At 31.7% G+C, this 72,089-nt stretch overlaps 1 protein-coding gene across 1 annotated transcript; it reads left to right on the forward strand.

The window, feature by feature from the left end:
- Positions 1 to 6,396: 6,396 nt before the first annotated feature.
- On the forward strand, positions 6,397 to 51,348 carry LOC139520238 (zwei Ig domain protein zig-8-like). Its single transcript, XM_071312723.1, has 7 exons — positions 6,397 to 6,600; positions 32,027 to 32,148; positions 43,605 to 43,824; positions 44,295 to 44,318; positions 45,932 to 46,252; positions 48,466 to 48,495; positions 50,241 to 51,348. Exons 1-7 carry the CDS (start codon positions 6,528 to 6,530, stop codon positions 50,351 to 50,353), a joined length of 903 nt encoding a protein of 300 aa, XP_071168824.1. The 5' UTR covers positions 6,397 to 6,527; the 3' UTR covers positions 50,354 to 51,348.
- The last annotated feature ends 20,741 nt before the right edge of the window (positions 51,349 to 72,089 follow it).

Consider the following 72,089-nt stretch of genomic DNA (forward strand, 5'->3'; position numbering starts at 1 on the left):
TATAACTATATTTTTCACTAAATAAAATCGTTTAATCGCATCGAAAACATATTGAATAATTTAAGCGATTTTTTAATCAACTAGTTTTGCAATTTCACTTTTAATATCCAAACATGCTTCGCCCAGAACGTTTTTAATTTTGATATATTTGTCTAGAAATAAGCAACTAAAGATCAAACATACGTCCTTCAACAATGAACAACGAGAGAAATAATCTTGAAAAAAAGCATACAAATTTATTACGTTTTTTTTTAATTTGACACCGTATACTGCTGTTTATTATCAGTTATGTTTACTTAATTAACATTACCTAACGCATTACTTTTTGTGACCATTTTGATTTTATATCTATCATAAACAAGCATAAATGTCCGGAAATTGAATTAATTGTTGATCGAGATACCAATCAAATTAATTTCATTATTTCAACATTTAACTTACAAAAATGCCTTCTAATTTTAAACTCAAAATGTGTTGGATAGTTTTTTATCAAGTTATTTTGATTTTTGAGTGTTAGGTAAGATACAACAATTAAATGATGCATCAGATAGACAACGCTAAGTTGAGTGATTGTATTTCCAGTAATGCGATTTGCATAGGATTGTTGCGTTTAAATGGGACAGTCGAGACAAGATACACATCTCAAAACCCAGGAGGGTTTAAATACATTCATTACAACATAACCTACATTTTTATTATCCTCTAAGTATTCCCAAACTTAATCAAACACCCATAAAAACACTTTTTCCTAAATTGAAAACCAAAAATCTCGTTTAATGAACAACTAGTTGACTATATTAAGATTTAAAATAATCTCAGTATGGGGTGCTCCATAAAAAGGCAAAAAGGTGCAGCAATATTAATTATTTAATGTTTTTGAATTGTATTCGTGTGACTGATACTGCATAAAACGAATATCGCTTATCTAGACTATCAGGGGGATGATAATTGATATTGGCTTTTATTGGAAATATCACCGTAATACCCGCTTGGGCGCTCACGGCTTCCATCGATATCAATTCCGTTTCCGGTTTACAAAATGAGATGAAACGTGTTGAATGCACATGGTTTGACACCGATAGTGTGTAATAATCAATTATGAATTATGTCTACATTTCCATATAATTATGTTTTATAAATGAGGTGAATGCAACCATTCATACAAGTCGAAGGAGCATGATTTTAGATTTTGTCCGTTCTAAGACATTGTCATCACTTGGCGTCCGTCGTTGTAGCCCGTTTGTCGTATACTTTTAGAGATCAATCTTCTTCTCTGGACAAATTTTAATAAAACATTTCAAGAATAGTTTATACCTATATACATATTCAGTTGTGCTAAAAATTATCCTCATTTAGTGTGTGACGTCCGCAAGAAACAATATTTAATTATGATAGACCAATGAACAAGCTTCGTTCAAAAAAATAATTTACGTAACGGGTTAACGTCTGGCGTATTAAATTAATACGAGGCAGGCATTACCTTTGAATGGGGACGAAGTCTGTATTAATTTTTTTTTATTCGATCATGTTGATAAACGGAAATATCGTAACGTTTCTGATATTGGTTCTGTTGTTAGGGATTTAATTGTGACGTTATTTAAGTTATGACGTCATATTCAATGTAAATAAAGAAACGCTGTTATCAGGAAACGTTTTTTTCATATCAAACAATTATTAAAAATTATTGGGTGTTGAATTCCTTCCTATATTTGTTGATATGTTGATAAATATACATTTTTTTCAAAGTCTCATGCCAACAAGACCGGAAGAGGAAGCAACAAGACCGAAACAGGAAGTAGATCTGAAAAAAAAGTCAACGATTTTGAGTTCATTAGTACAATGAAAAATTCGGGAATATTTTCCCGATTTAAAAAAAAATAATTTTTTATTGATTTTTCTACCGTAATTGGGCACTTCGTCCCCATATAATCCTGGTACCTTTGATAACTATTTACACCACTGAGTCGATGCCACTGCTGGTGGACGTTTCTTCCCCGAGGGTATCACCAGCCAAGTAGTCAGCACTCCGGTGCTGACATGAATATCAATTATATGGTCATTTTTATAAATTTCCTGTTACAAAACTTTGAATGTTTCGAAAAACCAAGTACTTTCTTATCCCATAAATAGATTTCCTTAGCCGTATTTGGCACAACTTTTTGGAATTTTTGGTCCTCAATGCTCTTCAACTTTGTACTTGTTTGGCTTTATATCTATTTTGATCTGAGCGTCACTAATGAGTCTTATGTAGACGAAACGCGCGTCTGGCGTATTAGAATTATTATCCTGGTACCTTTGATAACTATTTACAATTAAATTGTTTATTGGAAAAAATTTTAACTTTAATTTCAATTATGTGGCGATATTTGGTTTAGTATCACAAACATATCCAATTAAAGAGTCATATTTATTCGTTTAATTCCTACCTTTTATCTAATCTTTAATTCCTAAAATAGTTTTGAACATAGCATTGAAAAAAATATCAGCTTTGTATTGAGCAAGATCTGAGTTTTGAAAGTTCATAAAGTTTAACCGGAGAAAGAGATATAACGGTATAAGAATGTCACGTTTAATTATTTTATAAAACATCTTCTTCGGTACCGTTTGATAAATTGTACTATCATTCATTACGAAACCTAAAATGCAATTTACGATCATAAAACAAGCACGTTCCGCAAGATTATTTACAATCAAAATCAAATTTTGGAGGAAATTGTGCTTCACTAATGTTTTCATCTTTTAATCATTATTATTGATTGCATTACTAAGATTTTTGTCGTTGATGAGATGGTATGAATTCCTCCCCTTGTAATAAAACGGCATTGCCAATATGTTACTTCATCTAAATATTGCATCAGTCAATACTATAATTACGCACTTGTATTTGGAAGAGTTAAAAGAGTAACCATTTGTACAAATCAGGTTATTTTAGTATTTAATTGGAAACAGAATTGTCGAATAGATCACCGAGTAAACGTCATAAACACGGTTACAGATCTATAATGAAAATCCGTTTAGAATTTCTAAGATGTAGAGTAGGTTAGCAGATTAGCTTACTATTTTAAATGTTGAATTCGAAAAAGAAAAGAAAAGAAATAAACATTGAACAATGAACAATGAACAACATGTTGACTATTTATCCCATAACTTTTTTGTGATTTTTTTGCCAAGTTGATATAAAGATGTTGGTAATCTTGTAATTTATTTTTCTCCCTAATACATCCTTTATCATATGTGCTTGGGTTGTTTTTTTGCACTTCTTTTTTTAGGCTAATGTTTTTGGCCAAAATCAATTCTTAACAACACTGGATGTTTATTTAGATTTCAGAAATATCACTGGATATTGCTTTAATTTTTTTCATATACAATCTAACATGAAAAACAATAAATCATTTTCAACCGCGACACTGACTGCTCAGGGATTACAAACAATTCGCAAATATTGGCAGAATTGATACGTTATATACCGTGCAATTTTGCTGAACAGGAAAATAGACCTTTTGGTTCGAGATACAAAATACTATTTTATTATTAAAGGTATCAATTTTAATGCACCAGATGAACATTTCGACAATTAATGTAAAGAGTAATGTTCGATGCCAAAATATGTGAAGCTCGTTACTAAAACAAACGTTCAAGAGCTGATAAAACCAAAGGGGTCACAAGTAGAGTCACATCCGGAAAAGGATTCAGAGCATGTATAACTGTATGAGAGAGATGCATTCCTTGAATCATAATTGGTGATTAACATAATATTACAAATCTACAAAAGAATACGAAATGTACTTTTCAGTCTCTCACGAGAGAAACGGTACATTTAACTTTTAGAGATTGCTTTTATCGATGGTAACACTACTATAAATCATCATTGTATAATATTCAGCCAAACATAAATTCTAATATGTTATTTATAGATTAAAGCGGTCAATCAATCTATAAACGGAAGTATTTTAAAAATGTCCGTTTAACATATTATACTTCGATAGGTTGCACTCTTAAATATGGGCCTAGTTAACCATCATTGTCTGTATCAGAACCAAGTGTTACGGCACTGTGTTAATTTCAAACAAATAAGAAAAACTTGTCTGTATATTTGTAGTTCACAAATGATGTTATTTCACTTAAACTAAATATGTTGCACTACAATCACGTGATGTCGACCTTTGAGTGTGCCTTTGGTTTGTATGCTCTAAAATGTGTTATAGCTTACAAACTTTTGACCTCCATTGAAACGATAAAGATTATTCAAGAAAAATTTTGGAAGTTTCTCATCTTTTCTTAGCATAACCTTCTGTGTCAAATCTATAAGCGTCGTGACTAATTTCACATGAGTTGCAATAAACCAACCAATAGTTATCAAAAGTACCAGGATTATAATTTTATACGCCAGACGCGCGTTTCGTCTACATAAGACTCATCAGTGACGCTCAGATCAAAATAGTTAAAAAGCCAAATAAATACAAAGTTGAAGAGCATTGAGGATCCAAAATTCCAAAAAGTTGTGCCAAATACGGCTAAGGTAATCTACTCCTGGGGTAAGAAAATCCTTAGTATTTCGAAAAATTCAAAGTTTTGTAAACAGAAAATTTATAAAAATGACCATATAATTGATATTCATGTCAACACCGAAGTGCTGACTACTGTGCTGGTGATAGCCTCGGGGACGACACGTCCACCAGCAGTGTTATAAAAACAAAAGAATAACCAACCTTGTTTGTTGGTTTTTAGTGTTCACAATCTTGAATTCATCCATGAAAAGTCCTTCATTTCCTACTATATGCAACAGAAATTATTAAACTATCCTTTTTCTTCTCCATATTTTAATTTGGAAATAAAATCAGTAAATTATTTTTTTTTAAAAAGCAAACAATTCAACAATGAACTTTTATTTTTAAACACAACAGTTTTTAGGTATAAGCATTGCAAAATACCTGTAAACAGATTCTTCGCCATCTTTTATCAAAATAAGACGCTGAACATTGTTTCGAAATCACCTTGCAGATCGTACTTTTCTGGGGTTTTTAACATACAAATTTAATGATAAACGTGAGTCAACATTAATGGCCAAAATTATTAAATTAACTTTCACAAGAAAGAAAGTGGTAACTTTAATATACAGGTAAGGAATGGTAGCTAAGAAACATTTATTTATATGATACTTAAAGGCGAAAAAAACATGCTAGTTGGAAGAAAGAATGACTTTTGCGACCCAAATAGATAAATAGAATAAAATTGAGAATGGAAGGCCTCCAATGGGCCTTAAGTACAGTTAAAAAAGAAGTAGGTTAAAATATACAAATGTAGAACTAACTATCTCAAAATTAAAGTGGTGGTCTTCTTCCAAGGTGAATATCCGTCATGTCAACCTCCCATTAACATGTATTAAATAAAGTAAATATGTGAATCAGTTCCAACAGAAAAATGTTGACTTATTCTTATGCATATTGAATTATTTTCTATTCTTTTCAGACACCTTTGATTTCAGAGAGGAATCAAATTAACATGTTAGGAACACGATCTATTCTCTTTCTTTAATTTATAATTCTGTTTTTACGTCCTTTCGTTGTTTGTTTTGTTTTTGTTTTTTTTAAGTTTATGTTATTGGATGTATTCTGAATATATTGACTTCTTTAATTTCTATAATATCTACTTCACAAAGACAAAATTTAAATTTACATTACTGTAGAAAAATTGTACGATGGTATATATAATTTTCAAATGTGCTAACTAAGACAAATAAATAAGTCAGTATTGTTTTGATGTATTGCTTCCAAGTATGAATTGATCACCCTTTCCAAAAGACGAAATTTACATAGAAAATCCAATAAATCCCCCAGAATGTAAGATACGTTGTCTGAGAACCCTTATAAGATTGAAACGTTTCTCGTCGAACACTGGACTTTAGATCAGGTTAATTGTCTATTTTTTATGATTCATCGAACATTTACTTTACAGTTATATTGATATGATCGTGAACTCTTCCTCATTTATATTTTTATTACTTTATGGTAATTTTGCGTTTAATGCATTGGAGCAGAATTATGAACGTCTTTCATTCCCTCCACGTGACTTACCACAATCAATATATCAAAAATGCTAAAATTACATGCGATGAAGCAAGAAAAAAACTTTATAAGTGTTCATCTCAAGTAAACAGTGTTACAGAAGAGTAGAACTAATTATTTGTACTTATTGTGTTTTTAATCAGCTACTTTTAACTGTCACATCACCTGCGGATTCTGGGTAATCCGGCGAGTGCAAATATTGAAAAGTTATTAAAGATTGTAACTTCCACTTCATTACAACTAAATTAGAATTCAGCATCAATAATTGGAGATTTAAAACAATCGATATTTGTTCTTAGTTATAATAATGCTTACAATTTGGAATGATTTCAGTATACAATAAACATTCATCTGAATGAGATCTATTAATTTTACAGTAATTTTTGGATTGTTGGTATCGTTCGATTTTCCATATGTGTTTTGACAGACACGGTAATTTTCTTCAATGGATTTAATCAAGACATGGAAATATTATTTACTCATAAAAACATTTACCAACACTTTACTATAGTATTGGTATTATTTATTATCAGAGGTAATTATAATTATCTGTTTTATGAAAATATTATCTTTTTGTTTCTATTTTTGCATGTGTCAATATGATTTGATAGTTTTTACAGATATATAAATTTTTAATAAACTACCTTGTTTACGATATTTTCACCTACGAATATCATGGATATTGATTATTGAATACTATGAAAAGAGGAAACTTTCATCTAATTTCTAAATATAGTTGACTGTCACCTTCCTTGATTTTATATCGTAAGACTTCATTTTTAAATCATGAAACATTAAACTCTGGATTTTTTTTAATTCAAAAACAATTTTTAAGGCGTCTTTGCTAGTTTAGAATTTCGTGGTTTTGTGATTTCCTTAAAAATAACTTGAAATAAATTTGGTTTGCTTGTCGAACTTAGTAACGGTATATCAAAACAAGTCACTTGTGCAGGCCTTTTAATTTGTGTCGTCTGTTTGCTGTCTGGTTGTTATTCAGCCGTTGTCTATTTTTTTTATTTTTTTTTTATCTATTCATAATATAAAGATAAAAAATGAATAATCTGTATAAACAAGGATTTTCTGAACATATGTATATATTGAAATGATAATGTTCATGTATTCCCTATAACTTTTTTTTAATAAAAGGAGATGGTGTATAAGGTCATTCAGACAGCGACCCAACAACACATAAAAAAAAATTAAAGTCAATATGCGATCTCCGACAACTCATCCTTTTTTAAAAGATTATATTAGACATGAAATGTATTGTTTTGTGAAACTCATCTTTCTAATAATATAACAAAACAACACGTTTGTGGTTTTGAATTTCTGAAGAATACTTTCAAATAGTTTGATGTTACAAGTGTCAACTATCACAAATTATTAATAATTCATATACATCTTTCTGATAAATCATATCACAAAATGATGTCTGCGTAAGATATATCATAAAAGTAACAGTTTCGAGGACATTCAAATGTAAGGCCTAAAAATACATTGAAGTTTTATTATTCATTCCATTTAAAAAAGAAAATAGCAGCGTGAATGGTTGTCGCAGCCATTAGTTGCTACAAAATCAACAAATGACTAAGTTGGTATGTTTTCGTTTTACGCAGAGGATAAAACCAGTAAATTGACGAAACTTACTCTTGGATAATTAATAAGTTTGAATGATATACCTTAAAGATTTTTATCAAAGTAAGATATTTATACTAGATGCATATTTCATACAAATGCTTATCTTTTATTAGCCGACAGACAATTTTTAAAACTCTGTCATATGCTTTCATTTCATATGAAAACAAACCATGTCATCTTAAATCTATTTCAGACTAAAGACTCCTCATAATTCATGCATTAATCAATACTATATTGCTGCATTGTTGGTGTTCATCGTGCAAACTATTCTGGGTTTTAAAAAATAGCAAATTTTATTTATTCGCAAAAGGTAGTTTATAACATATCTTTTGATATGGATAATTGATATAAATCATATTACACTATGAAATACATTGTACAATATTGACGGAAAAGCATGATACAATGTATGTGTATGTAATATATAACATGTTTGCCAAGTTGATAAATTATCACATAAAGCAGAAAGAAAATCTATCGAAAAAAAATCATTATAGAGGCCAAATGACTCAACTCAGCAAGATGTCCAAAGAGTCAAATGAAATATAATGCTGAATGGCAGAATTCTCAGTGATTAAGGGAGTTTATTAGAAATGTCTTGAATTGTTTTTTTATACGCCCGTCAAAATTTTGACGGGACGTATTATGGTATACAAATGTCCGGTGTCCGTCCGTCTGTCTGTCCGTCCGTCTGTCCGCCTGTCCGGCGTAAACATGTAGCACCGTAACTTGAGAACGACTTATCCAAATTTCATGAAACTTAATATAGTAGTTTCTTATGATGGTCAAATGATCTGTATACTTTTTGGTGAAAATAAGATTTAAACTTTTTGAGTTACGGCACTTTGTTACTAAAACAGGGGGGTGTTTTTTTTTCACATGTCGCACCGTATCTCAAAAACATTTCTTGATTATTGCTTAAAACTTTACACACTTCTTAGTTATATTAATCTTAATATCTGTATACTTTTTGGTGATGATTCAAAATTTCATTTTTGAGTTTTTGAGTATTGTGTAAAAAAGGGGGAGGGTTTTTTACATGTCGCGTCCTATCTCAAAAACGATTTATGATTATTGCTTAAAACTTTACACACTTTTTTGTTATATTAATCTTAAGATCTGTATACTTTTTGGGGATGATTCAAAATTTCATTTTTGAGTTATTGAGTATTTTGTAAAAAAGGGGGAGGGTTTTTTAACATGTCGTGCCGTATCTCAAAAACGATTTATGATTATTGCTTAAAACTTTACACACTTCTTTGTTATATTAATCTAAAGATCTGTATACTTTTTGGTGATGACTCAAAACTTTATTTTTGAGTTATTGAGTATTTTGTAAAAAAAGGGGAGGGTTTTTTTTTACGTGTCGCGCCGTATCTCAAAAACAATTTATGATTATTGCTTGAAACTGTACACACTTCTGTGTTATACTAATTTAAAGATCTGTATACTTTTTGGTTTGATTCAAAATTTTATTTTAGTGATATTTGTAAAAAAAAAAACAGGGTGGGGGTTCCCGCCGTGTCTCAAAAACAATAAATGGTTATTGCTTAAAACTTCCTCAGAAACTATTTATGATCATTGCATAAAACTTCCACACAAGACGTCGGGCGTATCATGCGCTCATGGCGCAGCTGTTTATTAAACTTAGTCATCTGATATTATGTTGGAAAAAATGTGGTTTAGAATTTCCGAGCCATACTTTTAAATAGTTTAATTTTACATGACTGTAATTAATATTTCGTATAAATCTATATCTTTTACCGGCCAAACCATATTTCCAATGATGTGTGTATGCATTATTTATCTTACCTCCTATACATTTCTAGGAATACGATTGGTTAAAAGCGTCCTCGTGGAAACCGTGTATATTTAATATTAGGTTAGTTGGGAGGCGGGGCATATTTCATACACGGTTAGTAGTGGAGTTACGTCCCTTTATGTTCCATATAAGGTAATAAGGAGGCGGGGCTTATTTCATACACGGTTATACCCTAGTCCCACTAGGCCACGATCGCACTACGATCTGTGAAAAAAATGCAAATTTTGATGATCGTAGTACGATCGTGTAGATAGCAGTAAGGTCGTATCACGGTCGTGGTGAGGTCTTCAAGATCGTGATGAGCGTGGCCAACTTTGAACATGTTTAAAACAATCGTGGTGCGGTCGTGGCCAAATCAGGTCGTAGTAGAAGAGTAGTGAGAGCGCACTAAGATCGTAGTAAGATCGCAAAGGTCGCTGTACCATCGTAGTGAGAGCGTAGCGAAAGCGTGATTCTATTCGGAGAAACTGCGCTACGATCTCATTGCGACGTTATTACGACCTCACTACGACCATCACGTTCTCACCGCGACCCAACTACGCTTCCACTACGACTATACCACGCTTTTCACGACCATAGTACGATTCTAGCACGCCCTTGCCGTCCTCATCACGCTCTTCTCACGACCTGACTACGTTCATACTACGACCATTTATTCACATTGTCATTTTCCCATAAAATATATTAATTCTCTCCAGGCTTTGTTTGTCTGTATGTAATTAGGACTTCTTGTCCATTTATCTAACGGCTCAACCATGCTTTTTGTTTTCATATAGATTAGACCCGTTTGTTTTTTCGTTTGAATAGTTTAACACTAGTAATTTCTGGGGCCTTTTATGTATTGCTGTTCGATGTAAGTCAAGGCTCCGTGTTGAAGGTCGTATCTTGGCCTATAATTGTTACTTTTAAAAATTGTTACTTGGATTGAGAGTTGTCTCATTTGCACTCATACCACATCTTCCTATATCTATTGACACATCTGTTTCATATCTGTTATCGTTCACTAAAATATCGTCATTTCAGCTTTATGGACCAGCAATAGGTTGTAATTTAGGTCGGATTGGTCGGTCCGACATCTCTACTTGATCAAGATTCGTTACTATCAGAGCTCCACCTGCCTCTACATCAACCTTAACACCACGCCCACGAGTTCTAGTAGATTTTGGTGGCTTGATTGTATTTTTTAGAGAAATCTACGTATTAATTAGAAATAGAACTGAAGGAATGATACTGTATTGATATGGAACACGATGTTGACGTTATTGCTGAGAGCGTAGTGAGATCGCGGTTTAAACGTAGTGTAATCGTGGTAAGAACGTGCTATAATCGCAGTAGAAGCGTGGTAAGATCGTGTTGCAATCGAATAACTCGTGGTATGGTCGTAGTGAGAACGTGATGAGCGTAGAAAGATCTTGATAAGCGTAGTAAGGTCGCAGAATAAGCGCGGTGAGAACGTGTTTTAATCGTAGCGGGATCGTTGTAGAAGCGTAATGAGGACGTAGTAGCATCGTGAAAGCAACGAAAATTTACATTTTCATGCCGCTCATACCGCGACCTCACCACGATCTGAATTTAATTTAGATCGCGGTGAGCGTGGTGCGATCGTGGTCTAGTGGGACTGGGGCTTTAGAAGTGGTGTTACGTCCTTTCAGAAAAACAAAACAGTACTGAGAAAAAAATCTTAAAGGTTTCAACAGACGAAGAAAGTGATGATAAAGTAAAATAAATTCATAAAACACATTTAAATCTAACAAGTTGTCATTGTTGGCATATGTTTTTGTAGGATCAAAGGAAGTAGTTTCTTAATCATGTTAATGCCCATATGGAATTTACTGACCCCATATATACCGTATTAGGTCACTAGCACAATATGTAACTAATAATATCACATCAGAAACAAGTTACTGAAGTAGTGAGGAAATACAAATATTCTCGGTTTTTTTAAATATATTAACGGCGCACATAGCTATAATAGCAGTTGTTTGTTATAAATTGTATTATTGTTGGCTAGGTATCCGTTTCTGTTTTGCGGAAAACCGGAAAGAGAATTAAGCCGAAAATTTGACGAAATCAATAAAAAAAAAAATGAAAATGATACATGTACAGATATTTTAACATATAATGTCCTTAAAATAATACTCATCGATAATGTGCATGTATCAATTTGATAAAAATCTGACAAGAACTATAATTGTGAGAGCGCTGACAATACAGTTTTTAACATAAATAATATTTCTAAGGGACATAACTCTTTGAAAAATAACTGATCGACACTCATGTTCGAATTGTATATGCAGATGCAAAAACTTAGACAGCAGCTTACAAACTACACACATACACCCACACAACATTTATTTCAGGATCAACATACGAGCTCCATAATTAGACATGTTCCATACATTTTATCAAGAATCAAATCTCCTGAACCTTTGAAATATATTTTCCGAAAAGATCTGCTGTCAGCAACAATAGTAAATTCAGTTACAATTGTATATATAATAGTTTATTTATATTAAATGTTTGGAATAAATGTATCATTGAGTATTGACTAGTGATATATAGCGCATGTGTGCTAAGGTGATATATAGTGATCATTATCACATTAAGAAGGAACCAAATCTATTGAAAAATCATTCATCGAGGTCAAAGAACGTAACTCATCAAGATCTCGCATTGTAGCTGCAGTTGGAGAAGTGTGAATATCTAGTGAATATGTTGATAAACTGCAATTTGTAAATGCTTATTCCAATCAAAATTATGCTCAGAATATAAATGACGTTTCATTATTAATTTGAATGGTCCAAGTACTGAGAATTTATTGATACAGATAACAACTTCCGTAGTTAAAATTTAGAACGGTGTTAGCAATCCATCATATTGCACAAACTTTTTTTTTCAAATATAAGCTAACAGCTGCTTATGAGTCAAAGGGTTTTAGTGAAATATCGTGCGCCACGCGCGATGACCATTTTTCTTTCAATTCACCAAATAATACATTATAACAATCTGTCAAATAGTAAAAAACCATCCCTTTCAACTTCTTTTATATCGTCCAATTTGCCGTTCCGGTGCTTTTGACCAGTCATGAGCTTTATAGTGGTTACGGGAGTAGTAATGTGTTTTGCTAGGCGAAGACATCAAAAACAGGATAATGCACTGAAACATCTACTTATACTAATTTGATAATTATTTGCCATATGATAAGGGACTTTCCGTTTTGAATTAACATTGGAGTTTGGTATTTTTGATATTTTACTTTAAAGGAATGACTGTAATATTTTTTCTGTCTATGAAGAAATAACATAAAAAATTTGGTGCACACTGAATAACGCGCGTAGCGGGTTATTTAACAGTGTGCACCATATTTTTTATGTTATTTCTTCATAGACAGAAAAAATATTACAGTCATTCCTTTAAAGTAAAAACATTTGAAAACATATACTAGATACAACTGTATAAAGGAACCATGTTATTTCTTCATAGACAGAAAAAATATTACAGTCATTCCTTTAAAGTAAAAACATTTGAAAACATATACTAGATACAACTGTATAAAGGAACCAAAATTTAAGAATTCTATTCGTGTTGATGGTATTTTGCTTCGAAATACTTCTTCCAGAAATGTTTAGGGCTAACGAGGGATCGCTGAAGTTACTTGGAATATTATTGATGAGTTGTTAGCACATCTACAAGTGTCAGTTAATTTTTTGCGTAAATCATAATCTAGAAGTAAGATTTTAATATGCACACGTACATTGACCTTTCTTTTATTAAAGGGGTCCCTGTACTACTAAGTGTTCGGATTATGGGATCCCTATTGGGTTGGGTTAGGTTATGGTTTCTTCTGAGTTAAGGTTCAGTTTCAAGCTCAAGGCTTGAAACTTTTGAGCAAAACAAATACGGACAACTGTCAAAACGTTACATGCCACTTGACCACTGTATTCGTTTTAGTTTGAAAAAAATATTATTGGTGAAATACCATTGTGCATGATGGTAGTTATGATTGTTTCATCCTGATCCATCTCTATGTCAATCATATAGTTGATATACGGCAGGTTCACGAAGCATTCAGCTTTCATTTTCAATTTAACAGCCTTTAAACGGTTTCACTGTAAACCACTGAACACCAGATAGCGTGATTGTATGCAGGGGTCATAAAACATGTAATAGTATAGCTACGATCTTTTTTAATTCTGCAAGTATGTTTTGTAAAATTCACGGTGACGGTTTAAATTACTTTAAAATCATAAACTGTTATGAAAGATAATTAATTAATGTTTGTGTAGGGAGATTTCTTGTTTGCTTTTTCTCTTTTTTGAACAGGTTATTGAACTGTTAACAAAACAATATCCCAGCGCTACTAATTGCATTTTCATTTTCCTAACGAACACAATAGATGTTTTTCATTTAGTTTGGTTTTTTTTGTTTCTGCTCTTTTTCCAATCCCCTAAGACTTTTTTTCTGCCGAGAAAACAGTTATTATAAAGGTCGTTGTGAAACAATACACCATATTTCATTATCACTTAATCCCCTAAAGCAGTTTCACAATTTGTATGCATTTATTCCCTTATGAGATGGAAGAGTTGCGTGTCAAATGTGTAGCACAAATGCAGTAATCAAAATAAATGGCATTTAATTAAATAAATGAAGTATTGACAAAGTTATTTCAAATCTGTTGGTCGGCGTTTATTGGAGTTATTGGAGATTGCTGCACTTACATGAACTAATGAAAAACGATAGTGGTGATAACTGGTTCCCAGAATGTTTATTGTACTGTGTCATACAAATAAATAAAATAAACTGTTGAACAAGATTACCTTTTTGAAAGTGTTGGTTTCACAAATGCCCTTGTTATTTTCATTAAATAACATTAGTTAGGCAAATTTGTGTTCAATGTTATCTACGTTCAATCCGGTTTGAAAGTTGAAGTGTTTGCTTTTTAAGAGAGATATCACATTAAGAGGTAGGGTTATGAGTCTCACCTCATTACATGTCTATGCGTCTTTCCCTGACCCGGAACATTTTCTATAGTATCTACTATTCATTTATATAAAAGACAGATGGCAACGGACATCTTCCAAATTGTCGTACCACAAGATCATTCTCATTCCCTCCAATGTGACATCCCTGAATTAGACTTATCACCGAATATATACCTACTTTAGCAGCACGATGGGTGCCGCATACGAAACAGGATCTGATATCCCATCCGAAGCACCGGATATCACAATCGATTTTGGTTTGGGTTCGAATTGCTCGTTCTTTCATTTTCTATGTTGTGTCTGGTAACTATTTGTCATTTAATAGTCTTTATTTTTGCCATGGGATTGTCAATTTCTCTTTGACTTGTAAGTTTGTACATCTCTTTTGTATATTCTGTCTGTCTTTAACGTTTTTGTTGATTTTTTTTTTTCATTTGGGGATTTGTTTTTGGTACATCTTTACTTTATGTTCAATCAATTCGCAACTTTGTAAACTGTATTAAATACAAATTACACAGTGCATGCAACATATTTTCCTCCAGTCGGAGATTTCAGACAAATGTAGTTATATCATACTGCATTACATGTAAATATAAGTATCCCAGACCTGCAAATTGTATTGCCCATTGTGTACAACAAATAATTCAAAATTTCATGGCAATTTTCATGTATTAATTAAAACAAAATACCAATGCCTCTTTCATCGATATAAACTTAAATTGCATTTCCCAAGTTCATCTTAACGAACATCGATATTTTTTATTTATTTTGATTATCTTGCATATAAGAGTCAGCTTTTATCCATTTGTATTTTACTAGAAGACAAGTTTATACTGATAGAGCTGATTGCAGTTCATCGGAATCATCTAAACCTGTCAATCATCATTGATTAAGTAGACTCAAACCGTTTTTTGTTGTTTAGTATACATCTGTGTTAGAGTGGTTTTAGTTCTGTTCCAGATATTAAAACATACATTCAATTATTTACAAATAAGCCTGCTCTTCAAACTGATGTAATTTTATTTATCCTCATAAGTAAAGATTCTTGTGCATGAGACGTCCAGTCGTTCAGGGTTTTGCTCGACCCCCCCGATCACATTTGTTTTACAAAACTGTCCGTCAACAGACAATACACAGCTCTAAATTCAAATGGTTTATTTGGTGCATTGGACATGAAAGATTGTTTGATTTCGACGTTGAACGCTAAATCTTATACAATCTTTTGATTATTGTCATTCAAAATTAACATCGATTGGTTGATAGTTGGTTGATTTACGTCCAGTGGCAAATATTTCATGTATGTTCAGGACGAAAATGAACATTGAAGGTCCCATTTAGTTATTTATGTGTGTTAACGTGAACATAACTTCCTAGGTACAGCAGTTTGGTAACTGTTTAAAATAAGATGCCTTTGTCTGAACACACCTTTCCTTATGCTACTTTAAATGTTTTACAATGTTCAATATTATAAAGAGATGTTCCTTATATACGTTTAATATTCTCAATTTTTGTTATTTTTTTATATTTTCGACCCTAAGAATCCTATATCTTCTTATACAGAATAACAAAAGAGCTATTGTCTGCATTGCTGCTTTAAAGAGCACGTCTTGCAACAATGAAGTCAAATACATGTACCATATCTGTACAAGTAGATCAATACGTCTTCATTCGTTGCATGACTGAGGTGGCCCTACACGACGTTAATCAATGAAAACCACTGCATATGTCCTTGAAAAAACATATGCTAGATTTTTAAATACCTACATATTCAGAACGGTGCTCAAATATCATACACACTATTCAAACAACTAGTGCACCGATTGTTAACTTTCCATATGCATACTGAGGGTGAAATTATTCATGCAATGTTCTCATTTGGACAAACAACCAACGTCAATATACACAGGCCAATAATCAGTTGCAACTATAATTTTTCAATCCATTATTTGCACCGATTGTAAGTCCTGTTAGGTCACCGCTTAATCTATTGTTTAAGTATTATGTCGGAAAATGGCCAGTTATAAATCACAAAAACCGGAATTTATCCTATAACATACAATGGCATACTTTCCTGTTTGTGAGAATACTTATATTTGCAAAGTACTTTAGTGTCTGGTTTACGAATCAGACCATCTTCTATCTATTTTGTACATAACATTGATATAAATGTAACATATGACAGTTTGAAAGCATAAAAACCAACTGTTACAGAAATTATGAAATGGCTGTAGGCCAAAAATAAACCCACTTCTGATACATGTAACTGTTTTATGCATTGGTTATTTTACTATATAACAAAAAGGAAAAAAGAGATAAAGACAACAATTGTTTTATTTTAAGTTAAGGAGAGAGGATATATATGTTTTTCCATTTTATTATGATAACTTATTATTCAATTAAAAATAATATTTACCTCGTCATTTTGTTTTTCATCAGGTTTGGAATTTTCAGATATTTGACTTTGAGCTTCATGAAGAGACAATACTTGTCGAAATAAGCATCTAATGCAGTAATGTTAATATGATAATTGGGTGGGTAAATATGTTTTAAACACATAAAAAAGCAATTACATATATCAAAATTTTTTCAGGACATTCAAAATTTTTTATCTTATTAATTTTATATAAAAAAAATTAATGTACATGAGATTTTCGTTGGTTTTTTTCTAGGGAACTACAATTGAGAGCTTCCGAAATTTTGTGTTATCATGCTTTATGTGAATATGCTAAACTGTAAAATTTAGTTTCAGATTCTTTTCTCATCAACGTCTTATTCACCAAATATACAAATAAAACTCTATCGCAATGTATGAAATTTCCGACGCATTTGTCTCGGCAACCATTGAGTTTGACGCAACGTTAGATATTGCTACTACCACGAAAAATAGCGCTAAGTAAATATTTCACGGGGACATTTTCTTAGAAATGCTTAAATAAATATTTAAAACTAGATGAAAATAAAGATTGGTTCTTAAATTTTCACATTATGATAGAGAAAGAAAAAAAATAGTATTCATAAGCTTTGGAAGACACAGATTATCAGGAAAAACGTTTACTTAGCGTTGTCCCATGTAACAAAGTTTGAAACTCGAAACATAAAACTCGAACAATTCGCGAAATGTTCACGCAACTCTTCGAAATTTTGAATGAACGTTCTATGACGTGATATATTTCTGTATTGGTTTACATGGCTGTCTCCATTTAAAATTTGCATATATATTTTAAAAAGAATATGATGTACGGAAATGTCCCATTGGAAATTTAGTTTGGAAACTTGAAAAGTTTCAGTTAAAAAAATAAAATTTTGACAGATAACTAATTCAATTGTAAGTACGATCGTTTGTGTAAGCTTCCAAAATTCAAATTAACAAATAAATTGAGCTATATATTCAATCCAAAACAATAGGTTTGCAATATCTTGCGGATATGTCCGAGTTAAACTTTCATGCCTTCACAAAACTTTTAAGGCCAAACAACAGAGATTTGATTTCGTGAAGATTATTTTTTGGCTTTGATTACTTTACCAATCATGTAAAAAGTACTTTAAAAGTACCAGTGAGAAATATTTTGATTATTTCAGTTTTCATTTATTGTCAACTCCATATTTCTAATAACAAATACATCTACGTGAACATTATGTAAATGCTGAACCATTTTTATCAATTGGATATTTGTTGAGTGTGGTAGATTTATGTTTCACCAGACGGTATTTTAATTATTTGCCTTATTGTTCTTGTATATATACTATTCATATGAAACAATTTATATAAAACATCTTAAGAGACCAGAAGAAAGAGTTTGTAGCACTTCGCAATTCCTTAAATTCATGTTTTAACTCAATAATCATTTTAGTAAGTACTTACATCTAATTTATCCTACAATAGTGAATAGAAAATAAGGATATTACTGTCAGTGTCTCATATTTAGAATGTGTTCAAATTAATAAATGTTGATTGAGCATATTAGATTTCCCGCCTTTCAGCCCGGTCCGCTCCTATTGTAGGACCTGCCTATTGTGTTCATTTTTCAATGGCCCTCGTCTAGAACATTTTTGCAATATTGGCCACTGAACATAAAGCTAACAACAATCTAAAGCAAACAACACTTAATCAACTATCATATATAACTATGAATCAAGAAAGATTGACGACAATCTTGATTATTTCAGTTTTTCCTCTATTGTCAACTCCCCATTTTTATTAGAAATAGTCTATGACTCTTTTATACATAGACAATAATAGTGCATTGACTTGACACACAGCCTCGCATTTTCCCGTTTCTTAGCCTCATCCTTATATCGTTGATATGTCAAGTCAATGCACTATTATTGTCTTTATACTGCAATCTAAAAAAACATTTTCAATTGTTGTTTAAGGTTTATGTACCCTTCTGGAGCCATTTTTGTACGAATTTTTCAAACCTCAATTGTATCAAAACTACAAATATAATGAATAATAGAGACAGGCCATTTAGTACATATTCCAAGGGGAAACTTGATGCAAAGCATTATTTTTTACTGTTTCATTGCATTTGATAGAAAAAGAGGACTTTGTGGTAAATAAATCAAGATTTTTGTACATAAACCTTATAATGCGTTAAGATTATTTATTTAATTTAAATATTTTGGGAAATCCCCTTTAAAAAGGCTCACGGAGAAATTTTCAACACAATGAAATGTACATTTACCTGTTGAAACCCACACTCGATGGTGAACGAAATCATTTGAGTATGGACTAAAATATCAACCATAAGCAGTGTATGTAAAGTGCGGATCCTAAAATACCATTTTCACTGTAGATGCCATGCATTTCTGATGTAGAATGGTAAATAAACAGACGAAAAAATTATGATTTTTGAAGAAAATGAAGAAAATTGTTCACATGTATTATATTTAGTAATACATAATACAAGTTATACAAAGTAAGAGAATGGAACGTGTTTTTATCGCGCCGAGAGCCATCCATACGTGAAATATATACCGAAATAGGTGAATATTTAGGACGTTTTACGAACAAATCGTGCAGGTGATTGAGGGCATACGATGCAGTTACAGGGAAGGTAATGGCGTTGCTAACGTAAAATGTTATTTTCGCGACGTCAAACTATGACATATCGGTAAAAGATGCATTTTTCGACTGATTTTTATCATTCAAACTGATTTAATTTAAAAACAAAAAAGTTATGTCTTTCTTTCGAAAAAGAAAATACGGAAACAAATCTGAATTTTGAGCAAATATACAAAATTTCATTTTACTCAAAAAGTAGCACATGAAGGTATATTTTTTATTACATATTTAATTTAATCAGGTAAAAAATAGCCTACATGCAAATTTTCATCAACTTGTAAATACAGGTTCAAAACTGTATCGTATGCCCTTAAAAACTAGCAGGAAAGATGTAGTTGCAAAAAAATATTATTAATTACAACACAATTATTAATATTGTATGACGTAGAATAAATGTAGCTTTTGTTATTCAGTTTGCCCATATTGTATTGAATTCCACTATGATAATATCCTTATGCGAGTCATGTTCACTGTTGAATAATGATACTTTACTTTCATTTTCACTGTAGAGCGATTCATTAGTATTGTATATGCGGTGCATTTTCACTGTATGAATTTTATGAATTTTTATGCATTAAATTCCAAATTCAGCCGACTTGCTCAAACACTAATTAAAGTAAGAAAAGGATTTGATAGTGCTGACTTTGAGATGAAAAGTTTGATTGAACACTCCAATAAATTCAATAGAATTAATATTTATTTCAAATAAAACACATCGCTGTCATAATATAACACTATGTGGATCATTTTAGAGTTGAAAGTGTTTTTAGATTAATGCAAAATATTTTCAAATGCATGCCAATTTGATAAAATTGATGTTTCTGTAGTCGTCATTATACGCATGTGCAAACAAATTTTATCATTGGATTTCGAGTATGGGTCTATTTACCAAACAGACGAAGCATGTCATAGATTTTTTTTATTATAATTCATCAGAATATTTATCCAATGCATTGAAAGTTCATCACTGAATACGTACATCTCTCATGTCTATCGAAATAGAATGGGATAAAAAAGGGATAAAAAGAACAATACTTTCTAATATTTTTTTTATAAATCACTTCTTGACCCATTTCAATGAGGTTTTGAAGCAAGATTTTTATTTAGGGTCCGGTTTTAAATTGGCCCACAGGGTCCAAAATAAAATTTGAGGTTCTTTGGTAGGCTGAATCCATACATGATTGTGTTTATTATTATTTTTTTAATTTTTGGTATCTATAACAAGTTTGTGGGGTCCAAACTGTCAAGAAATAAATTCTTTCAGTTGAATATTTGGGGTACTCTGGAATGCTGAATCTTACTGTGTTTTTAAATTTGGAATTTTGGTATTTTGGGCCAAGTTATCGAAATGGTCCACATTGAGGCCCAAATTCAACAGTTTGGGCAAATTTGGACATAATATTAAAGCTTGATACTATCTGAATTTGGATTGTGATCAAATTTATGACGTTATATAGGTTTCTGACACAAGGTAAATGTGGTCGAAGATCTTAAATCGTATGCGCAATACTGTGCAACTGAAGGTTTCTTCCCGCCCATAACATTTTGTTTTCCTTCTAGGATAACTAAGCATCAAACCAAATCCCAGTCTTTTCTTTCTGGCAATGAACCTTGCAGTACAATTTTAGAGAGGTCCATACACTTGAACACAAGATATTGTATGGAAACTAGAAAAAAATGTTTGTTTTGCCATTTCTTTTGCCCCTAATTTCTGCATGTTTGGGGCAATTATCCCCCAAAAAAATCCCAGTCTTTCCTTTGTGATAATGCGAAAAAGATCCAACTAGAGGCTCTAAAGAGCCGGTGTCGCTCACCTTGGTATATGTGAATATTAAACAAAGGAAGCAGATGGATTCATGACAAAAATGTGTTTTGGTGATGGTGATGTGTTTGTACATCTTACTTTACTGAACATTCTTGCTGCTTACAATTATCTCTATCTATAATGAACTTGGTCTAGTAGTTTCAGTGGAAAATGTTAGTAAAAATTTACAAATTTTATGAAAATTGTTAAAAATTGACTATTAAGGACAATAACTCCTTAGGGGGTCAATTGACCATTTCATTCATGTTGACTTTTTTGTAGATCTTACTTTGTTGAACATTATTGCTCTTACATTTTATCTCTATCTATAATAATATTCAAGATAATAACCAAAAACGGCAAAATTTCCTTAAAATGACCAATTCTGGGGCAGCAACCCAACAACAGGTGGTCCAATTCATCTGAAAATTTCAGGGCATATAGATCTTGACCTGATAAACAATTTAACCCCTTGTCAGATTTGCTCTAAATGCTTTGGTTTCAGAGATATGAGCCAAAATCTACATTTTACCCCTATATTCTATTTTTAGCCATGGTGGCCATCTTGGTTGGTTGGCCGGGTCACGCCACACAGTTTTTAAACTAGATACCCTAATAATGATTGTGGCCAAGTTTGGTTAAATTTGGCCCACGAGTTTCAGAGGAGAAGATTTTTGTAAAAGTTAACGACGACGGACGACGACGACGGACAACGACGACGAACAACGACGGACGCCGGACGCCAAGTGATGAGAAAAGCTCATTTGGCCCTTTGGGCCAGGTGAGCTAAAAACGTACACACAAGTAATTATCCGCAAACTACAAACATGATTGTTTTTTGTCCCTTTTTGTTCCTTCATTCCTAAACTGTCAGTACCATAACCCCAAAATGAATCCTAACATTCTAATTGTGGTATTGAACACTGTGATACAATTTCAGAACAATCAATGAAAATTCTTATACATGTACACAAGTAATTATCCTGAAACTAAAAACATGCTTCTTTTATGCCCCTTTTTCGTAAACGGTTGGAACCATCATCCCCAACATTATCCCAACCTTCCCTTCGTGGTATTTAACCTTCTTTAAAATTTATATATATCCATTCACGTAAATTAAGTTGTCCGGTAACCAAATGGGTCTTCTGACGACGCAGACGATAACGACATCATAGCAATATACGAACAGGAAAAAAACCATTGCGGGGAAACATTTCAGTTTACAGTTGACACATGTCAATACTGTGGGAAAACGTATAAATGGCCAGCCACATATACAAGTTATAAATAGATATAAATATTAAAGTAATCAAATAAGTTTTTCATTTGTTGCAAGTCTAATTATTACATTAATCTACAATAAAAATTCATCGCATTTTCGAAAATTTTACATCAGAAATGAATGCCATACAGTGATAATTCATCGCATCTATAGTGAAAATGGATCGCTTTTAATAACTGATATTCTATGTTATGTTGCTTTTATAACACATATTTGAACTTTAATACTGTTATTTTACATTAAAAAGACACATCATAATGAAAATATGTTAAAATTTAGTTTAAAATCAATTATTTTGGTATTTTCAAAACGTAAACAAATAAAGTTTTCCCATGATCCTTTATTCTACAATGAACATACTCGCATACAACAGTGAAAATGATCTGACTGGATTCGCACTTTATACACACTGATAAGCATAACAAATTAATGATTTATAGATTGCAAACAAAAAATATTAATAAATGAAATATGTTTTTCCAATTATTGCAAAAGAAACAAGGTTGAGTCGTTCCACGCATCGTTGTGTGTATTTGAAACAAGAACAGGTTGAAGAGGTCGTATGAATAATTAAATGTTATTTCGGCAACTTCGATTTAAATATTCATGAGGAAAAATGATATCGGGTCAGTGACTGTATACAGTCAACGCATTTTGACTGCTCAAATAGAACGAGTGCAGTATAAAACACTTCAATATTCGTTTGTCAGTTATAACATCATATGGCAAGGATCGATAACGCAATTTGAAAATTGTTGCTGGAATAAATGATTCGAAACATTTAATACTTGTAATGTTTCTTTCATGGCTACTTATAAACCCTTGAAATTTTAACTTTATTTCTTTGCCAAAAAACGTTTTCCTGACACTTTTATGTTGATATACATATATAAATGTTTTTTTCCCAATAACAAATTGTTACAGATAAAATACTACATTATCGTATAAAAAATACAAGAACATGACAAACATGTGTGAATTAAGTCCATAAAAATTCGCAATAGATAAAATGATTGCTGTTTTTACAATGTCTAGCCATTCAGTTAGGTTCTAGTATGTCATAATTCACATTTTTTAAAAGTGTATGTCATGTAAACGAGATTCCAAAATAGAAAAAAGTAATTAAAAATTCAAAACATTTCAAAATTACATTTGTCAGTTTATGAAATGATAATAATCAATTCAAACGAAAAGTCATTATCCAGTTATTAGCAATCTCTAGTGTCTAACTATTTGTCAGTTTCACTTTGATGAAAAAAACAAATATTTCTTTCGTAAAATATTCATGACATAAAAACAGTTATAACTAACAAATATGCACTATTTATACAAACTCTTTAACATTGTGATCACTTTGATGAATGTGAGTCATAAACTTTACATATATTAGGTAGCTTTTTTGTCGAGCCTTCGACTTAAGTCGAAAAAGCGAGACATAGCGATTTTTTATTTTACTTATAGTAAATGGACTTAGTTTTTCTGCCAGGAAACAAAACATTCACTCTATGGTTTAATTTTTTTTAATATTTAATAACTTTCTTATGCTATCCTGGATTTGTACCAAACTTGAACAGACTGAAGTTTGATTACAATCAAAAGCTAGTATCTAGAAGAAATTTTTGTTAAAACTGTGTACCTGTTGATCCGTATTTTACTTATAAATGGACTTAGTTTTTCTTCAGTTAACATTACATACAGTCTGCAGTTAAAGTTTTTAAAACATTTATTAGATTCATAAACTATCCTGGATTTTTACCAAACTTGGACAGAAGCTTCTTACAATCAAATTCAAAGATAGCATCGAAAGGAATATTTTTATTGATTTTTTTCCTAATGTTTTTTTAGCCTAAGATTACCAGCAAAAGTAGGCGAGACATTGGGTTTCGTGGAACCCTTAAGACTTTTTCAATACTTATATCACCTATCACCAAGCCTATCAATTAATATCTTTAACAAATAATTTTTAGACAAATATCGTATATCTATTATTTTTCGTTTTTGTGATATTCAAATCTATAGGTCAACACACGGTCAGCATTGATAAGAAAAGAGACTATATCTATTATACTGCCAAGCTCCAAATTATCAAGAGACTAGACAATTTGTAAAAAAATAGTTCAAGTCGTTCATTAACAAGAGATTCCCAAATGAACAAAATATAAAATGAAATAGTTACAACAATTAATTCAGGTCCTCTCTATAGACGGACATATCAACAAGACTAAATTAAGCTTATTCTAAACCACCCACGACAAAATGAAAAATAGTAAAATACCAATGGCTATTAAACTCAAAAGTAAAAGAAAGGACATTGGCTATGACGAAATCGAAATCATGAAAGCAAAACTAAAGCCCACAAAACACTCCGAAGGAAGCATCTGATGAAGTAAGGACAACAGAATAAATATTTGGAGGGGCGATCTAGATACTCTAGGAGAGTATGCAGTTTCTGCTCTTCTATTGGATCCCGATGTTTGGCTGATGAAAATTAAAAATCTGACAAGTCCCATTGTTATGTAAAAAACTATAAAAGAAGGGGATAATTATGTTTTATTAATTATGTCAGTTTATTTTCGATCTATGTTAGATATCAGAAGATATGGTATGAGTGCCAATGAGACAACTCTCCATCCAAGTCACGAGTTGTAAAGCTTAGCCAATATAGGTCAAAGTATGGTCTTCAAAACGGCTTGGCTCACACCGAACATCAGGATATAAAGGGCCCAAAAATTACTAGTGTAAAACCATTCAAACGAGAAAACCAACGGTATAATATTTATAAAAAAACGAGAAACACCTATGAACCACATGAACAAACGACAACTACTGAACAATAGGATTCCAGACTTAGGTCAGGTGCAAACAAATGCAGCGGGTTTAAAAGTTTTAATAGGTAACAACATTCACCCTTATCGTAAACAATAGTGTAAAATCACAACATAGAAAGACCCACTATAAAATATCAATTGATATGAGTTTGAATGTCCCTCTGGTATCTTTCGCCCCTCTTTTATGGCTACGACTAAAGGAATGTATCGGGTAAACAGTGTGGAGTAATAAATAGGGAAGAGATAACGGTACAAAAATATATAAGGGAAGAACAAATGAACTCCCACAAGACTCTCTGAACAATCAAATTATACTTGACAAAGATCATGGTCATTAATAAATATTTCAACCATCAGAAATTAATGTAATAGATTTATTGAAACGTATATTGTTTCTTTATTCTCATTTAGCCTATCAGTTCGGTAATCATCAAACGATCCGTCGTCAAATCACTTTTTCATTCAAATACAGACTAAAATTTTTAAAAAAATCGTCGAGACAAGTGTGATGCATCCTTCGGAAGTAATAGTGTTATGTGATTTATTCCGAATGTAGGTTAAGTAATGAACTGACTCAATCATAGCATGTGCAGAAAATGTATTTGTAATGTCTCGTGCATTAATCTAACAACCCTCAAAAGATAAAACAAAAAAACCTGATTGCTTTTTAACGTGAATGTATTTTATAAAACGCAATGCTACCATTAACGTTTGACATTTGATCAAGGACTCTTGTCACTGAAGAAGTAAATCGGCTTGAAATAGATGTAAGGTTAGTTATTAACACAGATAATCGGCCTCAAAATATGTAATTCAAAAGGTTAAAAGGATCAGAGAATATCTGAAAAATACTTGAATTAAAAAGTTCACATTTTTTTCACATTGAAACAGTTTAACAACCATATACTGTCATTTCAATTCAATTGTTTTTGCAATCTTGGTTGCAAAAAAGAAAACAAAAAGGACCTATAGTGTTGTAATACCTTAAAACGTTTTGGAAACACCACCTTGTCTTGGTTGACATACCAAACTATTTGCTTTAAATATGATCATGGACGTTCATCATGGACGTTCATCACACATTTTATCGTTTACTTATCATGAGCTAAAAGACGGATGAATAGCAAGACTCTTACGCTCAAAGCCTACTCGTTCATCCTACATGTTGTTTTTATTGTGGTACATGATGAGCAATTTTTCGAATTTTAGTGTGATGATCAGAATAAATAATATTGTGAAGTGTAATGAGTACCACTACAAGGGTAGCTATATACACCAGAGTCCAAATGACATGGATGTAAGCAACAATGGGTAACCGTAATGTCTTCGCCAATGAGCAAATTAGCAAGTACAAACAGCCCTGACAGGACAATGTTTTAAACAAATAAAAAAATCAACAGTGTCATAATTTAACCCATAACAATAAAAGAGAAATATATAGACAGAAAGCAACAAACACAGTTTGACAGGCTCCTGATCTGGGAACAGTGGGAGTTAACATGTTTGAGGTGTCATTTTGTCCTTTTTAAATATACAGTTCCTGACATGTTTCTTACTTTGACGTGTATTATGTATGTGTCTGTCCCAAGTAAGTAGCCTGTAAATCAGTTATTGTTTGTTGCTGTATATCTGAATTGTTCTTCCTTCATAAATCAGGCCGATAGTTTTCTCGTTTAAATTGTTTAACATTTGACATTTCTTGGCCTTGTATAGCTGACTATGCGGTATGGGTTTTTACTTTTTGTTGAAGGCCGTACGGTGACTTTTAGTTGTTAATTACTGTGTCCTTCAAGTTGGTTTCTTGTGAAAAGATGTCTCATTGGTACAGTGATCATACCACATCTTCTTATTTATATAGTTTGGAACGTTGTCCCTAGCTTCTTACCATAAGGAAACCATTTTAATCATTTAAATCTGATTTCCAAAGAGTACTGTGGTGGCAGTTATATATTTCTTTGAAATCATTAAAGAACCTTACAATTCATTTGAGAAACCTTGCTGTGTTTTCTATCACAACGTTTCTAACAAATCTGCATTATCCACCATTTTCTACATTTGAAAATGCCTGTACCAAGTCAGGAATATGACAGTTCTTGTCCATTCGTTTTTGATGCGTTTTGTTATCTGATTTTGTCATGTGATTATGGACTTTCCGAATTGATTTTCCTCTAAGTTCTGTATTTTTACTTTTTACAATACTCGGATATCAAAGTAACATCTATGTTTTATTATTCAGTATTACCATGAACAAGTTTATTATATTTTTGTGTTTATAGATTAAACAAAAGCAGCCTATTTGCAGTTCTGTACAATCACTGCTAATATCCATTATCCAGTATAACGGTATCTGAACAAGATTGATATTGCTCAATTAATATTTAAATAAAAGATTAATTTCGTATGTTTTTATTGTTATTTCATGTGGCAAACGAAATAGAAAAATAAAGAAAGTAATAAAATAAATTTATTGACATTTCTAACAAAGTATATTATGTGGGGTAATTATATATGATAATTATAACACGAAAATCTTCATTTCGCTCAATTACTCAACCTACAACGTACAAGATATATATTAATTCCACGCAATCTGTTTCAAATTATCCAATAAGCTTTCGAAGTTCGTTTAATTTTCCGAAAAACGCCATCATTTTGTAGTTCGAAACTGCCAACAAGTAGTCACCAACTTCAAGCCAACCAAGGCCGTACTTTAACCTATAATGGTTTACTTTTTAAATTGTTATTTGGATGGAGAATTGTCTCATTGGCACTCACACCACATCTTCCTTTATCTACCAACTTCAATTATGTAAAATATCGCCACTTATAAACATTTAGGTGTGCAAAAGTGATTTGATTTTTAAAACATAGTTTTCACATACTTTATTTTGAATATATGGTGCACGCTATTCACCTATTATGTCACAAAATATGCAGGAGAGAATTAGGTTTAATCAAAGACTAAAACGGAAAGGTACGAACATTTGAACGTTAACATATGTTTAAATAAGAAGTAATCATCGATAATAGTAAGCAATAGTCTTAAAAGTCCAAGATCACTCGCTGTAAGTATTCGGTATGACCATGGACATTAAAACTGCAGCACACTGTAGATAGATAAAAAAAAAAAAATGTGGTATGATTGCCAATGATTCAACTCTCCACAAGAGACGAAACTGACACAAAAATTAACAACTATTATAGGTCACTGTAGGACCTTCAAAAATGAGCAGAGCCCATACCGCATAGTCAGATATAAAAGTCCCCGAAAGGACAATGTAAAACAATTAGCATGTTCACATGAAGCGTGATAACGAATATCAGGAATCTCTAATTTGAAGCTCCTATACAAATTCAACTTAAAGTAGTTACATGTGTTAGAATATATAAGTATTCGATAAAAAGGACGTTGTTACCCGACGAATATTATAATTCATATGGTTCGCTACTGACCCCCTATAAATCCATAGAGGGTTAGTAAAATCCATAGGGGGTGAGGTCGTAGGGGGTCAGTTGTTAACCGTATAACGAATTTATCGCACGCTGGACTTTTTCTGCTGCGTTTTGTGGAAACATAAACAATGAAACACAACAAAATTAATAGACGACGTCACAATGAACACGCCATGAACCCCTATGAAATTTACTAACCCCCTACGGTCTCATAGGGGGTCACCACATGACGGCGTTAAACCAATCACAACGTGATAATTTACTTGCGGTGCGATAAGAAACATTATCACATAGTATAACATGTTCACATGAAAACAAATTTCAATAAGCTTTTATTTTTTTGTGGTTCCCTTGAAATGGGAAAAGGGAGGGGAGGTGGCATAATGAATTAAACCCTGTTTTTGGAAATCAGCGTACAAATAACTGGTGTTTTAAAAAAATAATGTTGAATTTGCTGAAAAATTGAAATACGCAGCTTTTTTTTTATATATGAACACTTAAAGTTTTTTAGAAGCAATTTCCTTTCAGAATGCATTTAACTAATACATCAATAATTCTGACCTAAAATTTACACCTAAACCTTATAATTTCGAATCATTTGAACATATCAGCAGTACTGTATTGTTGGAAAATGGTGGGATTTTTATTCTTGAAAAAGATAGAAGATGTGGTATGATTGCCAATGACACAATTCTACACCAGAGATCATACATACGACAAAGAACCACAGGTACTTGTCTCAGAAAAAAAAATCCTTTATACCTTAATATAACACAAAGTACTAACTAAAAATTTGGGAAAATGTCACCCGGTCGCGAAATTTCGTAATATGCAAATTTCTCAGTTGCCACTAAAACTTGTTATGTCGTAAATCTGCATTCATTTTTCTACACAATGGTGAGACAAGTGCCTGCGCTAAGAACTTAAAACTTTTGGTCACCGTACGGCTTTCAGCGATGAGCAAAACCAATGCCTATAAGGTCCAGAAATGAAAAATGTAAAAATTTCAAACGAGAAAAACAACGGCCTGATGATTTGTATTCAAAACAATGAACGAAAAATAAATATGATATACTTCAACAAACGACAACCATTGAATTACAAGCTCCTGACTTGTTCATTAGTATGGTTCGTCAATACCTTATTGTTAATATCAAATAATATAAGTATAATTATAAGTCGATATTATTGCAACCAATAAAATATACCTATTAACTTCTGTTAGTTTGTATTATTGTGCAACATTTCGCGCTAATTTATTGCCCATGTGGGATGTCTGACATCATAGTCATGATATATGTCGATAAAACAATGTTTATAACTGTGAATAACACTAAGGATTATAAAATATTAATTCGCATTTCGTTTAGTATATAATTCTAATATAGGTCTAGTGGTTTTGTGTCCAGTAATTGAGCATCCATTAACAAATTATTGTACAACATACAACATCAATAAATATATCAAAAAGTCAATACGTGTAAGTAAAACCTCTCTACTAAAGAACAATCTGATTTAAGTCAAGGATTGTGGTCATTTAGGGTTGTTTGGAACATTGTTTGAGACAGAGATCAGATGTTAGATATTAACAAAACAGAATGCATACATCAGATAACTGTCACTGAATCGATGCCATTATTGTAGAAAACCTAAACTTGTATCATGCATACGGTATCATTGTTTCGAACCTCATGGGTAACCATAATTTGTTTCTGCATAATTCGATTAGAAGACAACTTTGCCAATAATTTAAGACACGTTAGTTTGACTGGGTCATAAAATTTGTAACAATTTCAGGATATCATCAAGTACAATGATCAGAATCTGAAGTATTTAACAATTGGAAATCCCAAATATCATAATGCTTAACAGATAAATTAATCATAAGTGCATAATGCCACTTAGCAAAGCTGATACTTGATTGGAATATTTGGTTTAGCTATTATCTGTAAAAATAAACACAAATTATGGGAATACAAGTTATGAATGGCAACTAGTAAACAAAGAGATACTCTAATGGTCTATCCTTCTTTTATATCCTGATAAATGATATCGTCGTAGATATTTCTGTAGGAATTACAAAATAATTTGTTAATTATATTTTGTTGTTGTTGATAAGTCGACTAAAACTATCTTCATTGTACGACCCATCTCAATGATATAGATGCAGAATAAAGGCAACAGTAGTATACCGCTGTTCAAACTCATAAATCCATGGACAAAAAACAAAATCGGGGTAACAAACTAAAACTGACGGAAACGCATAAATATAAGAGGAGAACAACGACACAACACTACAATGTAACTAACACACACAGAAACGGACCAAGCATCAGACAAAATCCCACGAGAATAACAAATATAACATCAAAACCAAATACATGAATTTGGGATAGACAAGTACCATGACACGTCTTATCGCAATGTCAATTTACACTAAAAAATAAGAGAAAACAAACGACGCAACGTTAAATTGTAACACACACAGAAACGAACTATAATATAACAATGGCCATATTTTATAATTGACAGTAAGCTATAGTGTTATTATAAAACATAATTGTGATACAATGTCTAATTTATCTATTACTTAATTCACAAAACAATATATTAAATAAAACTCTGAGCTTTCGCGCCACCCTTTAAACATAAATAATCGAGTACTCCAACTAGTCGACTGTAACAAACAACGTTGTTTGCAACTTTCACAAAACATGTATAAATGTTGGGAAAACAAGGTACATTCTTAAACCAGGTTTACTATGTTGATATTTGTGTGTGTGTTTGTGTAAAAAGGTAATTTTAGAATACGTCAATTTTAGACGGTTTGGCTGTCATTAATAAATCCTTTTTTTTGTTCTAACTAACTATTCCTTATTTTTACGTTATTTAAACTGTCGTTGCAGGGCTTTGGCAACAACCAAATAAAACAAGTAACATACATATGTAGACAGTTAGAATTAAATAAAGTATACTGTAAAATTTATAAAAAGCATTTCAGGCACCTCCAACTATATTAATCACTAGTTAGTGAAATTTAAAAAAAAAATCAAACATAATTTGAGAAAGATGTTCATTTTATTTCAGGAAAGGCAGAGAGACAACAATTGATACCAAGTTTTATTCCTGACAAAACCAATCATGTAGTGGTCAACAGAGGAGATACAGCCATACTTAAATGCAAGATCCGAAATTTAGGTCCAAAAGCAGTAAGTGTTACTAATACTTTATTCATATCTGACACCGCTCTGGAAATGTGGAAAAACACACAAATGAGAAGACCTACTTTCTTATTCAAATCTCCGCTCATAAAATTATGGTTCATATTTCCAAATGCAAATTGACATAAGGTGAAATTTTTTCCCTCCTGACTCAATTTTTATTATATTTTCTGTGTTCTACTAGCTGTTACGATGAAAATGGTACCTTAGTTTTTAGAATTGGTTCAGTAATAAAGATTTTATGAAGGTTAGCAGTTGATGTTGAAACGCGACAAAAAGTGATTTAAAAATAAATGCTGGATCATAGTGAAAAACTTCAAGTCTGTCTCATTTTTGGGTAAATTTCTAAAATTTTTCCCATTATCTTAATTTAAAATCATAAAATTACCTTAAAAGAGGACAAATTGTACAATTTTTAGGTATTTGAAAGCACTTATAGGTCAATTTTGCTGTAAATAGCATACCTAACCATGGTTTAGAAGCTCTCAAGCAGGGTATAAATTTCTAGCAGTACTGGCATCATTAAATTTAATTAATGCCAAATTATAATATAAAATCCTGCTAAAAATGTTTATTTGACTTATTCGCATTCAAACATATAAAGCGATACATTCTGAGGATATCATATAAAGCGCAATCTTTGGTTACAATGGCGAAGCTAATGGAGTACAAATTTAAGACCGCAACATGTCTAAGTGTCAAAATGTGTATATTTGGTTGCTAAGGACAGTAAACAATAAAATAAACATAAATAGCATTCCTAGCAAATTTTTTACCTTCAGAACTAAAACAAGAACATAAAAGACTAAAGCTCGTGGTCAATTTTATCTAAAAAAGTGCATTTCTGTGCTTTCTGATGTGCCATAAGGTAGCACTCCACAGTTAGAAAATAAAATAAAAAATGAACCACAAAATGTTTTATCATCTCCTATTCCTGGATTTCTAATACATTAACCTAACTGTTTGTGTTGTACATGTGCATATGTATGTAATCAGTATATTCCATAGATTTGATTTTCAAAAGTTAAAAGAGTGAAAATAAATTCCTTTTATGTGTATCCATGGCAACATTCTGCATTTATTTACCATAAAATATTGCAAAAAGGGAGGTAGACATGTCACATATCCCCCCAAAATTTGGATCAAACTAGAATTTCAATGCCTTTGAGTAATACCTTTTTAGAAACTGTTTTCATAAATCTTCCTAATGATCAAATAAAAAATGGGTGTCTTTCGCCTCATTTTGTCGTAAAATCCAATCACAAAGTTCGTGCGATAAAAAGTTGGAAAAAAACATTACAATAATTGTCAGACCAATGTATGGTAGGGACATGCAAATACGGACTGTCATACAGAAAACAGCCTATATTACATACATTACATACTCTTGATGTTCATATAAACCCAATACAAAGGCTATTTTAATACTCAGCTATCCAAAAATGAATTTTATTGCACACTAGCTCTCATATTTGAAAAATCCACAGGGGCCAAAATGCGAAACTACACACCTAACTGTCGAGTGCTACCTAAGATATAGATTTGGTCATTTTTTTTAGAACTTTCCTTGTTGACCATTGACTTTCAAATTTTTGAGTAAGAGTGTTCTTGACTACGGTAAATCATGAAAAAGTGCTTCAATTCTGACGCAACACATTTCTATTGTGGTACTTTAATATGTCTATATCTCTTGGTCGATACCGCTGCTGCTGTACTTTAAGTCCGCGAATGTATCATCAACTCAATAATCAGTGCTTCGGTGCGGACATGATTTATACCTCGCTTTTGCATTTTAAATACTCGCTGATATATTGAGAAATTGAAAAAAGGACTAAGGTTTCAACTCCATTATGCAAAGTTGACCTTGCATGCATTTGGTTATACTTTTATGTAACTTGTGATCATATAGATTTTCTTGTGTATTGGTAGTCATAATGGTTTGACTCCATTTTTTAGTATGAGCGTTCCTGATGAAAATGAACATTGGAAAGCGCTTTGAACGCAACACATTTATTTTAAAGTGTTCTGTAGTTTCTTCTTTTTTATATAAAAATACTGAAAGAAAATATATTCTCATATATGTATACGGTTTGTTGCTTCCGCCCGCTAACAATTTGACCTTTTTGGTAATTTTTGAGTTTCGGATTGTTATAATGTTCCAAAGTCATTAACTGATATATTTCATTTGCTTTACGAACAATTGAATCACAGTGTTAAAGAGAAGTCCAAAAATACGCATTGAAATTGTCATAATCGGTACATTTCACATTAAATTGCATGCAGATTAATCTGTCTAAACAAACATGATTGCGTGAAAGGCAATCGAACCAACAGCTGCTGAGCCATGTTGTTAAAAGAAATCTATTCAATTTGTTTCTTTAAACTGTAATCTAATTGATGGAAAAACACTTTTTCTATCATTAAATATAATCCATTTAGATAATCAAGTGAAATCTGCGATATCGATCTCTTGGTAGCAAATTTGATAAGCCATGACAAATTTGATGTCAGTAGTGATTAAATTCGTTTGATTATGATTCGAATACAAACTGTCTGGTACTGTCAAGTCATGATATTTATTTTGCATCTAAGAACTAACGAAACCATAAATGTGTTAAAAACCAATTTCTTTTCAAGTGGCCAATTTCATTTTAATGTTATCAAGAGTTTTATAAAAATTGTAGCGTACTTTAAATTACTCAGATTGTTCAGGTACAAAAAGATTTTTTTGACTAAAGCAATCTTGATTTAGATACCTTAATTGCAACTATAAATAAATTTCGAACCGACGAGTTGCAAGAAATAAAAAAATGTAATCACTCATATGGTTTCGTTTGTGGCAGAACTTTTTAAAGGATTCTATTTCAATTATATGGTATTGTATACAACGACGAGTTGCAAGAACAAAATTGTTAGCATATATTGTTTCGTATGTGACAAAATTTTGGGAAGTATTCTGTTTCAATTATATACATATAGGCCTACATGTAAACGCACACTTGACAAGAATTAAAAAACGAAATTGATTTTAGTAATACATTAATCAAAAGCTTTGTAATGTGTACATTTATTTTGTGCATAAATAAGGTCGTTAGTTTTTCCATTTAAATTGATTTACATTTGTCATTTCTGGGCCTTTTATAGCTGACTATGCGTTATTGGCTTTGTTTAGCCCGAGGGTATCACCAACCCAGTAGTCAGCACTTCGGTGTTGGCATAAATATCAATAATATGGTCATTTTTATAAATTACCTGTTCACAAAACTTTTAATTTTTCGAAATACCAAGGAATTTCTTATCCCAGGCATATATTACCTTAGCCGTATTTGTCACATTTTTGGGGAATTTTGGGTCCTCAATGCTTTTCAGCTTTATACTTGTTTGGCTTCATAAATATTTTGATCTGAGCGTCAATGGTGAGTCTTATGTAGACGAAGCGCGCGTCTGGGAAAGACTTCATAACTCTGTTTGACTTTTGTCTTATCTAATTTGTAATTGATCAAATAAAATTTGTTGAAACTAAACGCGCGTCTGGTGTATAAAATTATAATATTTGTATCTTTGATAACTATTTATTGTTGTCGGTCGTACGATGACCTAAAAGTGTTAATTACTGTTTGGTCTCGTGTCAAGAGCTGTCTCATTGGCAATCATATCTATCTTCTTTTTTTTTATGCGTACTTACTTAAAAATTCTGAAAATAATCTCATTGTTATAAACATATTTTTTTTCATCATTCCGTTCATAAACAAAGTCAATTCTTAGTTGAAAAATTTACAAACGGCATGCAGTGTCCATGTATTAAACAAACTAATAACCGTTCCGACATGTAGATAACTGTACAATTGCTGGTCTCTAAGTGTGGAATATCAGTTACACTCTAAGAATTGATGTTTCGACTGATAAAAAATGAAAACTTAACCATTTGGCTGATGCTTTCTTCATTTTAGAACAAAAGTCTTTATTTTTAACATCTTAAGATATCAAAAGCTGAGAGTAATATTTAAACGATAAACTCTTTGACTTTTATGAAAATCATGTACTTCGTTCTAAATTTAGCCCAACAATGCTAAATCTGCAAATTTTTGTTCTTCCTCAGCGGGATTCAAACTCCTGCATGTAAGACAACGTAGCAATCCGACTTGCATTTTGTTCAGCGCAATATATGCATAGAACCCTCGACCAATTATGCTATATATTAAAGCTATTGTCAGTCGAGTAATCATTATGTCTTCCCTATTCGGATGTATCAAGGGTCGTTGCACATTACATGATTATGTATCATAGCAAGTAGATGCTATACTTTGCATATCAGCTGTTTTTAGTCTAAAGTAAAATATGTTATCATAATTTTACTTACCATACCGTCACATCAAATATTTCAGTTTAAATACTGAAAGCTAGTTTAAAACAAATTCAACCAATGTATATATTATATATGTCTTAAAAACACTAGCCAAAGTAGTCTATGATAAACTTTACCACAACCTAGAATTTGTTATTCGGAGACTGCATTTGAACGAAAAAGTTTATTTTTATTTTAAATTAAATGTATAAAACTTGACAACCTTATATATTAAGTCATACGAAAAATAAAGGCAACAGTAATTTACCGCTGTTCGAAATTCATAAATCGATTGAGAAATTACAAATCCTGATTACAAACTGAGGGAAATACATTAACCATAAGATGAGAACAACGACATAACATAAACATTTAAATGCAACACACACAGAAACGAACTATAAGATAACAATAGCCATTTTTGCTTGTTGTGTTAAACATTACTGTTAAACAATATTATTTTCATAATATAACTCAAAAACCAGGCAGAACGATTAAAACGTTCAACTTATTTTCCGATAAACCTTTTTTGCCGAATCATTTTAATGGCATTACAGTATAAAGTGCTTCCCTAACTTTATTTTATGTTGTTTTATGCTACAAGATACTGCGGAGTCTAAAATTGTATATTAATTTTATATAATTTGCATCTTTTAAAATAGACTAATCTAAGATATATCAATAAACTTGTCCAATTATTTTAATTTAACCATTGCTCTTCTCTCTGGAAATGTCAGTCTACACAAACCCTTGTAGCTGTAACTTTGACTTCCTTACGAATTAGCATCTTGTCAAATATGCCAATTTACATATATCTGACAGACAGATCATATATTCAGATCAAGTATACAGTAAAACATTCATGTCATATAAATTTAAGGCTCATTTTACATAGAAAAAGCAAAATATGTCCTTCTTATGAATAATTTATTCGCGCTGTTTTTGATAATTGAATATAGTTTTGTCTTGTTCTGAATGCTTTATTGGTTGCTGTATCTATACCTGGTACTAGAAATATATGTCTTACTCTATAAGTATATTAAATGATTTTAGATAAATGAAGATGAGATATTTGATGAAAAAAATATTTTTCCATTGACGTATGGACGTATAGACGTACAAAATGTATCCTAAAAGTACACGTATAATTGGCTATTAGTATGATTATATTCTAACGGGAACAAGAATTAGATTTCAATAAAGAGACACAAAAAAGCGCTTTTGATACGCCAATCATATTTAAAAAGACATAATATATCGCCGACTAAAGAAGCTGATAAACGAGGAAATTGAAAACGAAAAATAAATGAAAATAAATCCTGACCGTAATTACAACAAAAAGCACAGTATACTAAACCAATTTCGTGCGGAATCTTCTTTATTTGAATATCTGCCTATAAGGGATATAAGCATACATGTTTCATCTTACGATTACGAATATAAGTTAGAAATATATGTTATGGTTAATAATTCACACAATTTAAAAATTAATAATTCACACAATTTTAAAATTAAGTATTCGCAGATCTTTTTGTGTATAACGTCCGACAAAGCAGCCAACAATACGGTAGTTGTATGACGTCGATACTACACGGAAATTATTAAGAATGGAACATTCAAAACATTAAGATTTGATGAAACTAGAAACTTGAGACAATAAAAAATGTTAAAAATCATGTCAGTACCGAAGCACTCACGACTGAGTTGATGATACCATGCTGGCAAATAGTCCACCAGCAGTTGTATCGGTGAAATAAAAGTAACACTTTGTTAAATACGTGTGTCTGAAACGCTTTCTTGGATTTTTAGTAGGTGTTTTTCAACTTGTTGGTGTCCTCTTTTGAATTAACAAATTTTAAGATGCTCGGGTCTTTTATGGCTACATAATAGGTATTTGTTTTGCTTAGCCTTTAAGGCAGTATGGTGACCTATATATGTGCGCACATACTCGTCCTTTTATCTGAGTGGATATTTGTCTCATTTGCAATCTTATTACATCTTCTATTTTTTCTATCTTCTATTTAATTAGAATCCAAGTCTAAAGCATCTAAGACTTGATGGCTTCCGATACTGTTATCTAGTTCAAAGATTTTCCACAATATTCTGAAATGTAAAACATCAAGCGCAGGTTTCGTCAATATATTACAACTCAAAAGATATTTTCAGTATTGACAAATTGATTCATAACAGCTCGAAAACGAATGTATTGACAATATGTGATATATATAACTGAATCTAGAATAAAAACATTGGGTCAGTCTCTTTTCAATCCTTTGAACGAACCCTAGGATAAACGCTTAATACCCATGTCAAAAGTGAAACGTGTCGGATCGCAGTTAGTACCTACATGTACATGGATATAAAATTTTCAGGCGATCTTATTTATTATGCTTATATTGTGAGTGTATAATAATAATGATACCCAACATTTTATTACTAGAATTGAAAGGTTTTGAATTTGAGTTGATTTCGAGTGTGTGAAATCATACTAGAATAGAAAAAATGCTTCAATATCTGATATAGTACAAATACATGCATTTAAAAAAATAATAAATATGTTCGGTGAATCATTTTAGAAAATCGCCCCCCCTTTTTTTTGAAATTTTCGCCAGTAGGTGTAGATATGTGATTAAATATGGGATATAAGTGAATGTGACAGTATTCCAACAAGACCAACAAACCAAAACTTGAATGTTAGTACATATATCATTCCATATGTTTATTGAATATAGTAAGTCTAGTGTTTATATACTTTGCTTTCTGTGTGTTTATTTTAAACAAGAATACTACTGTAAAAAAGAAATATAATAAGGAATTTACTGACATGCATGTACATGTACGCGTTTTTTGTCAAATTTCCATTCAAAATTAATGACTGAATACTGTAATTTCGCCAATACACTATATACGCCGCATAATATTCTTCGATCTTGCATTTGATCATTATTTCATCGAGAGTGGAACGATGATTACAAAAAAATGAAGGAAGGGTTCTACAAGGACAAACTACATTATATGCCCTTAGTGAACAAAACAACCATGTAATTAACCTCTAACGATGAATAGACACAATGAGTAGACGTAAATCATCTTATACTTACATTCTACACGATTTTGTGAAATTAAAGTGTTTTCTTTCTTTGTTGAAACTCCTATCTCAATGATTAATGCTTGTTTCGTCTTTCATCTAAAATAAACTTTGATAGAAATAAGGATAATGAGCTGAATGTTGTAAAGCTTTGATTTATAAGTTGTATATTCATCTTGTCAAAGCACATAAAAGTAAACATTTGTTGGTTTTCTGTTTTGAAATTGAAAATATTTTAAGTGGAAATATGTGTCCGAATAAACCACCTCTTTGTTGATTATATGACATTGATTACTCTTTTCGAAGTTTGGCGCCGTCATATGAAAAACGATATCATTGAAAGAATAACATTTATCAACTAACATACTGTCTTTACATGTTTTGTTTTATCAATCTCAATACAATTTACAAAATGTATGACTTGTATGAGTGAATTTGCTAGTAAGACAAGTTAATGCTTTGATCTAATAAGCGGAATGTCCCTGTAACTATTTTAACTAACTATTGTGTCGGAATTCCAATATGCAATGAAATACATAATTACCCCATTACGGAAATACAATGCTGACAAGAGCTTACATGCTGATAAGATATAAAAAAAAAACGCATCTGGTTCGAGATTTTTAAGGGTTGGTTTTTGGTAGATTGACACGTTTAAAACAAATACATATGATAATACAAGCTCCAGTTTGATACTACAGCCTAGTTTACTGCAAGTGTTATCAGGATAAATTTATATACTCGATAAATATGAAAATGATGTCATGTCCTTCGAAAAGATAAGCAGTTCCAACTCCACATATGAAATCCATCGTATTAGTCAGTAAAACGTTCGATAAGACGACTTTTACAATTTTTACGTTTAGAACTCTTGAAAAAAACAGAAAACGCAACTATATCTGGGTTATCGTATCAAAAGAGATATATAATTTTCATATGTAGAACATATTTTGAAGAAACAGAGTTAAACTTTCATTCAATCTTTTATTGGATAAAGAAATTTTGATTGGAGAAGTCAAACGTTTTGTATGTTATGCAATACGAGTTTTTATAGAAATTCATTAGTATCATCAAACTGATTAACAACGTACCCAATGTAGCTTTGTTCCGTATAAGCAACGCTTTATAAATAAACTTAAAAGTTCGATTTAGGATTGCTTACTGCATAAATCTTAGTACTATAATAGTAACAAGATTATAGAGCATTCAACAGACGATCAAAATAACATTTTTGTAAGGAACCCTATGAATTTAGTTAGCCAGTAAAATGAACGAGCATCCAGTTTTTCATCTATGTTTTTAAATTCAAAATAACATAATACAAGCGTATGTTTGTAAACTATTTCCCCTTAAGTCGTTAGAGTACACGTTTTGTCACTAAATGAACTGTCTTAGTACATTAACATGCTGTTTTCTTTAATCAACAACAGTCTATGTCATCTGGAGCGTATAGTTAGTTCTAAATCGCTGGTAGAGGTTTAATGCTTACAAGGAAGCTATTGAAACTACATATTCCTAGTAGTAAAGTCAGCCCTTCGAAAACAATTTGCACAATCATGATAGTGTTGACTGTTACAGATGACCACGGATATGATCCAATTGCAACAATCCCGTCCTCTTTTCATCCATTGCAAAAGCATGAATGAGAAACATCGGCCTATCTGACTATGTGTTTCACATGTAGAAAAGGTTCCTTCATCCTTTAAGATTACCCGAAATCACTGCTGGGGATATTCAATTGTATGTTTTCCTCGAATTTGATTATCTTTTCGACATCTTCTGCTTCACCCCCTCCCCCATTTTGGTTGGAAGAAAAGAAGAAAGTGAACCAAAATTAGTTGCATAAAGACACATCGCCTAGGAAGATTTTTTTTTTTAAAGTAACCGAATAGAAATGAATGTCTGACAAAAACGTATATATACAAACGGTACAATTTAAAACGCATGGATTATTGTATTGATGTACAGATCAAAATATTGGCGAAGTATTAGAACCATGTGGTATGTAATTGGTATATTACTGTTATACATTGCTAAACTGCCCACTTAAGATGAATTACATTCATAATGTCATTTCGTCAATAACTTGAACTATCTGTTTTTCTTTCTTTGTTACAAATATGATCTTGGACATTATGTAATCAATATTTTGTCTGTTTAATTTGACTTAACTTTGATGCATCATCATTGTCATTGATTCAAACGTTAGAGGAGTATAGGAACATAGTTTTCGTTGTAAAACGTTTTTAATAATACTTTGTCAAACGCTCGTATATGAATTTTAGTTTTTAATTGTCATTTGATCTTATATCATTTGACAATTTTAAACAATAAATCATTCGGTAATGGTCAGTCTTTAAGTAAATTTTAAGACTTATCCACTACGATAAATTCAGTATTATTTAGACAATTCGCTTACGGTCAAAAAACAAAATAACAAAATAACAAAAATACCGAACTTCAATGGAAAATTAGGTTTGCTGTTGATGTCTATAGGTAAATGATAAATACTGAAACATCCGAACATATATAGAATTGATCTTTATTGACTGCAAGCATGTTATCTTAACTTTACCGAATTCACTGCAGTGGATAAGTCTAAAAAATTACAGAAAGTGGGAATATGACTACTGGTTCATTGTTTATTTTGTAAATAGCTGTTGAAATCAAATGGCCGTTTCTGACAAAAAACTAGTTTACTAGTGAAAAATCGCATACTTTCTATATTGTATGTCTACTTTATATTGTAGTCCTGTGTTGTCATTTTGATGTTATATTTCACATGGCCATAAAAGTGCGAGGTTTGGCATGCCACAAAACCAGGTTCAACCCACCATTTTGTCCCTTTCAAAATGCCCTGTACCAAGTCAGGAATATGGCCATTGTTATATTATAGTTCGTTTCTGTGTGTATTACATTATAACGTTGTGTCGTTTGTTTTCTCTTATTTTTTAGTGTAAATTCACATTGCGATAAGACGTGTCACGGTACTTGTCTATCCCAAATTCATGTATTTGGTTTTGATGTTATATATATATGTTATATTTGTTATTCTCGTGGGATTTTGTCTATGTGTGTTACATTTTAGTGTTATGTCGTTGTTCTCCTCTTATATTTAATGCGTTTCCCTCGGTTTCAGTTTGTTACCCCGATTTTGTTTTTAGTCCATGGATTTATGAGTTTTGAACAGCGGTATACGACTGTTGCCTTTATTTTACAATTATTTACGGTTTTGTCATTGCGTTTTCAGTTTGTTTTCGACTTTGAATATTCCCCATGATTTCTTCCGCTATCTCGCGGGACGACATATACGTATTAATTATCTTAACTAACATGTCAAAATGATCATAGGTGTGGTCATAAAACGTCTGATTTTTAAAGAAAGGCAGTTATCATTTTTTTTTCGAGAAACATATATAGAACTATCAGGATGCAGACAATATTTTGGATGGCTTAATATAACATGCCTGTATGGGGAAAAACATGTGCTGAATATCGTTATTCTATAATGTTTATTTTGTTTAAATAAGTCTTGTAGTTAATGTGTTTATTTCAAAACTACGCGATTATATTTAAATGATCGATTAATGAGTGTGAAGTCTTATCTTAGGTTTTACCATGAAGATTCTTCGCAATGACAATAACAATGCATGCTAGTTCTCAAATCGTCGAATTTGTATGTTTGTTGGCTTGGATAGATAGTCCCCAAAACCATGTATGACCTAGTTGGGCGGTGTTATATTTTCATAGCATATGTTGAAAACAAGATAAATAACTGGGCAAGTTCTTAGAAACAGTGTACAGTGTTATATCTGACAGTGTAAAATTCAAACTAATCATGTCAAGTGAATCGCGAGAGAAAGGGCTTTCACAATTGTTATCTAAAAACCTCATTTAGATGTTGAATTGATTATAAAAGAGTTAAAATTCAAGTATATATTTAATAATCAAAAAGATCAAACTAAACGTAACTACATGTATTAAAGTTTTTAATATGCTTCTCTTTTACAGCCAGTTTGGCGAAAAGTTTCAGAATTCTTTCCATTATCAGTTGGCAAAATGATGTATGCTCCAAATGAAGAAATGAGTATCGACTATCATGAAAATGACCCAATAACAACAAGTATTAACTTGATTATAAAGCGAGCAAATCCGTCTCATTCTGGAACTTATGAATGCCAAATAAGTGCTGCCGAAGTCTATACATATCATGTCAATTTGACTGTCCTTAGTAAGTATATATGTCAAAAGTTATCGTCTGTGTAATTCATCATAATGTTTACGAGCATAAAGCGCATATTGATTTTTATGTGTTTCCTGTGTTCCTAATATGATTGAAGTACTCGGATACAGTTTTTATGAATCTCTGACAAAACCCAAAACTGTAGCATTAAATGAATATCCTCTTTCTCGATTATCAATATATATTTGTACATCTTATTTACAAAGCATTTGACACAAATCATAACTCTTAAACAAAGATAATGTTTCTTTGAATACTAGATATACGTGAAAACAAATCTCTTATTTTCTATTTAGAGGTAAAGTATTTAGTTAAAATATATCAGTGTGTTGAGTAAATTCCTTGACGACTAAAATCAAAGTGGTGCTGTCACTGCATGACCTATTTAAATGATTTGAAATAAGTTGAAAAAATAAATGTTTTTGACATAGTTAACATTTCATTGTGTTTGTTTGTAGGACATCCAATACCTGTGCAACCTTGTAAGTATTATAAAACAATATCGTATGCAGTCTCTATTGTTTTTGGTGGGGTTCGTGTTGCTTAGTCTTTGGTTTTCTATGTTGGTGTAGTATTATATGTCTGTTTGTCTTTATCCCTAGTTTAGTTATGTCGTTGTTAGTTTGTTTTCGATCTATGAGGTTTAATGTCCCTCTGGTAACTTTCGCCATTTAAATAAATACCTCAATCAGAACATCGATGTGTGTCCACTGCGTAATGACTGGCGACATGTTTTAAACGCATATTCAAGACGATGATTATTAGTTACTTAATTTATACGTTACAAAAAGTAAAATGGAATGACAAACGAACGAGGACTATAAAGTATTGTTAACTTAAGTTTATCATGCAAACACAAAGCTTACAATGAACGGAAGAACACCTGCATTGTGAAACACACCATTATTATCCCATTACTTCTTTAATACACATACACTGTAACTAATTTAGGTTGTAACACAGGAAGTGACATAGGCTTATTACAGTGATAATGTATTGCAGGTCGAAATATTCCTGTTGTCTTTATCTACACAATGTAGTAACAAAGCGATAGTTCGTCCTGTGTAGATTGCATGTCACATTACGTTTCTTGAGACTTTGTGGTTCGTTTTGGGATAGAAATACGTTTAATTTTTCATAACGATAACTGTCGCTATTTTTAGCTACAGTAAAAGAAAACAGTATTTAGGTTAATGTCAGAACTTTTATGTATTCTACACGAAACAGTTCAAGGGTCCAGTAAACCTCACCCTTCTCAAATTGATAAGCATTGTACTAAAACATTTTTATATCTATATGCCATTCAACCAATATTGTATATAAACTTGGATTTGAAAAAAAAATATGTGTAATTTGTTTTATAAGTGTCTGTATAGTAGAATTACGAAAAACCAATAAAAAAATATCAGGCATTGAAGTCTTACAGCAATATACATGATATACATGTGTATAATACAAAAACACGAACCTCATCAAAACTTATGGTGACCTCGGGTACCTGCAAGTTTTACACGTTGTTAAATACAGTTACATTCTATCGTAGCCTTTCATTTAAATGTCTGAGCAAATGACGCAGATGACGCGCAATTGATGTTTAGAGTAGCGGAAATCTGTCAACCATTGATTATTTCGGTTTAACACTATCCTACTATTTTATTGCTGTCAGTTTCTTCTTATTGTCTGCCTACTTACCTCGTCATGAGGAATTTTACTTGAAACATGAGGTTGATCAATGTGATCCTTTATTACTGTAAACATTTTGTTAATGGGTATATATAATTGTCAATCTACATACAATATTGGTCACCTAAACGGTAATTTTGGTCAAATATATTTGTTCCCGATAGTGTAGTTATATTATGTATTTACGAATATAGTTTTATAAAATAACGTCAGGAATACTTATGATAAGTTTTACAGACGTTGTCCAATTTACTCTAAATGACTGAGTAGGATTATGTGCATGGCAATGTAATTATTAAGCAATAGTTTTTATTTATATAAATTAAATTTATAAGACAGTTTGAATTATTTCAAGCTTTAAAAATTCATGGTATGAACTACACAGAAAAAAACAGTGTATTTATCATTTCAGCCATAAGACTAACAGGAACAAAGTACCTCAATGCCTATCAAAGATTGAATCTTACATGTAATGCAACTGGAACTTTGCGTGCTCCTGAGGCGATCGATTGGTTTTTTGATGGCAATCTTATAGATGAAAAGAACAAGAAATGGCGGAATAGGGTAGTCGTTTCAAATTTTATACCAGAAGATTCAGGGAGATCATTTATTAGTCAGTTAACGGTAGAAAGGGTTGTGTTTGAGGATGCTGGGATATATGTTTGCAGGAGCTCAGCTCCAAGTATAAATACTGACGTTGAAACAACGAGCATCAACGTGCATGTCCTTGGTGGTAAGTACTAGCTACATTATAATATAGAAAAATATCTTTCATTTTAACCGATTTTTTTTTATGGAAGTGAGTTTTTGTTTTAACTTCTTAAGACAAAAAACTTCAAAAAACCTATGCAACCTGAACTTTTTTTCATTGATTTGTTCTATAATTGTCATTTTTGCTGAAAAAGTCATTGTATCATTAATATTCCATAGTGACTTTTAGGTCGGATAAGAGTATACTCGGCTATTTCAAGTAATACTGAAATGCAATATTTGAATTTCACATACACGATTTCTGCAGATTTCGATGGAATTTTTAGCTACATGTATTTTAAACTTTAATACAGCTGATTAACATGAGATTTTTTAATGAGATGTTTCGCATGGGATGCCAGTTTACGACAAGACACAATAGCAATTAAGTTCAAAGATGATTCAGTTTATTTCTGGTTATCTTCCTACCAGATTCGTGAATTCAGCAACAAATGAACCAAGACGACCAATTGTCATTACCAGATTACTGATAAATCGTTACATCAGGTGGATTATTTATTGCAATTTGCTTGAGCATTGCATAACGATCTGCCTTGTCAGTTAGTCTAATCAGAATTGTCTTATAAAGCAATTAATTTCTGACTTATGATCTTTGCAGTGTGTAATTGGAATGACATAAACAGTTTACATGTCGATATAATGAGTTCATGTACTATTTAACGGTCTTGCCTCTCATTTGATTTCACAAACATGTTTATTGACATTAGTTTATAAATATTTATTTATTAATTAGTGTTAAGTCAACCGTAAAACGAAAGTTTAACTACTAAACGAGTATGAAATAATTCAATTCTCATTTTCTTACAAGTAATGGATTTAAGCCAGAAATCTTCATATCAATCTTGGATAGAAGTAAAATATAAGCATTACAATTTTAATTTAATAAAATGATTTAGATCATTATATTTATATCATGTCCTAGTTAAAGACAATGTTTAATGTGTTTGTACTTAAATATGTGCTACGTTGAGCTGTTAGAAACTTCCATATTATATGAAAACCTCGTTATGAATACACCCTCGATACTCTCAGTAACAACAAGCGCATAGGTAAAACTTTAATCATTACTTTTGAATGATTTATTCCTTTCTTAGAATTATCCTATTTTAGATGTACATGTATGTTTTTCCAGTGTAAAGGGGGCATACGCCACGATTTAGTCAAGATTTAAAATACGATTATGTTTATTTAAAGTAAATACTAAAGTAGAATTTTGAAATGATATTTCGTCATGAGCAGTCAGTTTGTCCCAAACTTGTCGAAATAAGCTAAAACATACTGCTGGTTTAATATTGACTGGCAAGTCAATAATTTAATCTCATTTAATCTATTTATGTAACCTTGAACTTGACCTATTAGCTTAGAATTAGTTACACATGTATTAGGCGGGTTTATATATTAAAAGAAAGGAACGTCAACATTGAAAGCGAAACAAGGGTAAATCATTTGGTTGACTGATTCGATCCACACAACAATCCTAATTATAAAAAAACGACGATTTGACAATTTTTGAACATAAACCATGACATCAAACAGACCTAAAAAAAAATTCAATTGCACTTGCCTCCCTGTAAATCTATATCTATGTCAATATAAGACCGTCGGCTGTTTTCGGAGTTCAATTAGAGGGCATCTTGTCCAAAATACACACGGAATACAAGTATATGCATTGTTAAGTGTATATTTTAGACTTTTTTGTAATATAAATATACGTTTTAGTATGTTTTAAATCAAATATGAGAATTAAAGTCAAATCGGCGAGCAGGAATTTGAAAGTTTGTTCCCTTTATGCAATATTTTAATATTTTGAAATATTTACTCCCCATTAAATATGTTGTTTAACATCAAGAGTTTCAATAATGATCTACTTGAACTTTTATAGTCAGCAACAGTAGCCAACTTTTAACAGGATGCCCTTTTATCAATAACTTTCCTGAGTAGCATTGGTTTCTCTTTGGGCGTAGATATTCTTTAATGGACAAAAAGATTTAGTCCAAGAGAAACAGCAGTTGTTCTTTTCACTATTAAATTTCTTCTTATATACATAAATGTTATTGGTAAAAAGAATATGGTCTATTTTACAATCTGACTATGGCTTGATGTCATACATACATGCGTTTTCACGGAACTTTTACTAAGTAAAAATATTACATTATTTGTCATTTATTCCTATAGGAGATAACATCACAAAGATCAAAAGAGAAGGTAATTATTCTTAATGAATATTTATTTATGAAATAAAACAAGGGATTGTCATCAAAGTTTTGGCGCATGAAATGTTTCATAGAGATGATTTTTGTGTTTTATCTGTGTTGTGATATTTGTTGCTCCATGGCAACAGGTAAATCAAGTGTACTACCATCCAAAACAATTGTTCACCAAAACAGAACATTCATTTTATCCGTTACGTTAGATTAATTTTTTTCTATAGATTGTTCGCTATCTTTTTATAGTTGATTGGAATAAATGCATTTTGAAAGTTACGTTTACGTAGTGATAATTTTCTATAAAACCAGCAAACGGAAACAATGTTTTTTTAACATCTACTTTTTAAGTATTGCAACCTCGTATGTTCTAAAATTTCAATAGCCGCCTAATACGGTGGATAGGTAAGACCGATTTAATAAAAATGTTTAAAAGTTTGAGAAATTATCATGCAAACATTTTCTTGAACTTTCTAAGCACGGTATATGTAATCAAATTATTTATTTCATTATGATGATACCATTGAAATGCTGTATCCTTATTTGACAAATGATTTGTACATTTAAGTGTCACTTTCATGACAGAAAAGCTAAGTCACTTAAAGTGTTTCTATATCATTAAATTGATTCTTATGTACCTTTAGACAACTCCGCTATTATTACGTTAAATGTCTGGGTCGCTATCCCTTGAACATCGAAATAAGGTTATCTGGTTGATAATAGAGCGTAGTCAAAGATGTAACGTAGCACGATTTATTTGCTTTTGTACAGTAGGTCAACTGTGTATATAACAACTTCGGACGAATATGAAAATTAGTTCATAAGTCGATGGTTTTAATGAATAGCTGATTTTTATGTCACACAGGAATATGTAAAGGAATAAGCCTTACTAAAACCAAAACTTTTCAAAAATTGAGGCATATTTTGATGATAACCAACGCATGTATCTACTTGTCGGACATTTCCGCTACACCTGGAACAGAAAACCGCCATGCAATTTTGCAAGACACTTCTATCTTTGGGGTTAAAAATCTTTGGGGTCAAAAACTTTATTGTACTCATTCTCAGAAATAAAAAACACTTAGATATGATGATTCAAGCACCCTTTTTATTCCTTGTATTGAGTTAAGTTTTATGACCGAAATCATTTTTTTTGTTCGATTTATTCTATAATAAACTGTCAGATTTGACCATATTCGATTCTAACATGCAGGTCTTGTCATTATCATTTTATACAATTACTTGGATATAGGAAGATGTGGTATAAGTGTCAATGAGACAATTCTCCATCCAAATAACCATTTGTAAAAGTAAACCATTATAGGTCAAGGAACGAGAAACACGTAGGAACTGCCTAAACAGACTACTGTACTTACGATTCCTGATTTAGGACAGGTGCAAACAGTTGCAGCGGGACTTGGTTTGTTTTATCTTATTTAGTTTCTGTCTTGTTGACTTTTAGCCCTTTTTATAAATTCATGTATTATAGAGACCCTGTCGAATAAATCTATGGAAAGCCTATAGTAATAAGCGTGTCAGTGTCAGTGGGTCTGTACAAAACGTTTTCGCTTTCTAACAGTTTTTATCTATTTATAACATATTCAGCAATACATGTATATCCCAAAACAAATTGAACCTCCAGATGTTACCAATCTTCACCAATATATGCAATGAAACACAGATAACTGAAAACACGATTTTTTGGTAGACAATCTAGATAAATAATGCATTTCATTTGTATTTCAGGTGATAATACTCAAAATGACCCTCAACAGCGATCAGATTCGAAAGCTTCATCACGACTCGGGAGCGATTTTTACTTGATACTAATGGTTATATTTTCTAAAACACTGAGATGACCAAAGGGTCTGTGATAAACTTCTTGGTCGTAACGTGCCTTATTACAAAAATGGCAAAAAAAGAAAGAAAAACTTAACAACTAAAAAGAAAAAGACTGCTTGACACCAGTTACCGTATAAGAAAGACAGTCTATTTAACGGATCTTCCCGAGATACAGTCTAGTAAAGGGAATGACTAATGTATGTCTCATCTTCCAGTCAACTATAATAAACATTTTTCTTGTTACCAATGGGAAGGAACCAACATATCAAATAACATGCTGAAAGTTAGAAATAAATAAATAAAGCGCCAATGATCCATGTGGTTATGTTGTTAGCCAATCGGAATGTTTACTGTTCGGATTGACAAACTAAATATGCGTTCAATTAACAATGATAACGATACTATGTGGAAGCAGTGGAGACATGTTATTGAAATGTATATATGTTATCTAATATGTAGTTATGGAATTGTCTTTTATCTGCGTATCATAAAGGTCTTTTCATTTTTTTCATAACGTGTTTGTCATACTACCATTAATTGCATATTCAAAAATCAAGTTACACAAATACCGAACTGCAAGGGAAATTCCATACAGAAAATCCTTTATAAAATTGCAAAATAAAACTCGACCATATCCTGTCATGTTAATGGAATGATGGGAATTAAAAGCTTATTTTTCAAATGCTTATATTTAGAATGTTATACAACGCTGTTTTCAGAACAAGCTCTGTAACATCTATCAATTTAACTGAATTAAGACAGTCTGCGTTGAAAACCATAAATACTTTACTTCTTATACTCAACATCATTAGGACAACGTGCATATAATATAACATTTCAACTTAATTTGTACAAAATCAAATGTGCCATATACATACTATTTTGAGTTCTTGATTGTTTTAATTTGAAGAGTCAATGTATATGTATTTGTCTCATGATTGTTAATTATTAAATTGTGTGTACCTATTCACTTTGTGTAATGCATATACTGTTGATTAAAAATATTTAAAACTAATGATATATAATTGGTTTTAGTTGAATAGAAAAAAGTGTCTATTTAGTTCCTGTCAATTGGTTGAAATATAAACATTAAATGCAATGCATGACGTCGAGTTTGCTATGGTGTAAAAACTCATATGATGATGCTTTTCCATTTGCTTTCAATCGATGTTGGTTAAAAATTAATTGTTTCACTCGAATGACATGTCAAAAACTCTCGGGTAGAAAGTCAGATCGATGACGAGCTAGGTAGACTATCCCAAACATGCTTGACGATTGAGTCAGACCTGTCTCCCGATCACGTAATTTGTCTTGATCGGCCTTGATAGAGCTGATCTGATCGGCAGTGTGTACCTAGCTTGTCTTGATCGGGCTTGATCGAATTGATCGATCTGATCGGCAGTGTGAAGCTAGGCTTGTCTTGATCTGGCTTGATCGATCAAGACAAATTACGTGATCAGGAGACTGGTCTGACTCAATCGACAAGCATGCTTGGGATAGTCTACCTAGCTCGTCATCGATCTGACTTTCTACCCGAGAGTTTTTGACATGTCATTCGAGTGAAACAATTAATTTTTAACCAACATCGATTGAAAGCAAATGGAAAAGCATCATCATATGAGTTCATCATCGATCTGGCTTTCCACTTGAGAGTTTTTGACATGTCAAAAACATTCGAGTAAGGATCGAGAAGCAATTCACTCGAGAAGGGACCGAGAATTTGTCGAGTAACGGTCGAATTAATCGGGAAAGGATCGTGTAGAGATCGAGTTTGGTCGGAATGCAAACATTTTACCGATCAGTACTCGGATCATTTCGATCTTTGCTCGACTAAATAATGTCCGATCATTTCCAGATTAATTCGACCAATGCCCGATCGCTTCCAGATCACTGCGACTTCTATATTCATTTTATCCCAGACCAATTCGACCAATACCCGATCTCTTTGCGACCACATTCGACGACTCTTCTATCTCTTTTCGGCCATACACGAAAACACACGACTGCTACACGATTCTCTAAAAGTGTGTGCAGATCTGATTAACTCTTATAACTCTGCTTCCGCAAAAATATATTGGCAACATTATTTTTAACTGTACAAAAATTCCTCCATGTATAGTACGTGTGTACTTTTGCAAGGAGAGGTAACATTTTAAAAAAAGACAAAAGGCACCAAAGTAATAATCAAACTCAGAGGTCGAAAACAAACCGAAAACGGTTACCGACGAGAAGACAAACAGCATTCCACATAACATACAAAACTAAAAACTTAGCAACACGTAACCCGACAAAACCTGGGATGATCTCAGATGTTCCGGAAGGGAAGAAAATCCTCCAATATTGGCAATTGCAGATTTTTCAAATATTAAAGTAATTGTGCAATAATATTCATTGTAAGACTGTTGATTACTAAGTTATCTTTCAAAGTTGGTTTATAAGAACATCAAGATTATATTTTACCTGTTTTATGGGCATTTTTTTGTTTTATCGATCCGTTTTTTTCTTTTGTCCAGAAATGATTGTAGCACAAAAAAAGATGTGGTACAATTGCCAATGAGACAGCTCTTCACAGAACACCAAATGACACAGAAATTATCAATAACAACTATAGGTCACCTTACAGTCAAATTTATTTTCATTCGCACTTTTTGACGAAATATCACACAAAATGAAAGACAAATATTTTTTTTTATTTGGTACGAATTATTTTCTAACAGTAACGATACAAACTGTTCAGCGAGCAAACGTTTTGATCATTTGTTTCTAACATACTTTTGCAAGTTTGCATAAACTTTCACAAACTATACACTCGCTGCAAATGCGTCTACAGTTTGTCGTTCGTCGTTTGTTAGTTCAAACGATGCATTTTTTTCTAACTTTAACATTAAATTAATTATCTAAACGTGTTCTTGCTTGTCATAACTAAAGACATTGTCTAAAATTACTCAAAATTTCAATCCCCTCTAACCAAACGATGCATGTGCAAACTAAAACAAACGGCACACAACGTTTATCAAACTTTGGTTAGAAAGAAATGCACTCTTGATATCTTGATAGATATATGTAAAGTTGTAAACTGTTTTAGAAAAGGTATCACTCTAGGGATTGAAATTCTACTTTGGGTCAAATTTTGGGGAAGTATGTGACATCTTTGCACTCTTTTTGCAATATTTTTTGGCAAATACATACAGGTTGTTGCCATACAACAAAAGGAAAATAAATATCTTTAACCATTCAACTACTGGATATCAAATGTATGAAAAATACTGATTACATACTTGTGAACATATATTTGACAAACAGTACACTTGTATGTGTAAGAAAGCAAGGAAATGGGGATGTTAAAGTTTTTGTATATTGCTATCTAACATAAGTACTAATCCAGTGAGAAATCCCATTTTGTGGTGTCATTTCCAAAAAAGAGCAATAAAACTACCATAACATATCAGTGTCCACTATGAAGACGTTTTTATAAGCATTGGGTTCCTCTTTATTGAGTTAGTGCAAGTCTCTCAAACTGCCAACACAGTGGTCGTCGTGTCAGCCACTGCCTCACGTAGATTTCTCGGCGCCTGTTGATGTCTACACCTTCTTTTTCGTCTTCTATGCACTCTACAAGCTCCGTCACAGCTATTAACCTGTCTCTATGAGCTCTTACCACTTTGCCCACAAATCCAACTGCTTAATTTCTATGTAGATATTTTAAATGTATGATTTTACTCGGACCTTCTACTGAATATAACCAAATAAACGGAGGATGTGTCCATGGGACACCAATAATGCCTCAGCTAGCATATGTAACATTATAAAGGGTCATGTTGGGACGTATGTGCATGCGTACGGAAGGACAAGGTAGCACTCCACAGTTCGAAAATAAATTAAAAATTAGCCACAAAATGTGTTATCATCTCCTATTCCTGGATTTCTAATACATTAACCTAACTGTTTGTGTTGTACATGCGCATATGTATGTAATCAGTATCTTCCATAGATTTGATTTTTAAAAGTTAAAAGGGTAAACAATAATTCCTTTTATGTGTATCCATGGCAACATTCTGCATTTATTTACCATAAAATATTGCAAAAAGGGGGGGGGGGTGAACATGTCACATATCCCCAGAAAATTTGGATCAAACTAGAATTTCAATGCCTTTGAGTGATACCTTTTCAGAAACTGTTTACATAAATCTTCCTAATGATCAAATAAAAAATGGGTGTCTTTCACCTCATTTTTTCGTAAAATCTAATCCCAAAGTTCTTGCGACAAAAAGTTGGAAAAAACGTTACAATAATTTCCGTACCAATGTATGGTATGGACATGCAAATACGGACTGTCATACAGAAAACAGCCTATATTACATGCATTACATAATCTTGATGTTCATATAAACCCAATACGAAGGCTATTTTAGTACTCAGCTATTCAAAAATGAATTTTATTACACACTAGCTCTCATATTTGAAAAGGCCAAAATGCGAAACTACACACCTAACTGTGGAGTGCTACCCACGGGTAACACTTGATACCATCTCCGAGGCGGCAGGAAATAAAAAAATCGGACGTTTTTAAACTAAAAATGTCCATACCCTACCAATTTCCGATTATCCCTACGACCCATATACGATCAGGTCAATCTGGTCTGGTCGAGATCAGGCTGATATCGTGAAGTTTATTTGGTCTAGCTAGTCGAGTAAAGATCGTGTAAAGATCGTGAATGGACGACAGTGTGAACCTAGCTTTATACGCTTTCAATGAAAGATGTCCTCTACATATAAATCATGTAATATAATTTACTAACTTATAAATGAATGATACCGTGTGCACAACACATTTTTCATGTATTAATTTCTTTGTGTGCCCTCAACGCAGCATTTTTATGTTATTTATTTAGGCTATTGATAAAAAAATATATGAATCGTGGCACATTGTTTTTGGCCTTTTTTAGAGTCCATGCGATGATGTGATACATTTACGGAACAAGTAAACAGTTTATTAAAGTTATTTATTTTTTTAACACAAATATTCCCAGATTTGTTCCTTTAATATTTTCAATCACACTTTATGGCTACTTTTTTTTAAAAAGAAAAGAGCATAACGAAACAACATTTGCTAGATGTTTCAGTATTATTGCAAAACCAATAATACCTTTCCATAGATTCAGCTGATAGTTACCTGTCCATCTAAACTTTTGACAGTTAATTCGTCCCATTGAACAAATACAACAGGTATTGTACTTTTTTTAGTTTATTCACTGGGACCTTTAAATTTCTTCTAAGAGAATTCTATCACTCATTGATTAATCTACCTGAGTAAAAAAGTCCCTGCTAAATAAATAGGAATAACATGTTTACTATAAATAAAAAAACTGCATATGATTTAGTGTTTATTCAACATTAATATTATTTGTTTCAATCTGTTCAAAATAAATACTAATCTAATCATAAAAAGTTTGTTTTACAAAATAAGTAAGTATTGTTCCTGTCAAAATTTGCATTTTTTAGTTTTTGTTTAGTTAAAGAATACTTTTAAGAAGGCCTAAATATATAAACATCACCATTTTTAGGGTTTTTTTTGTCATTTTTTTTTTTTGAAATAGGAATAATGTTGATTGTTTTCAGAAATCAACTACTATTAATGTTTGAATTAGAGTTTACATTTAACAGATTGAAAATAAAATAAATTCAATCTCATATGCAGTTTTTAATTAATAGTAAATATGTTAATCCCATCAATTTGGCAGATAATGTTTTTTACTCAGGTAGATTAATCAATGAGTGATAGATTTCTCTTAGAAGAAATTTAAAGGTCCCAGTCAATAAACTTAACACAGAACAATATCTGTTGTATTTGTTCAATGGGACAAATGAACTGTCAAGAGTTTTAATGGACAGCTAACTATCAGGTGAATCTATGGGAAGGTAGAATTGGGTTCTCAATAAAACGGTATGTTCTTTTAATAATTGGAGTATTAAGACGGTATATTCGCTAAAAAATTATTTTTTCCAAATCATACATATAACTCCTCAACTGCAACTGGATGAGCTTCAATTCAATATATATATTGATATAAGCCTTGTTTCCTTAGTTTATATGCTTCTTTTATTTCACCTTATTGAGAGTACATTTCTCAGTTAGTTCAACAAACGGACGATAGCAACAATTAAAAAATCATACAGTATGACAGTTGTTTTCTAATCTTTTCGTACGATTTTGTCAGTTTTTATGGATTTCCTTTTTCTGATCTAAAAGTGTTTGAGCATTGAAATAGTTGTCAAGGATACCAGGATTATAATTTAATACGCCAGACGAGCGTTTCGTCTACATAAGACTCATTAGGGACGCTCAGATCTAATAATAAGGGATAAAATATTTTTCTTAATCGTGAGTATGAACGCAAATTATATAATATTTAGTGATATATCAGCGCCCTATTGACAGTTCAAATCAAAACATTTGAGTAAAAACTAAATTTTTATCCCATGCTTATGTTGTATCCAGCTCTTTACATCAAATACTACTTTAAAATTGTGTGATTTAAGTAGCTTAAATATAAATGTTAAAAAAATGGCTTTTAAAATGAAATTCAAAGGTTAATCTGACTTCCTGTTTTATTGTATCGGAATATTGGAAATGAATATCCTGCAAACCGCGAAGCTAGTTATCTGGTCTTTGGAAAGCATATTAGATCAGTATTTGTTTCAAAACAGTTCTTTTGACTTGTTTAGCAAATTTGTGAAGTTAGAAATAACTTCCATTTTTTTTTATTTGTTTCAAATTTACTTTTGGGTAGTTACATAAATGATTACAAGCTGATAAATGTGTAAGTTATAGTTCATTTATAGAAATGTGAGTAGGTATACACAATGGTATATATCCCTACTTAGAACATGCTTCATTTTCGTTTTTCATAACTCAAAAACAACAAATCAGATCATAACATTGGTCGAAATTATCTTGCTAATTATAATGCAATACTATTACCACTTACAAGACTATGTACTATGAACACAGTGTTTAACGTTTTCATGTTCGGTGAATCGTGAATTGGTGTTTAATACCGTAACGTTGTGTATAATATGAAAGAGTTCATTTCACTATGAACCTGGGTGCTAAGTTTTAAACTAATGTGATCACAACGACAGGATAACTTACATTAATGAAAAAACTCTTATCTACACTTATATGCGACCAAGCTTAGCGAAAGGTAGTGCGACGTAATCAGTCAAACCAATCTTATTAGATTAACTCGTAAAGGAACGATCGTTTTCATTGGCCAATTCAAACCTTCGCCCTTACACCTACGAAAATAGAACACGCGTACTATAAGTTGAATGGATTGATCAGTATTCACGTAGCCGGGCAAGGTTGTATAACCTCCATCGTCGTATTCACGTACATTTTTGTGTTCTTGATTATCCTATAGCAATTCTAACTTTTCAATGATACATGTATGTGCGTGTAAAATTCATTGAATTTGTAATTTTGTGCACTAGTAAAATTTTAAACTTTAAAATCTTAAGGTTTCACATCTAAATATGTAATTCAACTGTCTCCTCCCAGTTGTTTCTGGATTAAGAGATCTACCATTTTATTTTGATGGGAGGGTGGACTTTGATGAAACAGTTAATTCTTTGTTCTAAGTTGTATTCTCTGTCCTGTCTATATATTTTTAGTCTATTTGGTCCTGCCGTTTTAGGTTTTATTAGTTTGTCCGGTTTTATATTTTTACATAAATCGTAATTCGGCCTTTTTGCCAAGTTGCTCATCCTGCATTTTAACATCTTTCGCAAGTTTTAGGTATTCGACTAAGAATAATGTGATTTTTTTTGTAATTCAGTTTACTTAATTTTAAGAAAAAATCCAGAAATTCTAAGTAAATTCATAATATGTAACCAACCATACTTTGTTTAGAGAAAAATATACTTTATAAACTTCAGCGATATACTAAATGAATTTTATCCTTAACTGTTTTGCTCTTCTCGGTTGAAATTCGAACGTAGATTGTATATTTGTGAATAATAGTTACAGAGAAAAACGATCAGTTTTTAAAAGCGTGTTTATTCTTTAAATGTATTGATAAAAAGGTTGACTCCTTCTAGTACATGCATTCAGTCATACTTATTAATAATTTCTTAATATTTCGTTTATCAGTTTATCTTACATGTATGATTTTGCATTTCATTTTTAAATACGCATGTATACTTCACGTCACTTTGGCGGATAGTTCAACAATGTTATGCATATCACTTTCTAACGGTATTAAATTAAAGGAGAGGTTTTTAGCCAATTTAAATCGAAAACAGTACATTTATATTGTTCCTTATAAACTACGATAAGTTATTTTTTTTAGTTCCACACAAACAAAAGAAAAAATCTTCGCCGATGTAACATTTCAATCCTTTTTACACCAAAATGCCTTCACTGAATTCATTTGAATTTCGTGTTGATCATGATTGTACATTGAATATTACGTCTTCATTTAAGTGCACAAATGATACGATTATTGATTTTTTGTTTCTATATTTCGGGGACAATTTGCTCCGTTTATGATACGTAAATGCTTAAACGAAAGGCTTAGCTCCTGTGTAACTTTCTGTATCTTCGTTTTATAGCATGAATCACTAAAAGAGAAATATGCAACCCATCATAACTTTTTGTAATTATTATAATGGATCAGCATTATAAGATCCTTATCAAGTTATAAGTAACTACGACATTGAAAGAAATTAAAAGTGGTTACTTAATTATGTATAAAAGCGGCACATGTATTTTATTTTATCCTTATATGTTTGATAATGCGGTACATTATGTACACGATAATTATGTTGCTGCAGTATAATATTTCGACACAACAATTTGAAATACACAAAACATTTATTTAATTCTTTTGACCAAAGATTTGTAAACTACACATTGTCAAATTCTAGTTTTTACGTCCGTAGTAACATAGTACATTCCATAGTCAGTCACCTGTGTCAATTCACGTGCAAACTACAAATGTTGTTGTATTTGAATCTTTCGGCCAATGAAATGAGACGTTACAAGTTGTTTGTTTGTGATACGCCAGAATGTTATCAATGAACTATCAAACGCTTAAGTTGACTGCATTTCAGTGTAAAAATTTAACAAACAAACATACTACTTATTGATAAAAGATATAAGTGAAATGTTCTTGTTCAATCCTTTGACATTGTTGTCACTTGAGTAATACGGTGTTGATGGGAGGACTCATGCGTCGGGGAAACTTAGAGGTCAACATATTGTTAATATAACACCAGTCTATTTCTGTAAACAGAAATGTGAGATCTCTAGATGTCTTGCATATTTGGTTTTTTACTTTTTTTCCCTAATTAGTTAACATGATCATGCTGGGTTACTATCAGTCTCCGAGGATATCATCATTTCAGAAGTCTGTGCTTTATAAGTGACGAAATTAATAGCAAAGATTTGAAAAAATATTGTTTAGAAATTCCCAGAATATAACTGACTTGACTGCAAGGTGAATAGACCGTGTAAATGTATAAACGTTATTTAATCGAAAACAATACTATAAGAATAACCTGCACATTAAACGTTTTGGTTTCCAACCTTTACAGATGGTGTTAAGATCAAAATGACCGTTAAAAACTAACGTTCGTTTACTAATGCATTTTTGTGTAAACGTCTGCAACCTTGTCAGCTGTGACTTTTATTTAATTTTTTGTTTCATTTATATTTTTCCGCGCGGGGTTGATGGCATATATTTGCTGTATTATAGGTTAAGATTTATTCGCGACTTTAATTGGTGCAATGTAAAGCTGGACATTTTGTACCGACGTTTTTCATTTTTTAAAGACCTATTGTTCACATGTGGATGCATTTGTGTTAATTTATTTTTTATTTGTGTGTTAATTGGTCGATGTCTCAATCACTTTTATCTCATATTTCTTTCGTCATACTAACAAAACTTTCTTTATTAGAATAAGTCTACTTACCACTGATGTTTAATTACACTTAAAACAAGGAAACGTCGACTGAATTACTATTTGAAAATGCCTGTACCAAATCCGGAATATGACAGTTCTTGTCCATTCGTTTTTTATGCGTTTTGTTATTTGATTTTGCCATGTGATTATGGACTTTCCGAATTGATTTTCCCCTAGTTCAGTATTTTTGTGATTTTACTTTTTACTACGTTATAATGACAAACTTACCCGAAATAGAATAAAATGAATGTTATTACATACTAGCTACTACATTTCAATGATTACTTATATCATCATCATACATAAAGTAACTATTCCATTGACCATTAAATTATATATATGCATTATATAAATTCTTTTTATTGCCACTAAGAAACATTAACTAAGCTAATATTAAATAAAACCACTTTTCGAGATTTCTCCGAAGACATTTTAAAAAGTAAAAATGGTTTTGGTTCTTTTATCAATCACAATATAATTAGATGTCTCCTAATCTGTATTTCAAGGATGTCTTCCATTTAAAACTATTAGCAATAGTAAGAAATATGTCAAAGTCAAAAAGCATTAATCCTATTCCTTTTAAGTCGTCAGCGGAAGTTTTACGTCCTTAGTGCTTCATTACGGACATTTTCTTGCTGTAATTAAATAACGGGAAATAATTACAGTTGGTTAAGCAATAATCATTTCTGCCAAACGGCTTTCTGAGTATTATAGATGAATATTGATTAATTAAATTTCGTACATTCAATAAAAATGCCATGACAGCCAAACACATATTGATAAGGCAAGAAACTAAAGTATTTGTTTTATAAATGCAAGCTATAAAAAATGGGTTACCAAAAACCAAATAAAAGTAAATTTGGTACTTGTCAATACATTTACGGTACCTCAAATGAGACGTGCATGTCAAGAATGTTTTCAATCATTGTTCATTGCTCTAAAATAATAAAGGTTTTTCACACTTTCCTTTGTATTTTAATATTTAGGCATAACAAGTTCCGATAAATGTTTCTTCTATGTTCGCCTATTTGTTTGATAATGAAGAATAAACAAACGGAGCACCTGAGATCACCGTTTTGGTTGGGGTTCGTGTTGCTTAATTTTTAGTTTTATTTATGTGTCTTGAGTACTATCATTTGTCTGTTTGTCCTTTTCTTTTTTAGCCATTGTCGTTGTCAGTTTATTTTGGATCTATGAGTGACTGTTCCTCTAATATCTTTCGCCCCTCTTTTAGTTGCATTGAAAGAACAGAATTCAAATTCGTTCATCATTATTGAGTTAACACACGTATTTTCTCAAACCTCCTACTAGTATATATATTTTCAATGCTAAAGTTCATTCGAAATGTAAGGTACAATGTACACTTGTACCATTCTTGTCACCTGAAAACAAAACATTCGATCATTATTTTTTATAATTGAAATAAGTATAACGTTGTTTCCAACACATGTATTGTCGAAATGCGCATCTGGTGCAAGAAAATTGGTACCGTTAATTTTATTCCATGTGTGCATTTTACAGTTATCTTACATTAGGTTAGTGAAAGTTGTTGTATGTGTTGATGTGTTGCATAGTTTCTGTCGGTTGACTTTCGTATTTGACACAACCTTTTGGAATTGCGGGTCCTCAATGCTCTTCAACTTTGTACTTGTTTGGCTCTATAACTATTTTGATCTGAGCGTCACTGATGAGTCTTATGTTGACGAAACGCGCGTCTGGTGTATTAAATTATAATCCTGGTACCTTTGATAACTATTTCTATTCTTGTGTTACATAATTTTTTATAAATGATTTTGCAGATTTTATCACTTGGATCCCTAGGGATAAAGCAATATCTTGTGTAGCCTGGTATATCGGTAATTTCTTTCACGGGGCACATTTGTCCAGCTTATCATATCCGAAGCCAATTCTGATCCTACGTTTGACTTTGTAATTTGTTACCAAATTCAACGTCATTCTATTAAAGATTGCTTCTGATAACGGTATCGGTCGGTTAACATTAGCACCCTGTATATCGCGGAAGATATATACATGATATGTTAGAACGGTATTGATATTAACATCTTCAAAAATGTACATAGTATCAGAATTCGGTATTTTGACATCATAGAATATCAACTGTGAGCCACGAAGAATGTTTAACCATGGCCAGTGAGTGCAAATTACTAACTCCAAACGATTAAGTATAATGTCGCGCAACTGATATTTTGCAATACTTAATAAAACAATGGAAATCGTTTACCAGATTGTTCTTATATGGTTTCCATGTTTATAACAGTGTGTTCTTCTACTTCAAGATAAGACTTCGTAGGTGCGGGTCGAATTATAATTGATTAAACACATTAGATTTGAAAAGGCCATGATACATATTTTTTTCGAAGATATTAACATGGCAAGGTAGACATAGAGGACACCTATAAACGGAAGACTTTGTCTTTGATTGCTACAGTTTAGAACTGTAATTGGTGGGAGATGGCCAACATTGAAGGGATCAGAGAATGTGTGGATTTGGAATAAAAGAGGACAATGACACATTGATGAAGCAATTTCTAAATGTGTTTTTTTTCGAGAGGACAGTAAATTTAGAGGAATTTATAAAAGGTGCTGGCCAACATGGAAGGGATCAGAGAATGTGTGGATTTGGAATAAAAGAGGACAATGACACATTGATGAAGCAATTTCTAAATGTGTTTTTTTTCGAGAGGACAGTAAATTTAGAGGAATTTATAAAAGGTGCTCAGGAGATGTTTATTTTAATTTGATATTTTCGAAAACTGAATAACTAACTATCGACATTTTTATCACTTCTTAGATTGTGGTTTACCATCTACGTCGTCTGTCTGCTAAGGAACGAACGTGACCTATTCCTGAATTTGACGATTTTGCTGAATTTGTTAAACGACTTGTCCCGATATTTATACATCCAACATTCCTGTATTTTGTTATGTTTCTTTTGTGAGTTCGGTTCGATATTGTGTCATGTCTTATCGTTTTAGATTTGAATTCTGCAATTTCAGTACATTTCATATATATCATATTAAGAGTTGATTTTCAACGGATAAAGTATAATTGTAGTTCAAATAGATATGACATTGTCACAGCATTATTTTGAAATAGCCTTTTAAGACCGTCATAATTGTGATCATTTTTTTGGACTAGTTTTTCTGAAAATAATTGTCAATTTTTGTATCTCGTTCCCTATAAATGTTTGAATTTCAAAATATATATTACATATTTTTCGAGATTGCACTAAGTGAATTAAAAGGGAAATATATTCAGTGATTTTTGTTACTATGTTAATTTGTCAAGATGCATTTTACATTACATGTATATTAAACAAAAGGCAGAGAAAAATTAAGGTTCGGGAAAATAATTACACAACTTTCACTTATAACAACAACATGCGTGGTTTTTAAATTTTGTTAACTTTAGTATGATAACTTTCAAACAACTTTGGCAAACACATGCAGGTATGTCTAAATACTGTATTATATTTTGTCAGAATAAAACCTTGTGTCTAATAAAATGTAATACAAAAATATTGTAATGCATATATGTTGTTGAGTAGCAGTATACATTACTATATAAGTAGTTGAATTGATAAACATTTTTATACTATTATTTATTATTTCTAAGTGGAAGTATGTTGTAGATACACTCATTTGTGTAAGCATTATTTGATTTATCGTCTTTGCACTTAGAATTGATGGCTCGTTCAAGATGATAGATTTCAATTATTTATAGTGGGGTCTTTCCGCATTTTAACCTTATTTTATCGTTCAGTCTGACAGATGCAGGATTTCAAATTACATAAGATTATATCTGGGTAAAATGACAAAAAAATCATAACAGGAAATATTTCATATATAATGAAATATCAACTCTTGAACGTTCGGATATAGATTTAAATTTCACAAATGATATCGGATAAGTTCCTTACGTCGAAACGACAATCCCCTTCCCTTTCATGAATGTGACCTACCGAAATTAGATTATTTACCGGATTTGTTATAACATAAACAAATCGACGGGTGCCTTCTGGAGCACCTGAGATCACCCCAAGTTTTTGATGGGGTTCGTGTTGCTTATTCTTTAGTGTTTCCATGTTGTGTCATGTGTTCTATTGTTTGTCTGTTTGTCTTCTTTCATTTTTAGCCAGGCGTTGTCAGTTATTTTCGATTTATGAGTTTGACTGTCCCTCTGGTATCATTCGTCCCTCGTTAAAGAGCTTGTCTCTCATAAAAGAAAACATTCAAAAACGTAACAATTGTCCGGAAGAGTGGTTTGAAAACTACCTGCTTACGTTGATTTTTCAGTTCTAATGTGTTTAAGGAATAAAAAAATAATATTTCAGACTTTTCAAGTTGAGGATATATAAAGCAGCAACCTAGTAGTTTGCCTATCTGAGTGAGAAAGGCCAGAAATAAAATTAAAAGCTGGTAAAGTTTGAGACCTCTAAATCATCAATGTCATTTCTACCTAATTTGTGGTTTATAGTATGATTAAAATACATACTGTGGATTCATTATTATTCGTGGGATACCAATTGTCGAGGATTTCGTTGGTACAGGCAAACCACGTTAAATGTTAAATGTTCAACGAATGACAAATTTTACGAAGGCGTGTATGCAGACTTCGGTAAAACCACGAAATTAAATATCCATGAATATTAAGTTTCCCTGAATCCACGAAAAAATTGGTACCCACGAAAAAAAATGAATTCACAGTATTGTAGATTATAAAAAAACATATTATGACAGAATTCCATCATTATGTGCCGGCACTAAGCCGGTCTATTATATGATATGGGTTTGAGATTGTTACATGAGTTTCTGCGGATCTACATTATTATTTTCTGCGGTATATAAAAATGAAAATTTTAGGTGATTGAAATAAATTTTTTTTTCTAAATTTTTATATATAAGAAGAAGAATATTTATAATAATGAATGTCCATTGTTTTATTAAGCACAGAATGCGTGACCCGTATTTGGGGATTTCCGAAACCAGGTTATTCTTAAAAATGTAGATAAGGTACCATGAGTGACTGATTAAAGGCTGCGTTTAAGTCCATATCTATGATGAGGAATACACATATTTTGTGAGTAGATGTCACTTTGATAGTCAATAGTCTCAAAATCAAGTCTTGAAAATAAATTGGATGATATTCCATTTCATCAACTGCACTTAAACGATATCACCTGCACAATTAAGTTATATTCTATAGCATTATTATAATTGATTGTATTGGACCAGTTCTGACATTAAAGTGAATGAATATGCAGATTGTTTTATAATATTTTGCACCTTTTTACACCAAAAACCTCCATATTTTCGGACAAAAAAATTAACTCTCTTGTGAAGTCTTTCATGTAGGATGATTTGTATGGTGCCTGGATATATATATTTCATTTTTACGCCGTGTTGAGTCCCTGGCTATCCTTAACTGTAAAAAAATAAATGAACGAATAATGCTTTTGCAATAAATTTTGTTCTTACATTATTAAAAAGCCACTGAAGGCAAAATGGGTAAAATACCTTCAAACTTCAGTTAAAATACCTTCCAACAATCATCACCACGTACTTTCTTTTGCTAAATTTTGCCAAAATAATCAATAAATATTGATTTAAAAACATTAAAATATTAGATTGCTTAAATATTAATTTCATAAATCAAAATTATGCTTGTAAATAAGAAGAATCCAAATAAAATAATATTGTGCACATGAAGTTATTTCCCCTGAATTAAATCTCTTAACTACGAAAAACAGAAAGGCAATAATGACAACAGTTGACCAAAATGAGCAAATGAGTAACTTTTTTAAAATTGTATTGCAGATCGAGAAGCATGTATTGGTTAAACACAAGACAGATATTTGCAGAAAGAGCAGATAAACTTATATTTTCATTACATTCCGATGCCGAGGTTAGGCTACAAAAATGCTTTTATCTTTGAGTTCAGACTAATCCCAGCACTGTAACTACATTTATCCTACCTCCTATACATTTCTAGGAATATGATTGGTTAAAAGCGTCCTCGTGGAGACCGTGTATATTTCATACTAGGGTAGTAGGGAGGCGGGGCTCATTTCATACCTGGTAAGTAGCGGTGTTACGTCCCTTTATATTCCATATTAGGTTAGAAGGGAGCCGGGGCTTATTTCATACAGGTTAATAGTGGTGTTACGTCCCTTTATTAAAACAAAACGGTACTGAGAAAAAAAACTTAAAGGTTTCAACAGACGAAGAAATTGATGATAAAGATTGAAATAAATTCATAAAACATTTAAACCTAACAAATGTTATTGTTGGCATCTGTTTTTGTAGGATCAATTGAAGCAGTTTCTTAATGCTAACAGTACCGAAGACTTACTCATTTTGATAGGTCACTAGTCTTAATTTCACACGTAAAGATAGTCGGTAAGATAAATTCGTTACATAGTGTGCTAGTGGCGTAATACGGTATATATGGGGTCAGTAAATTGCAAATGGCATTACTGACCCCATATATAACGTATTAGGTCACTAGCACACTATGTAACTAATAGTATACATCATACATATACACAGTCACTACAATGTCTGCACCTTTTGTATGATGACTATTAATTTCGTGTTATATATATATTAAAAAAATGGGAACTCTCCAATACTTAATGTTCTTCAGTCCCTATATCATTTTTAGAATAATCTCCCAAATAAATTATAGCCTATATTGAATGAAAATTTTCTGTATAAAAAAAAATATAATATATCATAACTTAAGGCTGAGAGATATCAGATATGAAAAAATGTCAAGTTATATTCTGATATAGATGTTTGATGATAATTTTTTAGTAGAAATAAAGTATAAAATATTCGAACATACATATTCGTGGTGCTTTAAAAAAAGTGAAATAGGAATAATTCGCCAAATAATAGAGATGGTATCTTTGATATTAATGGATTCCAGATATCATCTACATACTTGAACTTTTAAAGCATCCACTACACAGCATACTTTTTAAGAGAACTTACAAGACTCACCAATATCTACAGCAACAAGGAAACTTACAATGTTATACTAGCCGTATTTGGCACAACTTTTAATAATGTTGGTTCTTCAATGCTCTTCCACTTTATACTTGTTTGGCTTTTTATCTTTTTTGATCTGAGCTAACTAAACCTCATATCAAGCTTGTTTTGATCTGAAATTGTTCAATTTATATATTAGCAAACAAAACCGTGATAATTTGATTAAACGGCATCAATACCTCTAATAGTTTTATAATAAGTACTATTAAAGATTTGAACTCCAATGCAAACATAAAATTTATAGGCAACTATACGCGGAGTTTTTTTTTATTGTTGAAGGCCGTACAATAACCTATAAATGCTAATATTCACTTCTTTGAACTGAGGTAGACAGCGGTTATGCTCTTCAACTTCTTACTTTATTTGGACTTTTTAACTTTTTTGGGATTCGGGAATCACTGATGAGTCTTTTGTAGACGAAACGCGCGTCTGGCGTTTATACTAGTCCTGGTATCTATGATGAGTTTATTCATTAGCAATCATACCTTATTTCGTATCATTTGTACAGATATTTGACGCTCTTAAATGTCACCGTTACATTTAGAAAAAGAGCTGCAAAGTAATCCGAATTGTCTCAATGGGATGCAATTTCCAAAAGTGCAACATCTGCATCACATAGTCCTGATTTAACGAGCTAATAAGTTTATTATTTGTGGCTACTAAATAACTGAAGGAAACACTTTAATATTCATCAATTACTGCATTTAATCCATTATAACATAAGATTTGTTGTACAAACCATAAAGATAAGAATGCTTATAAAAGCTGATAATGGATAGTTACAATCATTTAACTAGAAAATGCAATGAATTTTATGATGTTTTAGTCCAAGAGGGTACCCATTTGTATCTTCTCAAGAGATACAACTCACTTGAATTAGATTTTTGCTATCATAACATGGTCTTCCATAAATAATCGTTTTGGTTCATTATATTTTATTATTTTATTATTATTATTATTACGTATATTTTATAAAGCGCCTATCTAATAAACATAATACTCTAAGCGCTTAACATATAAAATTGAAGGAAAATATATATCACAATGCATACAATAATAGCAAATATATATATATATGAACATAAGAATGACACAGAAATTAAACAGAATAATGATGTAAATTAAAAGCATTGAAAGGGGAAATATATATCACAATGAATACCATAAAAACATATTAGAATATAACAGTCAACCAAAAATTGCATAAATTAATGATGTTCGAAGGTCACAATATATGTATGCATTATGGTATATTTCCCTTAACTCCTTTTCCTTTGTTGTATATATGTATTTGACTGGATTTGCGATTTAGGCACATCGATAAAGTACTTTGCCTTTTTAATTACTTTGTGAACTTAGTTTTGTTTTATAGATATTTTGAATTGAACCATTTTTGTGTAATTGTAATTGTAGGGAACTAATGCCGCGAAGTTCAAACATTCTAACAAATATTTTTCTTTAATCAATAGAATTTAGATCACATGAGTGAGGACACAGTTGAAGCAACGACGTCATTTAGTTCCTATTAAACTGCAAAAATTTCTGTGACTCTCTAGTGCGTCATTTGATAAAGTTATAATGTTAACTAGATGAAGAAAATCGTCTTCATGCGTGCTGATGTAAATGAATTAAAACTGAATAAAACTTATTAACCTTTAAATATAAATAGGAAAAAATGATGTTATTAATTCATAATAAAGTAATATAACTTTCTCCGTAAAATATGAACTTAATTTTGGGAGGTTCACTGGAGAAACCAAATATTTGTAGCAAAATTGTACAGCCTTAACAAACATTAACCAATATATTTTTGTTTGTTTAAAAGTGTGTCTGCCTGAGGAAATGAATGGATCGAGTAATCTACTTGCATTTAAGTTGAGCAGGTTCAGCTTGCCAAGTGCTATTTGAAGTTACAGTCTTTATTGTCCTTATATCATCAGGGTTCGACACTAACGCTACCACAGTAGCCCGAGACTAGTAACAAGTGTGCCCTTCTAGAGGCTAGTAAATTTATTCGACATTGAACTTCAAAACTGTTGTACTTTCGGAAAAGTACAGTACTAAACCCCAGTCAAATCTGACTACTTCGTCGAATAATTTCTAGACTGGTTCCAAGACCCATGTTGGCATTGGTTGGTCACATTTCTACCGAAAACCAGTCAACTCAGGCCGTATAATACGATTACTCGGCCCTTATTGTAAAAATGCACGCAGTAACTAGATAATCCGTTCTGTGATATAGATATAAATAAGACTGCAATAACAGGCATTCAGTTTGGGTTTTATTTTTTTCTTAATAATATTATCATCTTTCCGCAAAGATCCTGTGCGAAGTAGCACAAAAATCGGCCAAAGTTGTCCTGCATTTCCGGTGAGATAATTCGATTGTTGATGCCCTTGAAAGTATCCAACAAAAGCGGTAAGTTGAATGACATTGATCATGGTTTAAAGTCAGGTGGACAAAAGTAAATATGCACAAGTTTCTCGGTCTCCACAAATAAAACTAAGACAGATGGGGAATATGAAACCACAAAGAAAACCAGAGTTTTTTAGCAAAGTTGGTAAGATAAGTTTCCTTGGCTGAAATATGATGAAAGTCAAACTAAGATGTTTTGCAAAATTTGTTCCGAATTTGATATTCAGAGGTTTGGCCCATTTGTGAGCCTGTGTACACATTTTCGTATAGACACCGTTTTATCGCATGACAAATCAGATGACCATACAAAAAAGCATTCAAAACACAAGTCTAATAGTGGACCAAAGGAAGCATCAGAGGAGGAAGGTTATGAAGACGATTTTTTTAAATAAAACTAATGACATAATTAGTATGCAATAAACATCATTCAACATCATTCAACATGTTGCAGGAAATGGTGTCTTAGTAAATAAATGTGTTTGAGAGCATTTTAAGTTTTTTTTTAAATGAAACTTGAATATAGGACTAAAAATGATAAGACAATTCATCTCTAAAAAAAACTCATCATAGATACCAGGAATAAATTTTGTATATACGCCAGACGCGCGTTTCGTTTTCATAGGACTCATCAGTGACGCTCGAATCCAAAAATGTTAAAAAGGCCAAATAAAGTACGAAGTTGAAGAGCATTGAGGACCAAATAAAGATACATCAATGCATTTATTAACAGTGACAATGTAGGTCTTGACAAACAAATCCCTGCCATCAGACTAATATTATCTTAAAATTATTCATAAAGAAATAAACAAGTTTGAAATAGTTGTTTTTCAGACTGAAAACATCTTCAAATGCATCTTAATTTCAAAACAAATCTTGGGGCATGTCCCAGACCTCCCAGCAAAGGCCGTTGGCCTGCACGCCGCCGGCTAGTAGGTTAAAAACTCGGCTGAGCATATTCTGTTTATAAACTAACAAGTCATCTTCAGCAGATGAATACTGATTCAAAGTAAATATTTTAAGATCAAGTCATTAAAGAATTAATACCTTCAACAAATAATAGAAGTTATATTTATTAAAATTGAAATGTGTTATCGATTTAAAAATAACTTGTAGTGTTTTTCAAACATTTCGTGTTGGTGTACATTATTTTAAATCTTTTGATCAAGAGGATATGCAAACGAATATCTGTAATTAAGATACGTTGTTTGTGTGATAATCTTTTATGTAACACGGATGTCAGGAAATTCATAAACATCTCTTACAAAAAGCTATGTGAATATTTGAAAGAAAAAAAATATTCGTTTCTTTTTTTTTTTTTTTTAAATTTCATCAAATAATATTTTATTCCCCATTAGCAAAGAAAAACAGCAAGATTTAAAAAATATAAATCACAATTTGCCATTATACAGAGAAGGTCACATAGAAGAAACAAACAAACGTTGAGTCGAAGATTATATTTAATAGAACGCAGCTGTAAAATATGTCATTAGACATTTGACAATAGTGATTAATAATTTGACATACATTTGTCCTAGTATTTGATTTTATTAATTTTTTTTTTCGAAAGAGAAAACGATGTAGTTCGATTGTTCTTTCTTGTTGTTTTTAGGCAGCAACCATTTGATTTTCGGGGGGGGGGGGGGGGGGGGGCTATGGTTTTTTTTCTGGACAAAAAACAATCTATTTTTTTCGCGACAAGTCTAAAGGTAGAGAGATAGAGATAGACAGTCCAATAAGGACTAACTGTGCACCACTTATTTCGGACCTGTTTTTGTATTGCTATGAGTTACAATGTATGACAAAAATAAGAAAAGACCTATCGAAACAACATCTGATAAACAAATTTAATAATACTTTTAGATATTTGGATGATATTTTGGCTCTCAATAATGACGACTTCAGTATGTATATTAAAGAAATTCATCCTGCTGAACTTACTTTAAATAAAGCTAATACTAACAATGACCACTGTCCTTTCCTCGATCTTGATATCTATATCACTAACGGAAAGCTGAATACTAAAATTTATGATAAAAGAGATGATTTTTCATTTCCTATAGTTAATTATCCATTTTTAGATGGTGACGTTCCCTTGTCACCATCTTGCGGTGTTTATATATCTCAACTTGTACGATTCGCTCGTGTATGTAACAATGTTTTAGATTTTAACGAGACAAATTTATGTATTACTGAAAAATTATTACACCAGGGTTTTCGATATCACAAACTAGTCAAAACATTTACTAAATTTTATCATCGGTATAAGGACATCATTCGTAAATATAGCTCAACATGCAG

The sequence above is a fragment of the Mytilus edulis genome, chromosome 4 (assembly GCF_963676685.1).
Source record: "Mytilus edulis chromosome 4, xbMytEdul2.2, whole genome shotgun sequence".
NCBI classification, from domain to species: Eukaryota; Metazoa; Mollusca; class Bivalvia; order Mytilida; family Mytilidae; genus Mytilus; species Mytilus edulis.

Excerpts from the sequence above, each read along its gene's own strand:
- LOC139520238 (XM_071312723.1), top strand. The coding sequence starts at position 6,528 with ATGGAAATATTATTTACTCATAAAAACATTTACCAACACTTTACTATA. Across the intron at positions 44,319-45,931 it reads TCCAATACCTGTGCAACCTT|CCATAAGACTAACAGGAACA; the intron begins GTAAGTATTATA and ends TTATCATTTCAG. Across the intron at positions 48,496-50,240 it reads CACAAAGATCAAAAGAGAAG|GTGATAATACTCAAAATGAC; the intron begins GTAATTATTCTT and ends TTTGTATTTCAG.